This window comes from Mobula hypostoma, chromosome 13 (assembly GCF_963921235.1).
Source record: "Mobula hypostoma chromosome 13, sMobHyp1.1, whole genome shotgun sequence".
Classification (NCBI taxonomy): Eukaryota; Metazoa; Chordata; class Chondrichthyes; order Myliobatiformes; family Myliobatidae; genus Mobula; species Mobula hypostoma.
The window spans coordinates 12083883-12155971 of record NC_086109.1 but is presented as its reverse complement, the minus strand read 5'-3'; the positions used below and the strand labels follow the sequence as shown (position 1 = coordinate 12155971).

The 72089-nt window shown below is 41.7% G+C and overlaps 1 protein-coding gene and 1 pseudogene across 1 annotated transcript; both read left to right on the top strand.

Annotated features, from left to right (window-relative positions):
• The first annotated feature begins 13962 nt into the window (after positions 1 to 13962).
• Positions 13963 to 71427, top strand: LOC134355856 (polymeric immunoglobulin receptor-like). The gene is made up of 12 exons (XM_063066361.1): positions 13963 to 14221; positions 18843 to 19040; positions 21920 to 22240; positions 23261 to 23581; positions 34124 to 34444; positions 44882 to 45202; positions 56142 to 56462; positions 58473 to 58790; positions 63568 to 63646; positions 64371 to 64462; positions 66867 to 66913; positions 68332 to 71427. The coding sequence occupies exons 1-12, from the start codon at positions 13963 to 13965 to the stop codon at positions 68578 to 68580; spliced, it is 2847 nt and encodes a 948-aa protein (XP_062922431.1). The 3' UTR covers positions 68581 to 71427.
• LOC134355842 (paraneoplastic antigen Ma1-like) lies at positions 37277 to 38666 on the top strand (annotated as a pseudogene).
• Positions 71428 to 72089: the final 662 nt, after the last annotated feature.

Here is a 72089-nt window from a genome sequence, read left to right as displayed (position 1 = left end):
CTTCCTAGGTTATAATCATCGAGAGCGGACAGGTGAGAGCTGATCCCGAGAAGATCCGGGCTGTGGCGGAGTGGCCCAAACCCACGGACCGCAAGCAACTCCAACGGTTCCTGGGGTTTGCGAACTTCTATCGCCGGTTCATCAGAAACTACAGTCAGGTGGTGGCTCCCCTGACCCGACTATCCTCACCTGCCGCACCTTTCCTTTAGAACTCCGAGGCGGACTCAGCATTCGTGGAACTAAAGAAGCGTTTCACGTCTGCTCCCGTACTGATTCAATCCGACCCCTCCTGTCAATTCATTCTGGAGGTTGACGCCTTCGACTCCGGGGTGGGAGCGGTACTGTCCCAACGTACAGACCCGGATCAGAAACTACATCCCTGTGCCGCCTTCTCTTGCCGACTGTCTCCCTCTGAACGAAATTACGACGTGGGGAACCGGGAGCTACTGGCGGTCAAACTGACGGTGGAAGAATGGAGACACTGGTTGGAGGGGGCGGAACACCCGTTCATCGTCTGGACGGACCATAAGAACCTTGAATATATCCAGACCGCCAAACGCCTGAATTCTTGCCAGGCCCGTTTGGCATTAGTTTTTGGCCGGTTCAGGTTTACCCTCACCTATCGTCCGAGGTCCAAGAACGGGAAGCCCGATGCTCTCTCCCGTCAATACGTTTCCGAGGAGGGCCTTCCCAACCCCGAGACCATCCTTCCATCATCCTGTGTAGTGGCTGCCCTCACCTGGGAGATCAAGTCCAGAGTCAGAGGCCCAACGGATTCAACCTGACCCAAGCATCGGGCCTCCCAGTCGCCTCTTTGTACCTGATTCTGTCCGATCGCAGGTTCTCATGTGGGGCCACTTCTCGTTTCGCCTGCCACCCCTGAATCGATCGGACTCCGACTCTTCTGAAGAGACATTTCTGGTGGCCCTCCATGGACGCTGATACCCGTTCCTATGTCTCTGCATGTTCCGTCTGCGCCCGTGGAAAAGCTTCCCATCCGCCACCTGCGGGATTGCTTCGTCCCTTGCCTGTCCCTGGTCACACATCGCTGTGGATTTCGTCACCGGGCTACCCCCTTCACGTGGAAACACTGCCGTACTAACTGTGGTGGACCGTTTCTCCAAGTCGGTGCATTTCGTAGCCCTCCCTAAACTCCCTTCCGCGCAGGAGACCGCAGACCTTCTCGTCACCCACGTTTTCCGACTTCACGGAATCCCTTCGGATATTGTCTCCGACCGGGGACCTCAATTCATTTCGCAAGTTTGGAGATCTTTTTGCCTAGCCCTTGGTGCCTCAGTTAGCCTATCGTCCGGGTTTCACCCACAGACCAACGGGCAAACGGAGCGGGTCAATCAGGAGTTGGAGGCGGCGTTACGTTGTATAACAGCCAACAACCCGTCTACCTGGAGCAACCATCTCGCATGGGTAGAATAGCCCACAACTCTGGTCAGCACCGCGACCGGAAAATCTCCTTTTGAATGCTCTCTTGGTCATCAACCCCCGCTGTTTCCCGCCCAGGAAGAAGAGATTGCGCTGCCGCCAGTCCAGGCCCATATACACAGGTGCCAACAAATCTGGGAAGAGACACGCACGGCCCTGCTTCGCTCAGCCAACCAGAACCGGAAAATTGCCGACCGCCATCATGTAACCCTGCTCCTGAGTATCGACCTGGGCAGATGGTGTACCTGTCGTCTAGAGACATTCCTCTGAAGAACCAGCCCAAGAAGCTCGCTCCCCGCTTTCTGGGACCTTTCGAGGTTGAGAGCATTATCAACCCCACGGCAGTCCGGCTCAAACTACCTACGTCTATGCGGATCCATCCTACATTTCACCTCTCCCAGTTAAAACCAGTTTCTGTCAGTCCCTTGTGCCCTCCGACCGAACCCCCTCCACCCCCCTCCCCCCGATCATCGACGACCATCTGGAGTACACCGTCCGGCGGTTATTGGATGTCCGCCGTCGGGGCAGGGGTCTCCAGTACCTGGTTGACTGAGGGGTACGGCGCGGAGGAACATTCCTGGATTCCCCGCTCCTACATTCTGGACCCTTCTGTCATCCGGGGTTTCCATCGGGACCATCCAGACAAGCCTGGGGCATCGCCAGGAGGCTCCCTTTGAGGGGGGGGGGGGGTGGGGTGTACTGTCATGGTTGCATTTGGTTGTTCCCCTTTAATGCTCCTTTCTCCGATTATGCCCTAATTACAGCCATTAGATTTCAAATTGCAGCTAGTTACTTAATTACAGTACACCTGGTTTGCATCAGAGACTGAAATAAGTACGATGGCGTCACTACACAGGTCGCCAGTTTGTTGGTCTATTCTTGTGTGATACTTCGTTCTCTCATCCACTAGGAACTGTCAGTTTTAAGTTTAGTTCCAAGTTCTTCTCTCGTTTCAAGATAGTCCCTGTGGATCCCGTCTCCTTGTCAAGATTCCTCCGGTTTGCTGTTCTACGTTCATGTCTACGCCAGCATCCCCAACTCAGTCGACGTGCCGGTGTCCTGCACTTGGGTTCTCCTGAGTCTCCCCGTGCAACACCCACAGAGTAATGGCAATCTGGCCTGACTTACCCGACGGAGGCAAGGGACAGGAAAGGACATAGATACAGGGTGGCTCCAAGACAAGACCTCAGGCGAGGCGAGAGTTACCGGCGAGGAAACAGAAGATGGGGAAGGGATGCAAGGACAAGAACAATCCAGCAGCCACGCCCTGGTGTCTGGAGGTATTTATGCACGTGGCCAAGTGGTTAAGGCGTCCGTCTAGTTAACGCAAGGTTGCTAGTTCGATCCTCGGCTGTGGCAGCGTGTTTGTGCTCTTGGGCAAGGCACTTAATCACACATTGCCCTAATCTGTGCGAGGAGTGGTTTCCCACACAGACTTCCAAGCTACACCTTGTAAGGCATGAAAATGCCTGACGCAAGCCCCTCGTGGTCTGAGTCGATGGTCCCTCCTTCCTCTATGACATTATCATTAATAGGTTGAATTAATGCTATTAAAATAGTTCTACTTAAATTTTTATATATATTTCAGGCAGTTCCTCCTTTTGTTCCTAAAAAGTTCCTCAGCAGAATAGGTTCTAAAATTTTATCTTGTATTGGGAACTATAAAAATCCTAGAGTGAGTAAACACTTATTGCAGAAATTAAGGGATGGTGGTATGGCTTTGCCTAACTTTAGAATGTACTATTAGGCAATTAATATTTGATATATTACTTTTTGGATTCACTATTCAGATATACATAAATGTCCTTCATGGTTGGATCTAGAGGTAAACTTGGTGAAAGGATTCTCTTTGGCCTCTTTACTGGGAGCTCCTCTTCCCTTTTTGAGACAGACCGTGCCTGTCTGCAAATGGAGTAGCAGCAATCTTGTGCTGCTCTTAGTTTTGGCTCTCTCCTCCTAGTTTAAACTTCGAATTTAAAATTTTTATTTGCTGATTCTTGAGGGGGAACAATATGTCTGTTTATGTCTACGAGGAGTGGGAAGAACTTGTCTGAACCTAGTGACAAAGGTAATTGGAAAGGAAAGATGCCAAAGGAATGATCTGATGAAATGCCACCATGGGCTGAAGATGCTGGTTGGACACTGAATTCAATAAATGATCTGAATAGGTCAATTAAGGACCAACTGGAAAAGAACAGTAATGAAATGAAGTCATTTTTGGGAACACTTAAGACTTGGAAACTCAAGTTATTACATAGAGGAACTGAAGATAACTAAGCAAAAATTGTTTGAAGCTACAACTCATTTGGAAAGATATCTAAATAAGATTATAGACCTGGAAACTAGGTCTTGCTGAAGGAAGGTATGAATTGTTGGGCTGCAAGAAGGAGCTGAAGATGGAGATTTAACTGCTTATTTTGGTAAGCTTTTTCATACTTTATTTCCTACCATATTATCACAGCCACTTATTATAGAAAGAACACACAGAGCTTTTACTTCAAAATTTAAAGATCCAAATAAACCAAGATCTGTTTTGGTTTGTTTTCATCATTTTAAAATTAAAGATCAAATAATGCAACAGGCAAGAAAACAGTTTTCAGATGTAAGGAATCTGAGCTCTTTTTAGGAAGATTATCGGAAGGAGGTAATGGAACAAAGATCAAGATTTGCTCTGGTAATGAAACAGGCATATGATAAGAAACTGTTTCCTTCTTTACATTACCCAACAAGAATTAAAGTTTTTCCTCCTACGCTCCTCTTCATACATTTTTTTTGATCCAAAAGCCACACGACTTCGTTCAAACTATACCTGCCGCCATGACCGAATGAACTATCTGAAAGGTTGTTTGGTTATCAGTATATTTTTTGCATTTTGGAAAGAAGAATTATGAAGGTTACTTGGATATTCCATTGAGAGACTAATAGAAGATAAGGAGATTTGTTCATTATTGCATATTATTGGTCTTTTGGAAAGAAGATCTATGGTTCAAGTATGCCTGTTTAAGTGGTTACTCGGACATTCGACTGGGGAAAGAAGATAAAGGGATTTGTTTCTTTAACCTAATATCTGGTTTGTTTTGCTGCTTTCTATATTAACTAATTGGTAGTTTTCCCCCCACGAATGGGGCTTCTTATATATGAGGGTTTAATTATGGTATTAATTAGTATTTTTGAAAATTTAGCTGGGTTAAATATGCTATTAACTTTTTCTGCTTTATTATAGTGTCTTATAAACGATTTAATGTTTAAGGATTTGATGTTAAACTTAAAAATGGCGTCGATTTTTCTTTAAGAGATAACATTACTTTGGTTCTTTCTTGTTTAATTGATGCTGGAATGTAAATACTTTCCTTTGAGAGTTTATTGTTCTTTTTACAAGGTCACTCGGTTTTTTACTAACTAGGGGGATGGAAAGAAAATCCTTTAAATTTATTTTTTTCGTACTGACAGAGCAATCCCCGGCTTCGTATTCCATTTTAGCTTGCTTGCCTTTTTTTCGGGCTATGGGGGAGACGGGTGGGGTTAGAGTTAGGAGTTTTTTCCCATTGGGTGGTTCCGGAGCATGCGTGTTTTCTATGTGGTTGTATTCTTCATCGCTGCCATTATTGATCATCCCGTATTGGTATGTGCTCTGCACATGTATAAAGTAGAATAAAATTATAGTATGGTACTTTAAAATGGATTAATGTAATAAGTTGGAATGTACGTGGTTGGAATCATCATAACAAACGAAAAAAAGACTTAAAATTATTAACCGATTCCAACCTGATATAATTTTTGCTCGAGACACATATCAGGGCGGGAGATCAAAATAGATTTTTTTTGGATGGTGGAGAAGTTTGCAGTTTCACTCTACTTCTCAGTAAAACTAAAGGTGTGTCCATCTTTATTAAATCCATTATATTTATTCAAGAGGATATTGAGCCAGATTCTAATGGTAGATTTTTAATTGCTAAAGGAGCGATCTGTAACAGAAAAGTTGTTTTGGTCAATCTGTACGGTCCTAATTTATATGATCCTTTTTTAAAAAGGTGTTTGCTTTGCTGCCTGATTTAAATAAATATATGTTGATAATGGGTGGGGATTTTAACTGTTTAAATTCTTTGATAAGAGCTCAACCAATCAGTGACTTCCAAATTGCTGTGTCACTTATTAACTCCTTTTTGACTGATTTTAGATTGATTGAATTATGGAATTATCTGCACCCTGATAACAGAATATTCTTTCTTTTCACATGTTTATAAAAAAAATATAATCGATCCCCACTTCTTGCCTAGTGTTAAAAATTGTGAATATGGTGCTATTGCTATATCTGATCATGCACCTCTGAGTTTATCTTTTGAATTTGATGTCATTCTTGCCCCCCCACCATGGCGCATGTCTCAGACATTATTGCAAAACTCTGACTTTGTCAGTTTCATTGAAACCCAGATAAAATATTTTTTTTCTTTTTAATGATGCAGGGAGTATGTCCAAATTAATCACATGGGATACATTTAAAGCATTTTTGTGGTCAGATCATTTCTTATTCAGCTAAGCTTAAAAAAACAGACTAAAGTAGAATTAGATAAGATTTCTAAACAAATTAAAGGCTTAGATAATATTCATGCAATTTCCCCTAACATTGATTTATTCAAACCAAGGGTGGAACTTCAATCACAATATAACCAATTACTACCTCATCCCATTGAAGGCTATTTGCTTAAGTTAAAGAGCCAATTTTATATGTTTGGAGATAAAAATATCAAACTACTGGCATCTTAGTTAAAAACGGCCAGAGTCAAAAGGCAAATTTTGAAAATTTGTAGGAAAGATGGTACCCTGGCTTGGGAATATGCTTGGGAATAAATCTCAATGTCCAGTAGATTCTTCTGAAATGAATGCTTTCTTATGAAAGATTGCTTTTCCTAAAATTTCTGGAGGATCAAAAAACTCTTGATGCCCAAATTACTGAAGCCAAAATTCATAAAGCTATTTTTTCAATGCAATCTGGTAAGGCCCCTGGACTTGATGGTTACCCTGTAGAATTTTATAAAACATTTGGAAAATTGCTTTCTCTGTATATGTTGGAAATGTTTAAAGATTCTTTTGTGAAAGGTGATTTACCCTCTACTTTCTGAGGCTTCTATTTTGTTAATTCTTGAAAAGGATAAATATCCTACTGATTGTGCCTCATGTAGACCTATTTCATTATTGAATGTCAATGCTAAGATTCTGTCAAAGATAATGGCCAATCGGTTGGGGAATATTTTGGGTAAAATTATTTTTAAAGATCAAACAGACTTTATAAAGGGTTGTTATTGTTTTTCACAAGTTTGGAGACTATTTAACATTCATCCTCTTTGAAAACTCCACAATGCATCTCCTCTGGATGCTGATAAAACGTTTGATCAAGTCGAATGGGATACTACTTAGAGAAATTTGGCTTTGGTGTTAATTTTAATAATTGGATTAGAATAATTTTAATAATTGGATTATAAAGCTCCTATTGCTACTGTTGTCACTAACAACTGTAGTTTTCCTTTTTTCAGCTTTCACGGGGGACAAGACAAGGTTGTCCATTAAGTCCATTGTTATTTAATTTAATATTAGAACTCCTTGCTATGGTTCTTCGTGAAGCTAAAAATATTCATGGGGTTTGTATGAATGAGACCATTCATAAGATTTCACTTTACGCTGATGATTTATTGGTTTATATATCTAATCCTGAAGAATCTTGCTAAAATTATTCAATGGATTTGGAGATATTTCAGGATGTAAAATAAATTTTAGTAAAAGTGAATTGTTTCCTTTAAATGAATCTCTCTATATATGATAATACTCCTTTCAAAGTCAGATTCTTTTAGATATTTAGGTGTTATAATCACTAAAAATATAAGGATCTTTATAAAGTCAGTTTCATTCCCTTGGTACTCTATGAAGTATTTATTTAGTAGATGGAGTCCACTTACATTTTCACTTGGTCATATCCATACAGTTAAAATGATGATTTTACTAAAATGTTTATTTCAGAATATCCCTGTTTTTTTGACTAAAGTTTTTGATTAGATTGATTCTATTTTATCTTTTATTTGGAATAATAAGAGACCAAGAATTAGGAAATGTCACTTACAAAAGTTGAAAAAGGATGGAGGTCTTGCTTTGCCTAGTTTAAGAATGTATTACTGGGCTGTTAATGTGCAATGTGCAATCAATGTCCTTTTGGTTATATTGGGTTGATGAGAATGATCAGCCAATTTGGGTAGACCTGGAATTCAAAGCTGTGAAACAGTTTCATTTAACCTCGTTATTGGGAGTTGCTTTACCTATACAATTAGCTAAAGTTACTAATTTAAACCTATATCCTGTGATTAAGCATTATTTACAAATTTAGCTCCAGTTCTGCAATCTTTTTAATCTTAAATTAAACTACAAAGTTTAATTTTTTTTATTGAAATTACATTTTTAAGCCTCCTGTGAGTGATCCAATTTTTTTACTTTGGAAAACTAAAGGTATTAATCCTTCTTTGGATTTATTTAAAGAAGATAGATTGTCTTTTGAACAATTAGTTGATAAATATTCTCTTTCATACTCACACTTTTTACAATACCTTCAAGTTAGACATTTCTTACAAAAATATTTAAGTAATTTACCTTGCATATTGGAAGGTGATCTGTTAGATACTTCGACAAAGGGTTCTATTGGAAGAATTTATAATTTATTATTACAATGAGATAAACATCTGTTATTTAAGATTAAACAAGATTGGGGGAAAAGGAACTCAATTTGGCTTTTATGATGGAGGATTGGACGTGGATTCTGAAGCTGGTTAACTCTTCGATCTGTGCTAGTTATTCACTGATTTAATTTAAAATTGTACATTGTTACCATTTGATGAAGGAGACTGTCTGAAATATTCCCTCATGTTGATAGTTATTGTGATAGATGTAAAACTGAGACAGCTACACTGACACATGTTTTGGTCTTGTTCTATATTGGAAGAGCTCTGGAAGTCAGTTTTTTTGACTATTTCTAAAGCACTTAAAATTAATTTACAACCTAACAAATTAACTGTGCTACTTGGAATAATTCCTCAAAATATCCATGGTATCTCTGTGTCTGACCAACATGTTATTGCATTTGTTACATTGATAGCTAGGAGAGCCATTTAGTTGAAGTGGAAGGATACATCAGCTCCCAATTTGTCACAATGGTTCTCTCAAGTGATGCTATGTTTTAGTTTGGAGAAAATTAGAAGTCGAACTTTTGAACCTTTATTTGATTTTGAGAAAAGATGGGGTTCATTTGCTTGTTATTATCATTTGAGTTAATTGATTTCCTCCACAATCTAATTGTAAATTTTTTCTTGATCGAAATTTGATGCTTATCTCTAGAAGCTTTTTGTATGACACATAGCTCCGGGTTGTACACCAAATAGGTTTTTTCCCCACTTTTTCTGCTTAGTGGGTTTTTTATCACCAAAAATTTTTCAATCCTTTTTTTTCCTTGAGACATTGTAAGTGTCATTTACTTGGATGTACTTGTGCTATTTTTGAATAATATAACAATGATGAAAAGATTTGAAAAGAAGGATTGTCTCTGGCCTCTTTCCTGGGAGTTCTTCCCCTTTTTTTTTCTAAGATCAGCAGACAAGAATTTAATCCCATTATTAAACATACATTAAGAATTTGGTTTCAGTTTCATAGATTTTTTGAGTGAAATAATTTTATTCTTTCTAGTAATATCAATCTCAATTATTTTTAAACCATCAATTTTGGATAAGGCCTTTTTAATTTGAAAAACCAAGGGAATAATAACTGTTTCAGATTTCTTTTTAGGGGACTGTAATTTTTTTTGAGTTGGTGGATAAATATGATTTATCTAATGTATACTTGGATATTTACAAATTAGGAATTTTTTGTGGTTTGTTACCAAATCATCTTTCTGCTTATCCACCTAATATGACAGATGTTCCCTTTCAGTTTAAACCATTTCAAAAAGGGTTGATGACTATAATCTATAAATGGTTAGAGTTCACAAATAAGATCTAATGATAAAATTAAACTCACTTGAGAATTGGAACTTCGAGTCATTTTCAGATAATCAATGGAGTAAAATTTTTTTATTCGGTTAACAACTCATCTATTTGTGCCCTTCATTCCTTGATACAGTTCAAGGTAGTGCATCGGGCCCATATGTCAAAGGATAAACTAGTGCATACTTTCTCTAATATTAATTCTATTTGTGACAGATGTAATACTGAGCTGGCCACTTTAACTCGTATGTATTGGTCTTGTATAAAGCTAGATAACTTTTGGAGAGATGTTTTTAAACACTATCAAAAGTTTTGGATCTGTATCTACAACCTAATTTGCTTATGGCAATTTTTGGGATTATCCCATCAGAAGCAGGAAATACTCTTGTTTCTGCTCAATGTATGATGACCTTTTTGACCTTACTGGCTAGGGGAGACATTTTATTGAAGAGGAAGGATTCTAATCCACCTATGGTCTTTCATTGGTTCTCCTCCATTATGTCTTGTTTAAGTTCAGAGAAAATAAGAAGTTGGACATTTGATACATCCTTTAAATTTGAGCAAATATGGTGACCATTTATCCAATATTTTCATTTAATATGATTTATTACTCTTTCAGTTTTTTCTAAGTTTTAGATTCAATCAGAAGCCTTTTTCTTTTTTGGTCGTATCCTCAAATTGCACTGCCCAGTCCTTTTTTTGTTTTTAGTGTAGTGGGGTTTTTTGTTTCTTTTCATTTAAAATCAATATTTTTTCCTTTCTCTTCATAAACTGGTAAGAGGCAAATTATTTTCATTTTTTAATATATATTTTATACTAGTTTAACAATATGATTTTGACAACATCTATCTCAATTTTGGTTTATATTGTTACTGATTATTTATATTTTTTTGAACTAATTCTCCTCTTGATTGATTTAAAAAAAAAATGCATAAATACAAAGATTGATAAAGAAAGGAATGCATTGGGGAGACTGCTGCCTGGGAATGAGTGCTTCACCCATTGGATTGATTGGATTGGCTGGGGTGAATTTGTCTGAAACTAAAGAGGAAAAGAGGAGACTTAATTGAGTTGTGGAAAAATTATAAAGGGCATCAAATGTATGAAAAGGAATATTTGTGATCACTTAGATGAAGTGTTAAAAATAGGGGTCCTGGGTTAAAAGTTAACTGTTGTTAGGATTAGAGGGGGAATGAGGAGAACACTTTTCTCCCAGGGAGCAGTAGTAGTAACCTGAATGGTGGTAAGGGAGGAAGTGTAAGGGCATGTGTAGCACTTGTTCCGCTTACACGGATAAGTGCCAGGAGGGAGATCAGTGGGGAGGGATGGGGGGGACGAATGGACAAGGGAGTTGTGTAGGGAGCGATCCCTGCGGAATGCAGAGAGAGGGGGGGAGGGAAAGATGTGCTTAGTGGTGGGATCCCGTTGGAGGTGGCGGAAGTTACGGAGAATAATATGTTGGGCCCGGAGGCTGGTGGGGTGGTAGGTGAGGACCAGGGGAACCCTATTCCTAGTGGGGTGGTGGGAGGATGGAGTGAGAGCAGATGTACGTGAAATAGGGGAGATGTGTTTAAGAGCAGAGTTGATAGTGGAGGAAGGGAAGCCCCTTTCTTTAAAAAATGAAGACATCTCCCTCGTCCTAGAATGAAAAGCCTCATCCTGAGAGCAGATGCGGCAGAGATGGAGGAATTGCGAGAAGGGGATGGCGTTTTTGCAAGAGACAGGGTGAGAAGAGGAATAGTCCAGATAGCTGTGAGAGTCAGTAGGCTTATAGTAGACATCAGTGGATAAGCTGTCTCCAGAGACAGAGACAGAAAGATCTAGAAAGGGGAGGGAGGTGTTGGAAATGGACCAGGTAAACTTGAGGGCAGGGTGAAAGTTGGAGGCAAGTTAATAAAGTCAACGAGTTCTGCATGCGTGCAGGAAGCAGCGCCAATGCAGTCGTCGATGTAGCGAAGGAAAAGTGGGGGACAGATACCAGAATAGGCACGGAACATAGATTGTTCCACAAACCCAACAAAAAGGCAGGCATAGCTAGGACCCATACGGGTGCCCAGAGCTACACCTTTAGTTTGGAAGAAATGGGAGGAGCAAAAGGAGAAATTATTAAGAGTAAGGACTAATTCCGCTAGACAGAGCAGAGTGGTGGTAGAGGGGAACTGATTAGGTCTGGAATCCAAAAAGAAGCGTAGAGCTTTGAGACCTTCCTGATGGGGGATGGAAGTATATAAGGACTGGACATTCTTGGGGAAATGTACGGCGGAAATGTGGCAAATATTGAGGGGATATTTGTGTGATGTCCTGCATTGTACGTTCCAATGAGACAGGGAAAAGATGGTAGGGTACAGGAACAGTGGTGTACAAAGGAAGTTCAAAATCTAGTCAAGAAGAAAAGAAAAGCTTATGAAAGGTTCAAAAAAACCATTGAATGATAGAGATCTAGAAAATTATAAGACTAGCAGGAAGGAACTTATGGAGGAAATTAGGAGAGCCAGAAGGGGCCATGAGAAGGCCTTGGCAAGCAGGATTAAGGAAAACCCCAAGGCATTTTACAAGTATGTGAATAGCAAGAGGAAAGGATGTGAGAGAATAGGACCAATCAAGTGTGACAGTGGAAAAGTGTGTCTGGAAGTGGAGGAGATAGCAGAGGTACTGTAGCTTCCTTCATGTAGCAGCTGAGAGGCTAATTGTATATCCACGGGTTACAGTTACATGTCAACTTGAAGAGAGGTAGCAACTTCTATTTGCAGATTCACACTCCACTGACCACTGCAAGCTGCATCAAGCTGTAACCACTTATTTTGTTCAATGCCCAACTTTTAATTCCTTGTTCAATCATTTTTAAGACCTTTGAATATTGACTGGAAATGTACCCAATTTCAATCATTTTTAATGTTATGTTGATCAAATTGTTGCATCATTCTCAGAAAAGAAACTTAAATTTATAATTAAAGTACATACTGCATTTGTCACCATATACTATCCTTACATTCATTTACTTTTGGGCATTCACAGTGAATACAAAGTAGCACAATAGTAACAATGAAAAAGTACCCATGAACGGACTTCTGGTATGGCGCAGATACAGCCAGTAGCGTAATCAGTGAGGGCTCCCAGATGGTCTTATTTCCCCCTCAATAAGGAACAGTTATTTAAATAGAAAAGTGGGTCTTGTAGCATGAAAGGGGGAAACAAAAGAAAGACGAGGAAAACCGCAACAAAACCCGACGACAAGTGCTAAAATACCAACTGATGGCGAGGACACTGATGACGGCTCTAGCAACCAAGCCGAACGCGAGGATACAGAGGCTGTTCATGTTAACATCATGGTCGAAATACAGACGCTTCGTTCGGACATGCAAAAAGAACTGAGTGATACCTTGGGTTTTCTGAAGAAGAAACTGTTGGATTTCAGAGAAGAAATTAACTACAAGCTGAATGCTATTGTTGGTGATTTAAAAGAAATAACGGGTAGAGTTGAGGATATGGAGCAAAGGATGGCAGAAGTGGAGGAATGGAATGCCGAAGCCAGGGAGGTTCTTTTCCACACACTGGAACTTCAGGAGATCATTCAAGCTTGACTAACAGACCTGGAGGCATGTTCTCGCAGGAATAACATACATATCCACAGAATTTCCGTGGAGGCAGAAGGAGACAACATACAGGAATTTCTGGAAAAATTTATTCTAACAGAGTTGGCCCTTCCCGATGCCGCCCTCGGCATAAAACGCTGTCATCAATCTCTTGGACTCAGACATCGCACCTCTCCCGGAAGTTCCAGGAGTCTCCCGCATATTAATAGTGGCTCCCTGATGCCCAAAAATTACATATAATATCAGGGAAATCAACTTTTTTGAGAGCGAGCGTGAGAAAGCAAGAGAGGGAGAGAGAAAGACAGAGAGAGGGAGAGTGCGAGAGAGAGAGAGCACGCGCGCGCCATGGCAGAGTGTTCCAAAAAAAAAGACTACCTTAAAGTGTACCCCTGCCTAATAGGGGTTAAAAATAATGACAGTGTTGCTCGCTGCACTGTTTGCAACAGTGACTTTTCTATTGCCCATGGTGGGTTAAGACTGTAAGAGACATGTTGAGGTGAGTTTAACAGGTGTCATTCGTTCATTAGCATAGCTAACGTATTTTAAACTAGCTGGCCAGTTGCTCAGCAGCTACTCTATTGCAGACATCCCACCTCTCCCAGAAGTTCCGGGAGTCTCCCACCAATTGATGGTGCTACCTCCCTGAAATGAGTTTTTGCAGGCTGGGATTTCTGTGGATTCAAACCACCACAAGGTTCCAACCCAAGGTCTGTGGTCATCTACTTTCTGGAGTATAAAATTAAAGAGTTGGTGCTTCGCTCTGCTTGGAAAAAAACGAGAGCTCTATTACGACGGGAAAAGAGTATTTTTTGATCAAGACTACCCGACCGAAATACTAATGAAAAAAAAAGCTCAGAAAGACGCTTAAAGAAAAGGGATTCCAGTTCCAGACTCTTTACCCAGCCAAACTTCGAATGTTTTTTGACACTGGACAAGTCATCTACAATAACGCATCGGAGGCGACGGAAGACCTGAAGAACAGTGGAATTTTTCCTGGACTGTCCCGGAATCGTGGCTTCCGTGGAAGGCATAGCCACAGCGAAACTGAGACAACTTTCCTGGGAGACAGCTGGTGCAAAGTCCCGCCGGGACCAAGAAACACGTCTGAAACGCATCCAGAACAAGCTAAAGGAATTTCGACGCAACAAAGAGACTGCATGAGAGCTCTTAAAGGTATAGCGATAAAATATCCTTCCTTCAGCCAGGTCGGTAAAATCACATGTACCTTAACACCAAACTATAATTGACTTTGTATTAAGAACTTAAAAATAGAACATAAACGATTTTTTTTTCTCTGTAAGCACTTATTACTATAACTGACCATAAACCTGGGAGCTGATGTTTGATACTGTTTTTGTTTGTGCACTGTCCTGATTTCAATTATTCAGAGGCATCAACCTGCACTAGGAGGGGCCCCTTCGGGTTTAAGGGCTCCCCCCGCCCTCGACTTAGAAGTTTAGTTTAAACTTCAAGCATGGAAGGCACAGATGTTATATGTGTTGATTATATGTTAAATGTTAGTTTGTTGTACAGACAGAAATTCATTTTTAGGTCATCTAGGGATAATTAACTATTTATATAAACCCTTTTTTATCGGCGTGGAATGCTGTATCAAGAATACAGAGTAATCATTCTTAATGTGAATGGGTTACAGAACCCAATCAAAAGGAGTAAGGCTATAGCTAAAATGAAGAGAGAAATCCAAGATATAACTTTTTGGCAAGAAACTCCCCTTTCAAAGATTGAACATGAGAAGTTACGCAAAATGGGTTTAAAAATTTTTATTACTCTTCTTTTGAGAGGGGAAACACAAGTGGAGTTGCAATATTAATCTCAAATAAAGTAAATTTCTAGTTTTCCTCACAGATTACAGACAAAGAAGGGTGTTATTTACTGGTGACTGGTGAAGGGTTTTATTGATCATAAAGAAGTTACACTACTGAATGTCTACAGATGAACAGGAAATGATAAACAGCTGATTAAGAATATTTTTAATATGATATATGTGGTAATGTGAGCATTATTAAAAGTAGGATAATACTAATTGGGAAGCTGTTTTTAAAGAGGGGCTGGTTCAGGGGTTGGCGGGGTTTTTCTTCTGTTGTTTTTACTTCTGGTGTGCTTTGTATATAGTGTCCCTGCCATGCTGTACGGGTTGTGAAAGCATCTGGATATAAATATCGGTTTTGCTTTTCGAGATAAAGTTGTGCCTTTGCACATGAAGTTGTCGAGTGTTCCTTTTTCAAAGTTGAAGTTACCACGATATCTCTGGAAACATCTGGTGTGGTAATCTGTGGGGGGAACTGGAATATTCAATTACATCCTTCCCCGGACTCCTCAAATAGAAAAAAAAGATAAACCGGAAACATTACATGTCAAGAAACTGCTCAAAGAAATAGGCATGATAGATATATGGAGAGAGTTATACGCACTTGATAGACCGTTCACCTTTTTTTCTCATCCCCACTCCGTGCACTCAAGAATAGATTTTTTTTATGTTTAATTCAGAGAGACACAGGATTATAAAATGCGATATAGGGGTAAGAGACAACGCTGACCACACAGGGGTTTACTTAACATTACATTTGGACAACAAATGCAAAGATACCTTGTGGGACTTAATACCAGTCTTTTGAATGACCTCTATGTTTAAAATACCTAAAGAAAGAGTTTGAAGATTATATGATATATAATGATAAGGAACGGTGTCCCCCAGCACTCTGTGGGATGCGGCAAAAGCTGTTATTAGGGGTAAACTCAAAAAGTGATCAGCTCAGAAGGAAAAGGAAAAAGAGAAACAAATCAAGGAACTTACTGAAAAATTACCATTTTTGGAGAGTAAGCATATGGAGTATAATGACAGTAATGTCTTGAATCAAATTTTGGATACAAAACAAACTCTAAATAATATTCATGAAAGTGAAGTTGAGAAGAGATCTAAGTTCGTTAAACAAAATTTCTATGAGAATGGTCCGAAATCTGAGAAATTACTTGCATGGAGAATACGTAAACAACAGGCTGAGAGATCTGTACATTGGGTGAAAGACACCCAGACTAATAAGATGCTTCACAAATTGGAAGACATTCAAAAATCTTTCGAAACGTACTGCACAATGTTATACGCTGAACCCAAAGCTGCAGAGTTAGCAGACATATCTAATTTCTTAACGTCCTTAGATTCACCATCTGCAGGTACAGCAAAATAAACTAATAACTCAGGAGATAACAGAAGAAGAACTAGGTAAGGCTATATCAGAATTAAAAACAAATAAAATCTCAGGTGCTGATGGCACTTTCAGAGGGATAATACCAATACCTAAGAAATGTTTTGCTTGTGTTTTCAGAGGAGGGGAGACTCCGTTGTCCTGGAATCAAGCAATGATTTCAGTAGTTCCTAAAAGTGATGAGGATCGGACTGAATGCTGTTCCTATAGGCCCATATCTGTTCCAAACATAGATTATAGATTATTTGCATCAATATTAGTAAAAAGATTGGAAAATATAGTTCCAGATCTAATTGACACAGATCAAACAGGTTTTGTTAAAAGTGGGCAAATCCAGGACAATGTGAGACGGGCCCTTCATCTCATTGACCATATAAGCAAAAATAACCTGGAATCTGTAGTAATTAGCCTTGATGCTGAAAAGGCCTTCGACTCAGTACGATGGGAATATCTCTACTTGGTACGTAAGTGGTTTGGCTTTAATAATCAGGTAGTTGGATGTCTAAAAGCTTTATATTCTTCCCCTACAGCCAGAATTAAAATAAATGGGAATTTATCTAAAACAATATTTCTTGAAAGGGGATGTCGACAAGGGTGCCCCCTAAGCCCCAGGCTTTTCACTCTCTTTATCGAGCCATTGGCCCAGGCAATTAGAGAAGTCAAGTTTATAACAGGTGTACTGATCAGAGATACGGAATATAAGATTTGTCCACATGCGGATGACATTCTCGTGACTCTTACCAGTCCCCAATGCAGGTTTGCCTAAATTAATATCCCTGCTGAAAGAATTCAGTTCCTGCTCTGGCTATAATTTAAATTTATATAAAACCCAAACTTTAAATTTTAATTATGAACCACAAGAAAACATCTACAGAATGAGTAAATTCAAATGGAAAGGTAATATTATCAAATATCTAGGAGTGCAAATACCTGAAGACTTATCTACTATGTACAAAAATAATCATATTCCCATGACAGCTGATATTAAGGCAGACTTAAATAGATGGTCATTGCTGCCAATGAATATGAATAATCAAATAGAAGCCATAAAGATGAATGTATTACCTAGATTGCTCTTCCTTTTTCAATCATTACCTGTTGAAGTACCTTTTAAGTAATTTAATGAATGGAAAAGAATGATTCAAACATTTATTTGAGGAAAACAGAAAACAAGAATTAGATTTCAGACATTACAGCTGCATGATGATAAAGGTGGATTTGCTGTGCCTTGCTTTGAAGATTATTATAGAGCAGCACAGCTGCGCAGTTTGGTCTGTTGGTGTGACCCTCATTGTGAGGCAAAGTGGAAGGATTTAGAACAAAGTTTAATAAATATCCCTCTCCAATCTTTACTGGGGGATAAAACACTCCAAAAGAAGCATTTCAATAAACTGACTCTGTGGACAACCGTCCCTCTAAACATCTGGTATAAAGAATTTAAAGACCCAAAATTTGAAAGAAATGTAAGAATACTATGTTGAGTGGCACATGACACAGAATTTATCCCAGTACAATTGGATGGTAGATTTACACATTAGACAAGTAAGAGAATCGCCTTATTCTGTACAATATCCTCCATTAAGGGTTTGGAGTCCTTTCAACAACTCACAGAAACATATCACTTAGAGAAACAAGGCTTCTTTAGATATCTTCAGCTAAGACAATATTTTAATAAAAATATTAAAACTATTGGAGAGAAGGGGTTAAGTCTGGTTAATATGTTCATTGATGTGTATAAAGGTAATATTAAAAAGAAACTGATAACCAGGATTTACTCGATTTTACAATCTCTCCACAATGTATGTTAAATCAAAATGGGAGAAAGAAGCCAACATAAAATTGACAGAAGATGATGGGTTAAACATATGCAGAACACATTCAATTACTTCAAGCTTCAGGTCTGTGGAGGAAATTCACCTGGAAGAATACCTTAAGATTTTTCATAACGCCAAAAATAAAGTTCAATGTAACAGACCTGAACAAGGTCAATGTTGGAGAATGTGTGATAATCTGTAGGCTGATCATTTTCATATTTTCTGGGAGTGTCCAAAGATTTTGTCTTATTGGTTAGATATGGTTAAAAAAAGATAAGGTCAATAATCAGCCCAGAGATTAATTTTGTCTTTAACGTTATTTATTTGGGTAATGTACCAAATGGGCTCAAAAAACATGAAAGATATTTATTGCAAATACTACAGCAGCCTGTTAAGAAAGTGATGACCAGGAAATGTCTATACAAAGAGTTTCCTTCAGTCCTGGAATGGATAGAAATAGTTCAAGAAATTTATGTCATGGAACGATTGACTTTCTCTCTGAGACATGAAACTAAAAATTTTGAAGGATACTGGGAAAATTGGTCATTTTATTTGAACCTGAAATAACTTCGTCACTGTACATTTATTTGGTTTGAAGAACTTTGTTTTATTTCTTTCGATGAGAGAACCTGCAGAATGGACTTTAAAGTCATGCATCTTAAGGTCCCCTGAGACTTTAAAGGACAATTATGGATATTTAGTTAATCTTGTTACGGCAATGTAACCCATTTCCCTGTTCATTTTTTCTATTATAAGTTATGGATTTTACTTCACCTATGATGACCCTGTCTGTCTGTTTGTTCTTATCCTGTTTGTTCTGTTATTGGCAAAACAATAAAAGTGAAGTTTTAGAAAAAAGAAAAAGTACCCATGAACAAAGACAGAAAAAACACAAATGTGTAAAAGACAAAGAATTGTGCCGATACCAAAAGAAAAACAAAATAATAATAACAAGTAAGTAAGTACTAAATAATACTTGAGAACATGAGTTGTAGAGTCCTTAAAAGTGAGTCCATAGGTTGTGAAATCAGTTCAGTGATAGGTGAAATTATCAACTCTGGTTCAGAATCTGTTCCTGAACCTGGTGGTGTGGGACATGAGGCTCCTGTACCAGCTTCCTGATGGCAACAGCAAGAAGAGGGCATGGCCTGGATGACGGATGCTGTTTTTAGTACCGCAATGTGCTCAGCAATGAAGAGGGGTTTACCAGTGATGGACAGGGCTGTACGCACTATCTTTTGTGGTTTTTCTGTTCAAGGGATCGATGTTTTCATACCATGCCATGATGCAGTCAATAAGCGTACTCTCCACTGTGCATCTATAGGACTTTGTCAGAAAATGGGGAGGGCAATATGTGCCCAGTGGTGGGATCCCATTGGAGATGGCAGAAGTTATGAAGAATTATGTGCTGGATGCAGAGACTCAAAGCTTACCGCGCAGTAGCTTCCATGTCCAGCACAGAGGTCTCTGTAACTTCCACCATCTCCAGTGGGATCTCACCACCAAGCACTTCTTTCCCTCTCCCCCACTTTCTGCTTTCCACAACAACCGCTCCCTACGTGACTCCCTTGTCCATCCATCCCTCTCCACTGATCTCCCTCCTGGCACTTATCCTTGCAAGAAGAACAAATGCCTCACCTACCCCTGCAGTTCCTCCTTCACCACCATTCAGGGCCCCAAACAGCCCTTCCAGGTAAGGCAACACTTTATCTGTGAATCTGTTGGGGCTATCAACTGAATCTGGTGATCCTGGTGCAGCCTCCTGAATATTGGTGTGACCTGACGTAGATTAGGACACCACCTCGCCGAGCAACTATACTCCATCTGCCAGAAAAAGTGAGATCTCCCAGTGGCCACCCATTTTACTTACACTTCCCATTCCCATTCCCATTCTGACACGTCAATCCATGGTGTCCCCCACTGTCGTAATTAGGCTACACTTAGATGAGAGGAACAACACTTTTATAATCAATCTGTGTGGCCTCCAACCTGATAGCATGAACATCGATTTCTCCAGCTTCCAGTATTGCCCTGCCCCCTTTCACCATTCCCAATTCCCCTTTCCCTTCTCACCTTATCTCCTTACCTGCCCATCACCTCCCTCTGGTGCTCTTCACCATTTTTATCTTCCATGGCCTTCTATCGTCTCCTATTAGATTCCCTCTTCTCCAGCCCTGCATAGGTTTTACGAAACAACTTCCCAGCTCTTTATTTCACACATCCCCCCCTTCCCCCAGTTTCACCTATCACCTTGTGTTTCTTCCTCTCCTCACCCCAACTTTTATCTCTGATTCCTCATCTTTTTTCTTCAGTCCTGATGAAGGGTCTGAGCCCAAAACGTCGACTATTCTCTGTTCCATAGATGCTGCCTGGTCATCTTTTGAGGACAGACAGTTCCTGGTTGGGTCTCTGTGAACAAAATGCTGTGGACTTTGCTCGTTTTGATTGATTTCCTCCCCTGTGATTGACAGACAGCTCTGGACATTTGCAAAATCAATGTTGGTTTGAGAGTTGTACACTGTATCCACAACAATGCTTGAATACCCGTTGACACTAAAGATGTCGGAAACTGGAGTTGGGAATACACTCCTGGAGGAATTCAACTGGTCAAGCAGCACCTGTCAAGGGGAGGGGAATGTCAATAGTTTGGATCGAGACCCTGCATCAAGTGTGAGTGGAGAATGAGATAAAGTAAATAGGACAGGAGGAGGTGTGAGACTGGGTCCATTAGGTGGTTCGGGACTGAGGAGAGGTGAAACACAACATGCAAATGGAATGGGGAAGAAAAGGGGTGACGTTTGGAGGGGGAGTGAGAGGTTGAAACAGATCAGGAGAAAAGGGGAATAGTGCAGGTGAGGGAAGAATACATCCAGATGGAGAAATCCCCTTGGGGCTGTTAAGTGGAAACATCAGGTCTTCCATTGCTGGAATCTGATCCTCCTCTGCAGGGATCACTATGACAATTGACGTTATTGTCTTGAAATCATTGTCTTTCCTGGGCCATTTCAGTGGGGCAATCAGTAAAGAACATTACTGGAACTGGAATCCAAGGTAAACCAAGGTGGGCAGGGATGAAAGGTTTCTCTCCTTAAAGGCCTTTCCAATCCAAATGGGATTCTGACAATCTGGCAAGTCATCATTATCATTATCAATATGTGGTTTTTAGTTCCAGAAATAATTAATAGATTGGATCTAAACACTCAATACATTTTTAAAGAATTTAAAGTCAAACTAGATTTCTATATACTAAAGTAACAACCTCTGTTGCAGCACCTTCTAACTGCACATACAAGTAGTTGACAGGTACAAAATACAAAATTTCCATTGGAACTAGAAGGGACAGCTTCGGACATTATGAGGGGTTTCTTTGTGCAGTTTATAAATTTGTCTGTAAGTGGGGAGGAAGTCAGGACATTGGCCTCAAGAGATCCTATCAACCCCATCTGAATCCTAGAGTTCCCTGGAATCTGAGACACAGACGCATCCCAAATGAAACAGCTGGGATCTTATTCGACATTTCAAAGGCTGACATATTCTGAAGTAACTGAAAGTTCAACACTGCGCTGTCCCTCAATACTGCACTGGAAGGTCAGCCCTGGGTTTCTGCTCAGGACTCTGGAGTGGGAAGTGAACCCACAATGTACTGACACAGGGGAGAGAGCACTGACACAGCTGACACAGTAATAGCACTGACTGCACCTCAGACCAAAATCATTGGCTGTGGTGTCATGGACCACAGTCTGGGCATGACCTGCACTTGTTTCCACCGTCATGTTCAAAAATGTTTGTTTGCATTGAGATGTTCCCTTCAAATCTGAAAATGCCTTCCTCAGTTTCAGGTGCATTGTGGGCAGAGAAATATGTAAGAGGAGTTGTGGGAAGAGCGATCACAATCGATTGTTACTATGAAGCAACGTACCGCTCACACACAAAGTATTGGTGTCATGGATGGACTCGTCGCTGTTCAGTTTTAGTGGAAACAAATGGGCAACACGGACGGAGTGGACGAGTGTCAATCACAGATAACCCGGAACAGAGAATATTTACTGTTACTATAGAGCATCTTCGCTCTAGGGATACAGGATGGTACAGCTGTGCGATTACAACAGCAGTTGCTGATCCGAGATTTAATGTACATCTACAAGTATCTGATGGTAGGTTTCTCAGTGATTAACATTGTGCCTTCTATAAAGTAAGTGTCTCTTGATCTTTGCCCAGACATTGTCCATCCTTCACTATCTCTGCATTCATACCAGTGCCAAATGTTCCCTTCTGTGTGGTAGGCCACTTAACCCAGTCACAAATTAATTATCTCCTGAAAGCCACCAAACAGATATCTCACATTACTGTGGAATTATAAGACCAGTTTTCAATAGGAGATTTAATTTACATCTGCAAGTAAAGTAAATGTCTCATGATCTTTGTCCCCACCCTGTCCATCCCTCACTATCTCTGCATTTACATCAATGCCGCATGCTTCCCTCACTAAATCCAGTCACAATATCATTTTCTCCAGAAAGACAGCAAACACATGACAGATATCTCACATTACTGTCTTTAAACAAGCAGGAACAACTTTATTTGGTACCTCCTACACCTAATAAAGTGGCCAATGATTGAATGTTCCTGGTCTTCTGCTTCTGTGTCCCATCCACTTCCAGGTTCGATATGTTGTATTTTCAGATGCTCTTCTGCACACCACTGTCATAACACCCGGTTATTTGAATTCCTGTCACCTTTCTGTCAGCTTGAACCAGTCAGGCCATTCTGTCATTAACAAGGCATTTTTGTTCATAGAATTGCTGCTCTCTGCATGTTTTATTTTATGTTGTTCACACCATTCTCTGTAAACTCTCAAGACAGATGTATGTGAAAATCCCAGGAGATCAGTATGTTCTGAGATTCTCAAACTACCCCATGTGGCCCCATCAATTATTTCATGGTCAAAGTCACTTAGATCACATTTCTTCCTCATTCTGATGTTTGGCCTGAACAACAACCAAACCTCTTGACCATGTCTGTAGGCATTTATGGACTGTGTTGCTGCCATGTGATTGACTAATTAGGTATGTGCATTAACAAGCAGCTGAACAGGTGTATCTACTAAAGTGGCAGAAGACTGTTGGATTTTCAGATGTTCATTCAGTGTCTGAATGTTTAATTCTTTCCCACAGAACATGTTTCTGTTCCAGTGATTCAGTATCAGTCACCAGCATATGTGTCACGTCTCGGGGGCTCAGTGTCAGTGTCCTGTGAGTCTTTCCAGGGATCCCTTCCCATTCAGTACCGATGGTATGAAAAATCCTCACATGGTGATCCAAAGAACTCAGATACCAATGAACTGGCTCTACATTGTCAATCCTTCAACCAGCAGCACCATCAATATTACTGCCGTGCCTCGAATCGGCTTGGAGCAAGATCCAGTGCAATAGTTAAAGTGACAGTCTTCAACAACGGAGAGATCTGCAGTTATGTGACAGAAATCAATGGCACCAGTAAGTTCTAATTTCAAGGGAGGATACATTTAAATATTTCTTTTTGTTACTCTGTTACTGCTACTCTTATACTTCTAGTGAGGATAAGGAATTTCTTTACATTTGTAAAAGCTACACATTGCAGAGACCATGGGGTAGAAATAAAGTGTAGTGAACAGTTAGGTCCGTCACTTCGTCATGGAGATGTGGAGCACCTCTTACATAGTTGGACTTGCACATCCAGTTGAAAGCATTCCATTCATACTTCTGCCTTCTGCTTTGAAAAGGCTGGAATAGGTGTTGAGTTGTGAGACAGTGATACTCATAAAAACCAAAGGAAGGACAGGTCTGCAGGTAGATTGTCACCAGGACCAGATGGACTGCACCCCACCATTCTGAAAGACTTTGTGGAGGTATATGTGGTGAACTTTCAATAAGAACTAGACTCTGGAATGTTCCCAAGGACTGGAAATTTAGAAGTGTCACTCCACACTTTAAGCAGGAAGGGAGGCAAAAGAAAGGAAATTATAGACCGGTTAGCATGACATCAGTGGTTGGGAAGATGTTGGAGTCCATTATTAAGAACAAGCTTTTTCTTCGCGAACATCCATGAAAGCAGAGGGGTGGCCCAAAGAATGAGTGACTGTTAAACATTAGAACACCAAAGCCCCCCCAGCTCCCCCCTCCCATACACAAGCAGCAGCAAGGCAATGACCCTCCCCCCCCCGCCTCACCACACCAGCTAAAAAAGCACTGGCACCCTCCACCGAGCACTCAAGCGTGCAGCAAAGTATCAATAAAGACATAGACTTGCAGTACCTCAAAGACTACTCGTTCACCCAGTTATTCAATATACTACAGGGACTCTCTCTCCCTAATAAGAGAAAAAGAGGTGTCTCTTTTTCTCAGCGAGAGGGAGCATAAAACATACAACTCATTGATTTATAATGTTAAATGGCTGTTGCATCGCTTTTTCCGAGCTCCATGCCCCGAGGTTTGGCCCCAGGGCTCAGGTCTCAGGACACCCAGCCGGCGGCTAACCCACTGCTCCCGATGTTTCATGTTCCATGTTCTCCAGTGACGCCTTAGTCAGGGGCACCGGCCGAGAATCAGACTGTCCCCAGAGCAACAAAACTCCGGCACCCTGAATGCACGCTTGTCTTCCAGGCCGCGTCCTTGGGGTATTAAGGCCGGTGGTGAAGCCCTGATAGCAGGTTACATTCCCGCAAATATCCAGTCAGAGTCAAAGTTTTCCAAAGAACTTTGATAAGGAAAAAAACATATATCAAAAACAGAAATAGAGCCATTCTCAAAGATGCAAGCAAAGTGGTAATGTTGCAGCTACATAGGACCCTGGTCAGACCCCACTTGGACTACTCTGCTCGTTTCTGGTCACCTCACTGTAGGAAGGATGTGGAAACTATAGAAAGGGTGTACAGGAGATTTACAAGGATGTTGCCTGGATTGGGAGGCATGCCTTATGAGAATAGGTTGAGTGAACTCGGTCTTTTCTCCTTGGAGCGACGGAGGATAAGAGGTGACCTGATAGAGGTGTATAAGATGATGAGGGGCATTGATCATGTGGATAGTCAGAGGCTTTTGCCCAGGGCTGAAATGGCTAACACGAGAGGGCACAGTTTTAAGTTTCTTGGAAGTAGATACAGAGGCGATGTCAGGGGTAAGTCTTTTACGCAGAGAGTAGTGAGTGCGTGGAATGGGCTGCTAGCGACAGTGGTGGATAGGGTCTTTTAAGAGACTCCTAGATAGGTACATGTCACCCAAGGTAACTTCTAAAATATGTACGTGTTCAGCATCGCATTGTGGGCCGAAGGGCCTGTATTGTGCTGTAGGTTTTCTATGTGTCCATGTTTCAAAGCAGTTGCTGTTTTGCACCATCTTGACTTTGCTCCACCCTCCAAGTCCATTATTAAGAACAAGGTTTTGGGGTACTTGGAGGGATTTGATAAAATATGTTTTCCATATCGGGAAATCTTGTCTGAAAAACCAACCTCAGAAAGCAAGGATGTTCCTTTCTTTTATTTATTTACTGATAGAGTACAGAGTAGGTCCTTCCGGCCCTTCAAGCCACACAGGCACAGCGACCCTCGACAAACCTGATTAACTACATCCTAATCACAGGACAATCAACAAAGACCAATTAATCTTTCCATTCTGTCTGTGGCCTGTGGGAGGAAACGGCACCACCCAGGAGAAACACCACGCATTCCACATGTACAACGTATTGACTCCATTCATTAGAATGGAGATGAGGAGGAGTTTATTTAGCCAGAGGGTGTTGAATCTGTGGAATTAATTACCACAGACGGTTTTTGAGGCTGACCAATTGGGTTTATTGAAAATGGAGCACGATATTTTTGTGCTTAGTAATGGCATCAAAGATTACGGGGAGAAATCAGGAGAATGGGATTGAGTGGGATAATAACTCAACCATGATGGAATGGTGGGACAGACTCTATGAGCAAAATGGTTTAATTCTGTTCCTGTGTCTTATGGTCCCATTGTCTTATGGTCATCACTATCTTTAGAATTTCATGAACAGTCCAAGTAAATCACTGACTACTTAAACTGAGTTTCAGGTTGCTGATTAAAATACCTCGCTCACTTCGAGATACGGGAAGGGAACCCATACCTTCTATTTGAGTCTATGCACAGATATGAGCAAGTCTGCCACATTTCATGGCTGTGAACAGGATAATAAGCTTTCAAAACCCATGTAAAACTGTATAGGAATGTCAGTCCTATGCAAAGGATGGGCAAGTCTTCAGCTTACTGCTCCACGAGGTTTACCTGTCTCTGTGCTGAACTGAGCCGGTGGCCTGTAATTAATGGCTCCTTAACTGGCTGCAGTTATGATTGGCTTTATGGCTATGGACTTACATTTGTGAATTTCAGTTCTGAATTTATTTACTTACTTTTATTCTTTGCATGATTTATTTTTTTTACTACACATTGTGCATTTGACAGTGTTTTTTAATGGATTCTATAGTTTTTTTTGTTTGGTGGCTGCTTATAAAGAGAAAATCTGAAGGCTGTATATAGTATTCATACTTGGGCATTAAATATACTCTGAATTTTGAAATTGAACTGTAATATGATTGGCTGTGATCCAATAAGCTGTCACACCAATGCAATGAAATAGAATTCTGATTTTAACCTTTCAAAAGTATGTTACAGTTTAGAGAGGATGCAGCAGAGTCATAGAGATATAGGCTATGGAAACAGGTGCTTCAGCTGAAATCGTCCATGCTGACCACAGTGTCTTCCTGAGCTTCTCCCATTTCCTCACAATTGGCTGGTATCCTTCTAGAGCTTTCCTGTCCATGAACTTGTCCTAATCTGTTTGAAATATTGTATGTGTACCCACCTCTAGCTCTTCCTCTGGCAGCCTTTTCCACATACACACTGCACTGCTCTGTGTGGAAAACACTGCCCCTCCAAGAATCTCCCTTCTCACCTTAACCGGATGCTATCTGGTTTCCAACTCCCCTACCCTGGGATAAAGACTGTGATTATCCACCATACCTTTGCCCCTCTTAATTTGTAAACCTCTTTCTTTGTTTCCTTTCCAATCTTTTTATCCATTTCAAAATTATAAACGTAACATAGTATTGATACAAAATTATTGGGATTATATTGTTGTAATTAACATATTTAAATATAAACCCAGTTGACACATGGGTATTAAATCCCCCAATCATAGGAGATACATATATAATATACAAAAGAATTTTTTAAAATATAACATGAAAAAAGAAAGAAAATATATATACTCCAAAAGAAAAACTAACCAAAACAATACTAATCAACTAAACTAAAAAAAAAGAAAAGAAAGACATGGGCTGTTATGTAACATCAAAAAAAAAGAATCATTAGTGTTGTTGACTCCGCTCCTTTCGACATATATTAAAAAGAAATAGAATAGGTTTGGAAAAGGTCAAATTACATCATACGAAAGTATTGAATAAATGGCCTCCAAGTCTTTTCGAATTTAATAGAGGGATCACGAATAACACTTGTAATTTTTTCTAAGTTTCGACACAGCATAGTTTGAGAGAACCAATGAAATGTGTGGGAGGATTGATCTCTTTCCAATTCAGCAAAATGGATCTTCTAGCCATTAATGTAAGAAATGCAATCATTCGACGAGCTGAAGAGGTTAAATGAATTGATTCTATCATTGGTAACCCAAAGATTGCAGTAATAGGGTAAGGTTGTAAATCAATATTCAGAACAGTTGAAATAATATCAAAATATTATTTTTTCAAAAAAGGACATGACCAAAACATATGAGTTAAAGAAGCTATCTCAGAGTGACATGTATCACATACAGGATTTATATGAGAGTAATAATGAGCTAATTTATCCTTAGACATATGAGCCCTATGCACTACTTTAAACTGTATCAATGCATATTTAGCACATATAGAGGATGAGCTAACAAATTGAAGAAATTTTTTCCAATTTTTAAATCGGTAAAGTAATCATAAGTTCCCTTTCACAATCAGTCTTAACTTTATTAGGTACGTCTGGAAGTATTTTCATTATCATCTCATAAATAGTTGCTTTTACACCTTTCTGAAAAGGATTTAAATCTAATTTTTTTTTCCAAAATATCCATTGAATATAAATTTGGGAAGGTAGGAAGAGCAGTATTTAAAAATTTTCTAATCTGTAAATATCTAAAAAAAATGGGATCTAGGCAAATTATATTTATTAGATAATTGTTCAAAGGACATGAAACAATTATCCAAAAATAGATCACAAAATCATACTATACCTTTAGTTTTCCAAGCCAAATAGGCTTGATCCATGATAGAGGGTTGAAAGAAGAAATTAGATATAATAGGACTTGCTAGAATAAACTGATTCAAACCAAAAACTTTTTGAAATTGAAACCGTATTCATAAAGTGTATTTTACTATTGGGTTATCCATTTGGTAATACAATTTAGAAAGAGTAAAGGGAAGCTAAGTCCCTAAAATAGAATCCAATGAAAACCCTTGTAAAGAATTACATTCAAGATTTACCCAATATGGACTTGAAGTTACGTCTAAGTCCCATAACCAAAATTTTTAATATCGAATATTAATTGCCCAATAATAAAATCTAAAATTCGACAATGCCAATCCCCCCTCCTTTTTAGATTTCTGTAAGTATCTTTTACCTAACCTAAGATTTTTGTTCTGCCATATATATGAAGAAATTTTGGAATCAACATTATCAAAAAAGGATTTCAGAATAAAAATTTGTACTGCTTGAAATAAATATAAAAATTTAGGTAAAATAATCATCTTGATAGCATTGATCCAACTTATCAATGATAGAGACATTGGTGACCATTTAGTAAACAGAAGTTTAATCTGATCCACTAAAGGTGAAAAAAAAGGCCTTAAATAAATCCTTGTGCTTTTTTGTAGTTTTAACCCCTAAATATGTAAAAAAAAAGTTGGTAACCAATTTAAATGGTAAACATCCATAAATGAGAACCTGCACATTTTGGGGAAATAGTTCACTCTTATTAAGGTTCAATTTGTAACCAGAAAAATTACTAAACTGAGCCAACAAGGATAAAACAGCGGGAATGCATTTCTCAGGATTAGAAATGTGTAATAACAAATCATCTGTAAATAATGATAACTTATGTATTTCATTTGCACGGGTAATAGCAAAAATGTTAGGTGAGTCTCGGATAGCAATTGCTAAGGGTTCAAGGGCAATATCAAATAATAATGGAGTAAGAGGACATCCCTGCCTAGTACTCTGAGATAAGCGGAAAAAGGAAGATCTTTGATCGTTAGTAAAAACCAAAGCTACAGGGGTATGATATATCAATTTTAATCCAAGATATAAATATTGAACTAAAATTAAATTTCTCACGCACACTAAATAAATATGGCCATTCAATTCTGTCAAAAGCTTTCTCAGTATCTAATGAAATAACACATTCTGGAGTACTAAATGAAGGAGTATAAACAATACTCATTAAACTCCTAATATTAGAAGTTGAATAATGATTTTTAATAAATCCAGTTTGGTCCACAGAAATAATTTGAGGTAATACCTTCTCCAACCTAGTTGCTAATACTTTAAAAAAATTTAGAATCTACATTCAGGAGAGATATCGATCTGTATGATGCACAATCAGTAGGATCTTTATTCTTTTTAAGAATTAAAGAAATAGAGCTCCATAAAATGATTGTGGTAATTTACCTAATCTAATTGCTTCTTTAAAACTCTAGACAACCAAGGAGAAAGAGTAGAAGAAAAAAACATTAAAAATTCCACTGTAAAACCATCTGGACCAGGTGCTTTGCCAGAATTCATTCAGGAAATAATAGCTATTATTTCTTCATCCCTAATAAGAATTTCTATTGTTAAACATACTTCGCGTGATAATTTCAGAAAATTCAATTTCTTTAAAAAGTCATGAGTGTTGGGATCATGAAAAAATTCAGAATGATATTGAAGTATAACATTTTTGAGAAGATTTGTTTATCTCATCATGATTAACCGTCAAGGTGTCATCATGTTTGCGAATCTTGATAATTTGACATTTAACCAAAGCTGTTTTCAATTGATTAGCTAATAATCAATTCACGATGCTCAGGATGTTTTACGAGTCTGTGGTGGCCAGTGCTATTATGTTTGCTGTTGTCTGCTGGGGCAGCAGGCTGAAGGTAGCAGACACCAACAGGATCAACAAACTCATTCGTAAGGCCAGTGATGTTGTGGGGATGGAACTGGACTCTCTGACAGTGGTGTCTGAAAAGAGGATGCCGTCCAAGTTGCATGCCATCTTGGACAATGTCTTCCATCCACTACATAATGTACTGGTTGGGCACAGGAGTACATTCAGCCAGAGACTCATTCCGCCGAGATGCAACACTGAGCGTCATAGGAAGTCATTCCTGCCTGTGGCCAAACTTTACAACTCCTCCCTTGGAGGGTCAGTCACCCTGAGCCAATAGGCTGGTCCTGGACTTATTTCCTGGCATAATTTACATATGATTATTTAATTATTTATGGTTTTCTATGGCTATATTTATACTCTGTTCTTGGTTGGTGCAACTGTAACGAAACCAAATTTCTCTCAGGATCAATAAAGTATGACTATGACTATGACTAATTTACCCAATGTGTCACTATGTGTATAAAGCTCACTTCCAGTTTTCATTAATTGATTTTCAATCGAGGATGTTAATAATAAGCTATGTTCCACTTGAAGTTAGACTCTCTGTTTATAAAGCTCCTTACTAGGAGCAATAGAGTATTTCTTATCAATTTCTTTAATTTTATTGACCAACAAAAGTGTTTCATTCTTAATACATTTTTTCAAACCAACAGAATAAGAAATAATCTGCCCACGGATATATGATTTAAAAGAGTCCCATACTGTCCCGTTAGAGACTTCTTCCATAATATTAGCTGAAAAGAAGAGATCAATCTGTTCCTTCATAAACTTAACAAAATCCGGGTCTTGAAGCAGATTAGAATTAAATAGCCATTGTCTAATACTGGGAGAAGTATCTATTAACTTGATAGAAAGTTTCAATGGAGCATGATCAGAAATGGCAGTAATGTCATAATTACAGTCAATTTACAGAAGGAATTAAACGAGAATAAATAAAAAAGTAGTGAATTCGAGAATGAGAATGATAAAAATGTGAGAAAAATGAAGACTCTTTATCCTTAGGGTGTAAAATTCTCCAAATTTCTGAAATTCCAGAGTCAATCATAAAAGAGTTGATAAGTGTAGCTGACTTATTCGGAAAAGGCTGCCTAGATATGGATCTATCCATGAGGGGATTCAAACAGCAATTAAAATCACCACCCATTATCAATGTATACTCATTTAAATTAGGAAAAGAAGTGAATAGATGCTTTAAAATTTGCGATAAACCATGTTTGGAGCGTAAACATTGACCATAGCAAATTTGTTATTAAAAAGTTACCCAGTAATTAACAAAAATCTACCACCTGGGTCTGAAACAATGTCTTGATGAGTAAAGGTAATTGAGGAATCTATGAAAATTGAAACTCCTTGCACTTTGGCCTGAGAGTTCGAGTGATACGTCTAGTCATACGAAAACCTGAAGTAACATTGATTATCCTCTTTCATCACATGAGTTTCTTGAGCAAAAATAATATGAGCATTCAGTTTTTGGAATACTTTAAAAATCTTCTTCCATTTAATTGGATGGTTTAAACTATTTGTATTCCAAGAGACAAAATTAATAAATCTGAGCCATAATTTAAAGTCAACCCTTTAGTATATAAAGAGTTAACCATAATGTAAACTCATGAAATCAGAAGAGGAATAAACATTCAGAGAGACTGGAAGTCGCGACACTGCAGACATCTTTGTAGTTCTGAATCAGCTCAACAGAAAAGCCTAATAACAAATGCAAAAAAAACCCCACCCTCCACCCATAAAGTCCTGAAACTAAGTGAGAAAGGGCTAGAAGGAGAACTAAGAACTAATACTAAATCTACCCCCATTTCTCCAGAAGGCAACTCCAAAGCTATATGTTAAAAAGAAAACACCCCAAAATCCAAAAAGAAAAATTAAACACTGTACTATAATAATCTTCATATTGTGATTTCTAAAATGAATGCAAAAAAAGCATTGATATAAATTATTCGTCAATTACAAACATAAATAATTGAAAATGGAACTTCAAAAAAAAAGACAGGAATTATGGGGAGAAGGAACATGAAAAGATGACACAGTAAAAAGAACAACAGATAATATGAAGACAGGGAAACAAACCGCTATCTTAATTATACAAAGCAAATAAAAAACAAGATATTCCTCCATACAATAGAAATTCACTATCAACTCGGTAGTAACAATATCAGAAATCAAATAATTAGAAGTTAACAAAATAAGGTCACCCATCAGCTCTGTTCACTTCAGTGAAAACTGTCCCAGCCTATCGATAACCCAGACCCTACAGTTCCAGTAGTATCTTTGTGAATGTTTTCTTTATCTTCTCTAATTTAATCACACCCTTCCTCTGGAACTGTACAGGGTAGACAAGGTGAGATCTTGTCAACGTCCTTTATAGTTGTAACATGCATTCCAACTGTACTTAATGCACATTCCAAGAAGGCAAGCCGGTCATACTTCTTGTTCAACACTTTGTCCACCTGTGTTGCCACTTTCAGGGACCAATGTAGTTGCACACCTCATTCCCTACAGTGTAAATTGTGTCCTTGTTTAATTTCACAAAATGCCTGAGTTCAATTCCATCACCTGTTCCAATGGCCACTTTCCTAGTTCAACTTCAAAGTAATTTTATTACCAGACTCTGTATACCATAAACAATCAAGAGATTCATCTTTTTGCAGATACCCACAAAACAAAGTAACACAATAGAATCCACAACAAACCACACACAACAAAGAAGGACAAACATCTAATGTGCAGAAGAGGATGAATGGTGTAAATAATAAAAACATGTAAACAATTACTACATGGAACATGAGGTGCAGAGTGCCTGAAAGTGAGTCCACAGCTGCAGAGTCCGTTCACACTGAGATGAGTGAAGCCAATCCAGGAGCCCGGTAGCTGCAGATCACCAAGTGCTGTCAAACCTGGTGGCGTGGGCCCCAAGACTCCAGCACCTCCCACCTGATGGTAGTAGCGAGAAGAGAGGGAGACGGGTCAAATGCAGGCAGATGGAACAGGCTCAACTGGGGGGTCATTGCTGGAACAGAGTAATGGGGCTGAACACTGGATCATTTCCCAGGTACCTTTGTAAACTTCAACAACTCTTTTCACCGTCCACCGCACTACAGTGTTATCGACACATTATTAATCATGTTACCTACATTATCATTACAAACTATTCATATCGATGACAAGTAACAGTGGTTAATAAATAACAGCACTGATCCCAATGGTACACCACCGGTGATAAAGTCTGATGTTGTCAGAAAACCAACTCCGCACTATCACAATCTGACTGCTTCCATCATCAAAAAACTCAGTCAGTTTTAGAGAGAAGATTTCCCATGCATAAAATCATGTTGACAATCCCAAATTTGATCATGCCTTTTCAAACTCAGGTAGATCCTGTCTCACACTATCACCTCCAGTAAATTACCCACCACTGATCTTGTGCTCACCTGCCTGGAATGGGACTGGATCAGTAATCTATTGACTCAGAAATGTGGAAACACACTGAGACATTAGTGGGCAGTGACAATGATGACTCCAATCAAATAAAAATCACTACATATGAAGAGCTGGGAGCACGAGATGAGGGACGATGCTCTTGTCTTCTCAGTCCATGTGGAATTCAATTATACCAAATAATGGTGTGGCAGCTTACTTAGAGCACAGCGACAGCTTTAAATAAAACAACTTTAATTTTAGTCTATTCTTTATATTGTGTGTTTTTTTTTTGTTCTCCATCAGATCCAAAGTTACAATGATTTTGTTCTCCTTCACACTTGTGTACAGGAAATGACATTAAACAATCTTGAATCTTGGATCTGATTGTGTAAATTTGATTTTCTGAAGATTTTCTCCCTCAGTTTCAGGTGCTTTATGGGCAGAAGATAAAGTAAGAGGAGCTGTGGGAAGAGCGATCACAATCGATTGTCACTATGCACCAATGTACCGTTCACACACAAAGTATTCGTGCCGCATGTGGAATCGCCAATGCACATCGTTAGTGAATACAAATGGACAAAGTGAGCAGTATGGAAGAACGACAATCAGAGATAACACATCCCAGGGAATATTTACTGTTACTATGGAGAATCTTGTCTCTCGAGATACAGGACATTACAGATGCGGAATTGCAACATCTGGCAATCATCCAGCCTTTGACATTTATGTAGAAGTTTCTGATGGTAGGTTTCTCGTATATTGACTTGATGTCTCCACTGGAATGTCTGATTCATGTTTTCCCAGGTCAGAGTTAGGGCAGCACGGATATCCTGAGGCTCCACAGTGGTGCAGAGTCCTGTGAGTTCTGGTCAAGTACGGGGAAACCACTTTCATGATGCTCTCATTGAGTGCGGAGTCTGACCCCCTGATGGGACACCGATTTCTAGTGGGAGGCTCAGCACCTTGTCCTGCCTCTGAACTGTATGAAATGTCACCCTGTCAGAGGTTTGAATTCAGACCAAAATTAATAACCTGATATTAACAGGTCAATGAGAAACAAGTGTTTCTCATGGTATAAATACCTTAAAATTCATAAAAAGGGAATCAGTTCCAGAGCTAAACAGACTTCATTCAGTTCTCCCACAGCAGGCTTTCCCACTACCCATCCCTGCTTCATGGATCAGTCACTCCCCCCTCTACCACATGCTGACTCTCTTTGTCTCTGGTTATGTGCTCCAGGAATCCACTCCCCGGAACCTACTGACCGTCTACTTCCCAGCAGCCAGCCTCTACACCCAGGCCATTCCTGGTGAGAAATAGAGCAATGGAATTAGAGAGAACACGGGACACAGTCCAGCACAAGAATAGACTCTTTGGTTCACTTCCCATGATTCTATCGTATTGCATTGGTCTATATCCCTTCAGTCCCTCCCTTTTCATGTCCCTGTACAAAAACCTCTAAAATATTGTGATAATATCCCTCTCCACCAGCTGGTCTGACTATCTCCCCTATCTCTGACTTCCATAAATTTATAAACTTCTATCAGGTATCCCCTCAGCTTCTTACACTCCAGCAAAAAGAATCCAAGTTTTTCTAACTTCTGTCCATGGCTAATACACTCCAATCCAGGTAACTATGTTTTATTGATTGACTGATTGATTGAGAAATAGCGTGGATTATGCCCTTCAAGCATTGCCGCCCAACAATGCCCAGACTTAGCCCTAGCCTAATCATGAGACAATTTACAGTGATAAATTAAGCTACCAACTGGTAAGTCTTTGGACCGTGTAATGAAACTGGAAATTAAATTCCAGGAGAAGTCAATCTTCCCTAATTTATCAGGAGTATTTGAAGGCACTGTGCCTGTACTCATTGGTGTTTAGAAGAATGAGGGATGATCTCATGGAAAGCTATTGAGCATTGAAAAGCCCAGTGGATGTGGAGAGGTGGTTTCCTGCAGTACGAGCATCTTGGACTAGAGGGCACAGACTCAGAATCGGAGGATCTCTGTAAGGGAAGTACCGATCTCCAACTGTGTGCTCAAAGAAATTGAACTTTGATAAATTTGGCACCTTTTTCCTATTCCTTTTTTAATTGTACCTCTATTAATCTCATAGTCCTAAGATCTAAACTTTATACTTTATTGTCACCAAACAATTGGTATCAGAACATACAATTATCACAGCGATATTTGATTCTGCGCTTCACACTCCCAGGATTACAAATATTAAATATTAAATATATTAAAAATAGTTAAAATTTGTAAATATTAAAAAAATTAAATTATAAATCATAAATAGAAAATAGAAAAATGGGAATTAAGGTAGTTCCAAAAAAACCGAGAGGCAGGTCCGGATATTTGGAAGGTACGGCCCAGATCTGGGTCAGGATCCGTTCAGCAGTCTTATCACAGTTGGAAAGAAGCTGTTCCCAAATCTGGCCGTACAAGTCTTCAAGCTCTTGAACCTTCTCCCAGAGGGAAGAGGGACGAAAAGTGTGTTGGCTGGGTGGGTTGTGTCCTTGATTATCCTGGCAGCACTGCTCCAAGTGTGCGGTGTAAAGTGAGTCCAAGGACGGAAGATGGGTTTGTGTGATGTGCTGCGTTGCGTTCACGATCTTCTGCAGCTTCTTTCGGTCTTGGACAGGACAACTTCCATACCAGGTTGTGATGCACCCTAGAAAAATGCTTTCTATGGTGCATCAATAAAAAGTAGAGAGGGTTTTAGGGGACCGGCCAAATTTCTTTAGTTTTCTCAGGAAGTAAAGGCCCTGGTGGGCCTTCTTGGCAGTGAACTCTGCTTGGTTGGTCCAAGTCAGGTCATTTGTGATATTGACCCCGAGGAACTTAAAGCTTTTGAGCTGTTCCACTTGCGCACCACCAATGTAAATTGGGTCGTGAGGTCCGCTATTCCTTCTGAAGTCAACAACCAATTCCTTTGTCTTGCTGACGTTGAGGGATAGGTTATTGTCTTTGCACCATGCCACCAGGTTCTTAATTTCCTTTCTGTACTCAAACTCATCATTACCCGAGATACGCCCTACAATTGTTGTGTCATCAGCAAACTTATATATTGAGTTTGATGGAAACTTGGCTACACAATCATGGGTGTACAATGAGTACAGCAGGGGGCTGAGTACACAGCCTTGAGGGGCACCGATGCTCAGAGTGATTGCAGAGGAGAGCTTGTCCCCTATTTTTACAGCCTGGGTCCAGTCTGTGAGGAAGTTGAAGATCCAGCTGCAGATCTGAGTGCTAAGGCCCAGGTTCCGGAACTTAGGAATCAGTTTATTTGGAACGATAGTATTAAAGGCAGAGCTGTAGTCAATGAAAAGGAGTCTTATAAAGTGTAATTTGTAAAACGTACATTGTGTGCTGGCTGATGATTGATGTTTGAAGCCAAATCAGGTGGCATTACACAGCAACTGACGTAATCAGTAGACAAGGTTGGGTGGCAGGCGGGGTTTCCCTGAGATAAATATGAGCCAATATAGCTGAGCGTTACATTTGTGGGGGCTCATCCGGGATTGAATTTTCAGTAAAGCTGTATAAATCGCCACATTAAGTAGTGCGGAGATGGATCGAGATAAGATTGGAAGCTGGTGTGAGTTACAGGACGTACCGGTGAATCATGCATGTGTGTTAATTGGGGTGGATTTCCGCACTTCAAGAGAAGTACTAGTGCGAGGGTTGAGTTTGGTCAAATCTATAGGGCAGGTAGAAGGTGTGGTAAAGAAGTGGAATCTAGCTGGGTGTTGGCTCGTACAAGCGCTGACGTCATGACATTGCAACTGCCAGTGACAGTCAGCGTCCTGGGGGAGGCAGGGCCGTGGGGCCTCCACACCCTCCTGGAGGAAGAAATTGAGGAGACACCGGTGGAAGAGCTAGATGAAACCCCACGGGTGGTGCCTGTAGTCAGTTGTGTGGGGTGGTCAGAGTGGAAAGGCTTGGCCAGGCCCCGTCCCCCAGCTAGAGGTGAGACCTCCGAGTTAGCAGCCGCCATTAACTCCATGGTGAGAAGGGCTGAGGGGCCCCACCCAACACTGAGAATTTTCTCAGGAGCCACACCTACCCCGGAAGGGGAGGATGACTATGAAACATGGATCGAAAATACGGCCCAGTTGTTAGAGGCGTGGCCAGGTTCGGATGAGGAAAAGAGACAGCAATTGATAGAGAGTTTGAGGGGAGGGGCAGCCGGTGTCGTCCGGGAGCTGAAAGCGGAACAGCCCTCGGCTTCCCTGGCAGTGTATCTGGAAGCTTTGGAGGGAGCGTTTGGAATGTCAGGAGATCCCGGGGAGTTCTTAGCGGAGTTTCACCACATGGGGCAAGGTAGAGGGGAAAAGCTCTCAGAATACATTTTTCGGCTGGAAAAAATGCTTACCAGGTTGCGGCGCCAAGGGGTAGTGAAGGTGGACGAGGTGGCAAGGTTGAAGATGAGTCAGATATTTAGTGGTTCCCTGGTGGAGGACAAGATGGCTTGGAGTCTCCGGCAGTTCTATAAAAGGAGCCTCCCTCCATCATTCGGGCAGCTGATTAGAGAGGTGTGGGAGGAGGAGAGAGCGTTGGGCTGGAAAAGGGGCTCGAGCCACCGGGGACGGTCCTCAGCGGTTCAGGAGATGGTGGCTGGATTGAGAACCGAGAAACCCAAGGGGTCCCAGTGGGGTAGGGACCCCGCCTCCGCTTGAGGGGATGGGCAGGGAGAGTACCCCCTTCGGGGGACGTCCCGCAACGTGGGCTGGGAGTGGGGGGCATCCCGCGAGGAGAGGGGTGGCTGGTAGCGGGTGCTATAACTGTGGGAAAGAAGGGCCATTTCAGGCGGGAATGTGAGTGGCCGGGCGTGTGCTACAGCTGTGGGGAGGCGGGTCACTTTCGGAGGGATTGTAAGAGACAAGGCGCATGGCGGAGGGCAAACCCCTGGGCCACTAAGAAGGGAGTGGTGTCGGGAAACTTAGGAGAGACTCAGTGAGGGAACAGAGTGGAGTCTCAGGAGGAACACATTCCCAGAAATCAGCCATGGGACCCCTGAAAACCCAACCCCTTATTCCGGATGGACTGGTGGGACCCCGTTCCAGCGTGTCCCTACGGATAGAGGGAATCTTTGCAAGAGCCATCCTTGACACCGGATCGCAGGTTACCTTATTGTACCGGTCGTTCTACCAAAAATATCTGAAGTATTTGCCAGTAAACCCGTTTAATGCCCTGGAGATTTGGGGTATAAGTGAGGGTGATTACCCGTACGATGGGTACCTGTCAGTGAGATTGGAATTCTCGGAGGGCGATGTGGGAGTGTCAGAAGCCCTTGAGACGCTGGTGTTGGTTTGTCCGGACCCGGTGGAAACCGGTGGCGCTGCCCTTCTGGTGGGGACTAACTCCCCTCTGGTGTGACGGCTCCTGGGAGCCTGTAAGGAGAAGGCGGAGGAGAACTTTCTGGAGACCCACCCTGTGTTTCGAGCAGCATTCGAAGAAGTTAGTGACCCCCAGGAGCTGGATCCTGAGTTCAAACGAGGGACAGTGTGGTGTACTCAGGCGAGGCCTAAGGTGATACGCCCAGGGGAGGTGGCACTAGTGATGGGGACCCCCAGATTCCCGGGAGTACCGGTGGGCGAGGCCCTATTAGTAGACGCCCTGGAAGACCTTGAGGGGGAGTCCCGGTTCCCAGCTGGGGCGCTGGTGAGACCTGAATTGCAGAGGCCCTCAATTGTACCGGCACGCCAGATGGGGGTGATTGTAAGGAACACAACGGTGAGGGAGATCACCTATAAGTGCAGGATGCCCCTTGCACACTTGTTCTCGGTGACGGTGATGTCTAGCACCCCCGTGAGGCCCACTGGAGGAGAACTATTGGAGAACAGGGGGCGGCTGACCGAGGAGGCCTTTAATTTTAAGGACTCCCCTTTACAGCTGGAGTATAAGAGCAGGCTGGTGGAGAAAATGCTGAAGATAGGGGATGTCTTTTCTCAGGGCGAGTTTGATGTGGGCTGTTCCAAGAGCACTCGTCACACTATTCAGGTGACAAATAACACCCCGTTTAGAGAAAGGTCGCGGCGGTTGGCCCCAGCAGTTGTGGAAGATGTGCGGCAGTTGAAGGATGCAGGGATTATCGAGCAGTCCCCCATAGTAGTGGCTAGGAAGAAAAATGGGAAGGTACGCATGTGCGTGGACTATAGGACCCTGAACTGGCGCACGGTTCCCGACCAATATACGGTCCCGAGGGTTGAAGACGCGTTGGCCTGTCTGAGTGGTGCGCAGTGGTTTAGTGTATTGGATTTGCGGAGTGGGTATTACCAGATTCCGATGAGTGAGGTTGATAAAGAGAAGACGACCTTTATCTGCCCCCTGGGATTCTTTCAGTTCGAACGAATGCCCCAAGGCTTATCCGGGGCCCCAGCCACCTTCCAGCGGCTCATGGAGAGGACGGTGGGGGTTATGAACCTACTGGAGGTGTTGATGTATCTGGATGACCTGATAGTGTTTGGATCTACGTCGGAGGAACATGAGGAGCAGCTGCTGAAGGTGTTAAGCGGGCTGAAGGAGGAAGGGTTGAAACTTTCCCTGGATAAATGCCAGTTCTGTAAGCCATCGGTCGGCTATGTTGGACACCTAACTTCGTGAAATGGAATGGCTACTGATCCAGCTAAGATAGGCGCAGTGACCACCTGGCCGAGACCCCAGAAAGTTAGTGCCCTGTGCTCGTTTTTGGGGTTCTGTGGGTACTACCAGCGATTCCTGTTGTGTGGCTATCCACCTGTGGGGAAGAAAAGGAAGAGAGACCGAGGGCAGGAGGCAGGAGGATACTTGAACTCGGCAGAGCCTTTTGGATCAAGGTGGGATGCTCAATGTGAGGAAGCGTTCCAATCTCTGAAAAGGGCGCTGACACAAGCCCTGGTGCTGGCTTTTGCTGATCCCAGGATGCCGTATGTGCTGCACACTGATGCCAGTCGAGAGGGTCTGGGGGCTGTCCTGTACCAGGAACAGGGCAACGGATTGAGGCCGGTAGCGTTTGTCAGCCGATCTTTTCGCCATCTGAGAGAAACTATCCCACTCACAAGTTGGAGTTCCTGGCGCTGAAATGGGTGGTGGTGGACTAATTGAGCGACTATCTATAAGGGGCCAAGTTTGAGGTGAGAACGGACGACAACCCTCTCACTTATATCCTGACCTTGGCAAAACTGGACGCCACTGGGCATCGGTGGTTGGTGGCCTTGTCGGTCTATGAGCTCAGCCTGAAGTACCGGCCGGGGAGTCGGAACATCGATGCAGATACGCTATCTCGTTGGGCGCACGACGAGTCGGGCACGGCTGAGGAGTGGAAGAGTGTCCCTGCCCCGGGAGTGAAGGACATGTGTCAATTTGTGAGCGATGCTGAAGCAGGAGCCCCGATGGGGCCGGATCGGGCAGTGGATTAACTGGGGGCTGATGATGATGTGCTACCCTCTGTTTACTGTAATTTGACTGCTCTGAGGAACAGGCAACTGCCGGAGGTGAGCCCCAAGGAAGTGGGGGCGGCTCAGCGTGATGACCCAAGCATTGGCACTATCTGGTACGCGGTTAAAAAGAGGGATACGCCTCCGTGCCCTTACTACTGAAGGATTGGCCTCGGTTAAAGCTGAAGAACCAAGTTTTGTACCGAGTCAAGTCACCCCCCCACCGCCCCCAGACCAGCACCAGCGTTGGCAGCTGGTCATGCCTGAGAAGTATCGGAAGACTGTGCTCCAGGCACTACATGATGATTCCAGGCACCTGGGGGTGGAAAAGACCTATGGATTACTCAAGGACCGGTTATACTGGCCCCGGAAGAGGGGGGAGGTTGAAGATTACTGTAAGAAATGGACCTGGTGTGTATGGATTTCCTGTCTATTGAGCCAGACACCAGCAACACCGTGAATGTCTTAGTCATCATGGATCACTACACTAGATATGTCCACTAAGGACCAGAAAGCGACTACAGTGGCGAAGGTGTTATGGGAGAAGTACTTTGTTCATTATGGCCTCCCCAAGCGGATCCATAGCGATTAGGGACAGGACTTCGAGAGCAGGCTTATCCATGAATTACTGGGTATGCTTAGGGTCGAGAAATCCAGGACCACCCCCTATCACCCGCAGGGTGATCTTCAGCCCGACAGGTTTAACCGGACCCTGTTGGACCTGCTGGAGACTTTGGAGATCGGTTAGAAGAGTAAGTGGAGTCAGCACATCGGGCATTTGGTTCACTGTTACAATTGTACTCGCAATGACGCTACGGGGTACTCGCCCTATTATCTGATGTTCGGGTGGGAAGCAAGATTGCCCATTGATCTGTGTTTTGGGACTGAAGCAGGTGAATTACCTTTGAAGCCATGTCTGAAGTACGTATCCGATATGAGGAGAGAGTTGAAAAGGGTGTACGAGTTGGCTGAGGCGGCAGCCACCAAGCAGAATCAGGGGAATAAGAGGAGGTATGATCAGAAAGTGAAGTTCGCCCAACTATTGCCGGGAGACCGGGTCCTTATACGAAACGTAGGACTGCCCGGTAAGCACAAGTTGGCCGATCGCTGGGCGGCCACCCCCTATGTGGTAGAGAGCCAGACGCCGAATCTACCTGTTTACCAGGTGAGACCCGAGGATGGGAAGGGGCCTGTCAGAGTACTCCATCAGCACCACCTGTTGCCTCTGGGTCGAGAGGTGCAGGTAGACCAAGAGCCCTAATGGGAGTTTACGCCTAGTGCGAGGACTCTGCGAGGGCACGGGGCGAGGGAAGAGCCCACTGTGAAAGAGATGGGACCGGTCCCCAATCCAGAGAGGGATAATTCATTGGAAGACAAAGATTCGGAAGTGTGGCACCTGTTTCCGTTCACTAATTCTTCGGTATCGGAAGAAGAGGCTCCTGGCCCTTGCCCCACTGAGTTAGGTGAGAGGAGGGAGGGTGTTGAGGGGCAGCCTGAGATACAGCTCACATTGGGGTAAGAAAGGGTGGAACCAAAACCCGAGATAGAGGGCTCACAGGAGCTGAGGGGTCCCAGTGAGGGAGAGGGTGAGGGTCTGACAGGTAGGCCCGGGGTATCACCTGTGGTGTCTGAGCTGGAAGGGTCGGCAGAGGACGTACAGAGGCCTCAGGGAAGTAACACCCCCACCCCGGAGAGGCTGACCTACACAGTGCCAGGAGAACAGGGTGTGATCGCTATTGCTCTGGGAAGTTATGTCACTGCTTTATGCACCTGGGTTGGTTTTTGTGCGTTGCAAGGAGCAATGGTGAACTCTGTTAATGTCATGAGGGCATGACTTTTTTTTTGGTGGGGGGAGAGTGTAAGGAGTTTCTTCTTTTATGTTACTGCGTATGTTAATCAAAATGGCTTCGTTGTTATGTTAAATGCTGAGAAAGTTCTCTGGCTAGTAGTTCGCTTGGGTTATGTTAGCGATAAAAGTGCAAATGAACCAATGGGTGTCCACGTTATTCTTTCGTGGGGTGATATGCTGTCTCATATGGCTGGGAAACGGGGGTTTTGGGGGGGAGTTAGAGGAGAGACCGGGAAGATGACGGACGTGCTGGAAGTGCTTTGGTCCATCACTTCGGTTAGTCCCAAGCTGCGAGTTGACGGGGTCAGAACGGATCTCAGGGGGAAGAAAGAAGATTCCGAGCTCCAACTGTGTGCACTAAGAAATCGAACTTTGATAAGTTTGGCACCTTTTTCCTGTTCCTTTTAAAATTGTACCTCTATTAATCTCATAGTCCTAGTAAGATTTATAAAGTGTAATTTGAAAAACGTACATTGTGTGCTGGCTGATGATTGATGTTTGAAGCCAAATCAGGTGGCATTACACAGCAACCGGCGTAATTGGGAGACAAGGTTGGGTGGCGGACGGGGTTTCCCCGAGATAAATACGAGCCAATATAGCTGAGGATTACATGTCCTTGAAAAGAGAGATGAGGGGGAATCTCTTTAAAAAAAAGCTTATGAATCTGTGTAATGCATTGCCACATGCAGCTGGGGAGGCCAAATCATTGGGTATATTTAAAGAAGAGGTAGATTCTTAAGGGCCTCGACAGTTACAAAGAGAAGGCAGGAGAATAGATTTAGAGGGATAATAAATCAGCCATGATTGAATGGTGGAGCAGACTCAATGGACTGAATGGTCTAATTCTGCTCCTATATCTTATGGTCTTATGGCCTATGGTCTTTCTAGTTCTCCAGTCACATATGATTCCTTTTTGGCTTCATATCGTTACTAATACTCACGGGTTCCCTTGCTGCTATAGGTCACTGAAACCAATCACAATTATACTCTGTCCCAAAAGTCACCATTCATCTTGTACCCACTGAACCCAGTCACAAATTAATTATCTCCTGAAAGCCACCAAACAGATATCTCACATTACTGTGGAATTATAAGACCAATTTTCAATAGGAGATTTAATTTACATTTACAAGTAAAGTTAATATCTCATGATCTTTGTCCCCACCCTGTCCATCCCTCACTATATCTGCATTAAAATCAATGCCACATGTTTCCCTCATTAAACCCAGTCACAATATCATTTTCTCCTGAAAGACAGCAAACACTTGACAGATATCTCACATCACTGTCTTTAAACAAGCAAGAGCAACGTTATTTGGTACCTCCTACACCTAATAAAGTGGCCACTGATTGGATGTTCCTGGTCTTCTGCTTCTGTGGCCCATCCACTTCAAGGTTCGATATGTTGTATTTTCAGATGCTCTTCAGCACACCACTGTCATAACACCCGGTTATTTGAATTCCTGTCACCTTTCTGTCAGCTTGAACCAGTCTGGCCTTTCTCCTCTGACCTCTCTCATTAACAAGGTATTTTTGTTCACAGAATTGCTGCTCACTGGATGTTTTATTTATGTTCTTTGTAACACCGTTCTTTGTAACCTCTAGAGACCGTTGTGGGTGAAAATCCCAGAAGATCAGTAGTTTCTGAGATTATCTAACGACACCATCAGGCCCCAACAATTATTTCACGGTCAAAGTCACCTTTCTTCCTCATTCTGATGTCTGGTCGAGACAGAGACAGACCTCTTGTCTTTGCATGTTTAAATGGACTGTATTGCTGCCACATGACTCACCAATTAGATATTTGCATTAATGAGCGGGTGAACAGGTGTGTCTAATAAAGTGGCAGAAGCGTGTATGATTTTCAGATGTTCATTCAGTGTCTGATTGTGTAATTCTTTCCCACAGAACCTGTGTCTGTTCCTGTGCTTCAATATCTGTCACCAGCAAATGTCTCACGTCTCGGGGGCTCAGTGTCAGTTTCCTGTGAGTCTCTCCAGGGATCCCTTCCCATTCAGTACACATGGTATGAACAAACCTCATCTGGGCATCCAAAGATCTCAGATACCAATAAACTGGCTCTACATCGTCAATCCTTCAAACAGCTGCACCATCAATATTACTGCAGTGCCTCGAATTGGCTTGGAGCAAGATCCAGTGCAATGGTTAATGTGACAGTCTTCGACAACGGAGAGATCTGCAGCTATGTGACAGAAATCAATGGCACCAGTAAGTCCTCCTTTCAAGGGAGGATACATTTAAATATTTCTTTTTGTTACTCTGTTACTGCTGCTCTTATACTTCTAGTGAGGGTAAGAAATTTCTTTGCATTTGTAGAAGCTACACATTGCAGCCACCATGGGGTGGAAATAAGGTGTTGTGAACAGTGAGGTCCATCACTTCCTCGATGAAGATGTGGAGCATCTAAAACATAGTTGGAATTGCACTTCCAGACAAGTTGAGAGAATTCCAGAGCACTGGAAATTTGAAAGTGTCATTCCACTCTTTAAGCAGGAACGGAGGCAAAAGAAAGGAAATTATAGAACAGTTAGCATGACATCTGTGGTTAGGAAGATGTTGGAGTCCATTATCAAGAACAAGCTTTTTCTTTGCAAACATCCACAAAAACAGAGGAATGGCCCAAAGAATAGTCATAGTCATAGTCATACATTATTGATCCCGGGGGAAATTGGTTTTCGTTACAGTTGCACCATAAATAATAAATAGTAATAGAACCATATATAGTTAAATAGTAATATGTAAATTATGCCAGTAAATTATGAAATAAGTCCAGGACCCAGCCTATCGGCTCGGGATGTCTGACCCTCCAAGGGAGGAGTTGTAAAGTTTGATGGCTACAGGCAGGAATGACTTCCTATGACACTCTGTGCTACATCTCGGAGGAATGAGTCTCTGGCTGAATGTACTCCTGTGCCCACCCGGTACATTATGTAGTGGATAGAATACATTGACCAAGATGACATGCAACTTAGACAGCATCTTCTTTTCAGACACCACTGTGAGAGAGTCCAGTTCCATCCCCACAACATCACTGGCCTTACGAATGAGTTTGTTGATTCTGTTGGTGTCTACTACCCTCAGCCTGCTGCCCCAGCACACAACAGCAAACATGATAGCACTGGCCACCACAGACGTGTAGAACATCCTCAGCATCGTCCGGCAGATGTTAAAGGACCTCAGTCTCCTCAGGAAATAGAGACGGCTCTAACCCTTCTTTTAGACAGCCTCAGTGTTCTTAGACCAGTCCAGTTTATTGTCAATTCGTATCCCCAGGTATTTGTAATCCTCCACCATGTCCACATTGATCTCCTGGATGGAAACAGGGGTCACCGGTACCTTAGCTCTCCTCAGGTCTACCACCAGCTCCTTAGTCTTTTTCACATTAAGCTGCAGATAATTCTGCTCACACCATGTGACAAAGTTTCCTACCGTAGCCCTGTACTCAGCCTCATCTCCCTTGCTGATGCATCCAACTATGGTAGAGTCATCCCAAAACTTCTGAAGATGACAAGACTCTGTGCAGTAGTTGAAGTCCAAGGTGTAAATGGTGAAGGGAAAGGGAGACAAGACAGTCCCCTGTGGAGCCCCAGTGCTGCTGATCACTCTGTCCGACACAGTGTTGCAAGCACACGTACTGTGGTCTGCTAGTCAGGTAATCAAGAATCCATGGTACCAGGGAAGCATCCATCTGCATCGCTGTCAGCTTCTCCCCCAGCAGAGCAGGGCGGATGGTGTTGAACGCACTGGAGAAGTCAAAAAACATGACCCTCACAGTGCTCGCTGGCTTGTCCAGGTGGGCATAGACACAGTAGACGATGGCATCCTCAACTCCTAGTCGGGGCTGGTAGGCGAACTGGGGGGGATCTAAGTGTGGCCTCACCATAGGTCGGAGCAGCTCCAGAACGAGTCTCTCCAGGGTCTCATGATGTGAAAGGTCACATCATGAATGACAGTTGAACGTTAGAACCCTAAAACCGCCCCCCAGCTCTCCCCACCCATTCACAAGCAGCTGCTAGGCAATGACCCTCCTCCTTCCCACATGAGCAAAAAAAGCACCAACACCCTCCACCGAGCACTGAAGCATGCAGCAAAGCATCAATAAAGACGTAGACTTGCAGTACCCCAAAGACTCGTTCACCCAGTAATTCGACATACTACAGGGTCGTTCTCTCCCTAAGGGAAAAAGAGGTGAACCCGTATCTCAGCGAGAGGGGACATATAACAAATAACTCGTTGATTTATAATGTTAAATGACTGTTGCATCGCTTTTTCCGAGCTCAGTGCCCAGAGGGTCGGCCCCAGGGCTCAGGTCTCAGGACCCACAGCCGGCAGCTAACCCACTGCTCCTGATGTTCCATGTTCCATGTTCTCCAGTGACGCCTCAGTCAGGGGCACCAGCCGAGAATCAGCCTGTCCCCAGAGCCACAAAAATCCGGCACCCTGAATACACGCTAGTCTTCCAGGCCTGTCATAAGGACCTGATAGTGGGTCCCATTTCCACAAATATCCAAAGTCAGAGTCAGAGTCAGAGAACCTTGATAAGGAAAAAATATATATATATAAAAAACAGGAATAGAACCATTTCCAAAGATGCAAGCAAAGTGGTAATGTTACAGCTATATCGGACCCTGGAGAGACCCCACTTGAAGTACTGTGCTCAGTTCTGTTCACCTCAGTACAGGAAGGATGTGGAAACTATAGAAAGCGTGCAGAGGAGATTTATAAGGATGTTTCTTGGATTGGGGAGCATGCCTTATGAGAACAGGTTGAATGAATTCGGCCTTTTCTCCTTGGAGCGGCAGAGGATGAGAGGTGACCTGATAGAGGTGTATAAGATGATGAGAGGCATTGATCGTGTGGGTAGTCAGAGGCTTTCTCCCAGGGCTGAAATGACTAACATGAGAGGGCACAGTTTTAAGTTTCTTGGAAGTACGTACAGAGGCGATGTCAGGGGTAAGTCTGTTACGCAGAGAGTGGTGAGTGCATGGAATGGGCTGCTGGCGACAGTGGTGGATAGGGTCTTTTAAGAGACTCCTGGATAGGTACATGTCACCCTAGGTAATTTGTAAAGTACGTACATGTTCAGCACCTCATTGTGGGCTGAAGGGCCTGTATTGTGCTGTAGGTTTTCTATGTTTCCATGTTTCAAAGCAGTTGCCATTTAGCACCATCTTGACTTTGCTCCACCCTTCAAGTCCATTATTAAGAACAAGGTTTGGGGGTACTTGGAGGGATTTGATAAAATCTGGTTTCCATATGGGGAAATCTTGTCTGAAAAATCATCCTCAGAAAGCAAGGATGTTCCTTTCTTTTATTTATTTACTGATAGAATGCAGAGTAGGTCCTTCCGGCCCTTCAAGCCACAAAGGCCCAGCGACCCTCGACAAACTTGATTAACTATATTTTAATCACAGGACAATCTACAAAGACCAGTTAATCTTTCCAAATTGTCTGTGGACTGTGGGAGGAAATGGGACCACCCAGGGGAAACACCACGCATTCCACATGTACAACGTACTGACTCCATTCATTAGAATGGAGATGAGGAGTTTATTTAGCCAGAGGGTGTTGAATCTGTGGAATTAATTATCACAGACGGCTTTTGAGGCTAACTCATTGGGTTTATTGCAAATGGAGCACGATAGTTTTGTGTTTAGTAAAGGCATCAAAGATTATGGGGAGAAATCAGGAGAATGGGATTGAGTGGGATAATAACTCAACCTTGATGGAATGATAGGGCAGACTCTATGGCAAAGTGGTTTAATTCTGCTCCTGTGTCTTATGGTCCCATTGTCTTATGGTCATCACTATCTTTAGAATTTCATGAACAGTCCAAGTGAATCATTGACTACTTAAACTGAGATTCAGGTTGCTGATTAAAATACCTCGCTCACTTTGAGATACAGGAAGGGAACCCATACCTTCTATTTGAGTCTATGTACAGATATGAACAAGGCTGCTGCATTTCATGGCTGTGAATAGGATAATAAGCTTTCAAAATTCATGTAAAACAGTATAGGAATGTCAGTCCTATGCGAAGGATGGGCAAGTCTTCAGTTTGCTGCTCCACGAGGTTTACCTGTCTCTGTGCTGAACTGAGCTGGTGACTTGTAATTAACGGCTCCTTAACTGGCTGCAGTGATGACTGGCTTTATGGCTGTGGACTCACATTTGTGAATTTCAGTTCCAAATTTATTTACTTACTTTTGTTCTTTGCATGATTTAATGTTTTTACTACACATTGTGTGTTTGACAGTGTTTTTTAAAGGATTCTATAGTTTTTTTTGTTTCACGGCTGCTTGTAAAGAGAATATCTGAAGGCTGTATATAGTATTCATAATTGGGCATTAAATATACTTTGAATTTTGAAATTCTAGTCTCTTTTCCATTGCTGGGGAAATGGTCCAGTATTCACTTCCATAAGTCAGGATAGAATAAATGTAGCACTGCAGTATTCTGTTTTTAGTGTATGTGCTCATCTTTCTGTTTGTTAATACGGTCTTCATTTCTTGGAAAGCTTCTTTCACCATTGCTATTCTGTATTTGATATCTGTGTCACACCTGCCATTACTTGTTATTAGGCTGCCAAGATATCTGAATTTGTTGACTTGTTTGATGTTTGTATTTCCGATCTTGATCACACATTGTGGGATGTTTGTCTCTCTGGAGATGACCATGCTCTCTGTCTTATTGGTATTGATTGAGAGGCCTCTGCGATTACTTTCTGCTGCCACTATAGTGAGTAGTTCTTGAAGTTTTGTTTCTGAGTCAGCTATTAGTACGATGTCATCAGCAAATCTGATTGTAATATATCAGCATATATTATGTCCTCCAATTGTGAATTCTTTGATGTTTCTGATACTTCTCAAGATATTTTCACTATACAGGTTGAGTAAGTCTGGCGAAAAGACACAACCGTGCCTGACTCCTCTCATGATATTCACATACCCACTCACTTCTCCTTCTATTCTGATGGACGCTGTCTGGTCCCAGTATAAGTTTCTTAAGAAACGTATATCTTTCCCATCTATGTCAAGGTCTTGAAGCATTTCCAGAAGATCTTTCTGTCTGATAGCGTCAAAAGCTTTTGTATAGTCGATGATACTTAGGGAGATGTCTTTCTGTACCTGGATGGCTCGTTCACATATCATCTGTAGCATGAAAATTGCATTTCTGGTTCCAGTGTTTTCTGTACCTTCTCTAACTTAATCACGCACGTCTTCTGGAACTGCACAGGGTAGACAAGGTGAGACCTTGTCAACATCTTTTATAGTTGTAACATGCCATTCCAACTGTACTTAATATCACCATCCAAAGAAGGCAAACCGGTCATACTCCTTGTTCAACACTTTGTCCACCTGTGTTGCCACTTTCAGGGACCAATGTAGTTGCACACCTCATTCCCTACAGTGTAAGTTGTGTCCTTGTTTAATTTCCCAGAATGCCTGAGTTCAATTCCATCACCTGTTCCATTGGCCACTTCCCTAGTTCAAAATTCAAAGTAATTTTATTACCAAACTATGTATACTATAAACAATCTAGAGATTCATCTTTTTGCAGATACCCACAAAACAAAGTCACACAATAGAATCCACAACAAACCACACACTACAAAGACTGACAAACATCTAATATGCAAAAGAGGATGAATGGTGCAAATAATGAAAATATGTAAACAATGAATACATGGAGCATGAGACGCAGAGTCCCTGAAAGTGACTCTGCAGCTGCAGAGTCCGTTCACACTGAGATGAGTGAAGCCAATCCAGGAGCCCGATAGCTGCAGATCACCAAGTGCTGACAAACCTGGTGGTGTGGGCCCCTAGACTCCAGCACCTCCCACCTGATGGTAGTAGCGAGAAGAGACGGAGATGGGTCAAATGCAGGCAGATGGAACAGGCTCACCTGGGGGTCGTTGCTGGCACAGAGTAATGGGGTTGAACACTGGATCATTTTCCAGGTCCCTTTGTAAACTTCGACAACTCTTTTCACCGTCCACCGCACTACAGTGTCATCCACACATTATTAATCATGTCACCTGCATTATCATTACAAACTATTCATATCGATGACAAATAACAGTGGTTAACAAATAACAGCACTGATCCCAGTGTCACACCACTGGTGATAAAGTCTGATGTTGTCAGAAAACCCACTCCTCACTATCACAATCTGACTGCTTCCATCATCAAAAAACTCAGTCATATTGTTAGAGAGAAGATTTCCCATGCACAAAATAATGTTGACTATCCCAAATCAGATCTTGCCTTTTCTTTTTTATTTTTTTATTTTTATTGAAGGAATGACACAATACAGAATATATAATGAATTGCATTTTCCTCCATTTTGCTTTAATATCGTACCCCCAAAACAAACCTCCCGCCACCCACCCTCCCCGAACATATCATGGCAGCTAATATATTTACAACACAACAATTCACAAATACAAGTACGGACATTTCACAACCATACCCCCACACTACTTCAAGACGACGGCTCACACACATCTGCAACATGTCAGATGATCCAAAATACACTCATATTTACAATTCATCAACCACCTTGTGAGGTAAATTATAAGCCTGTTAAATGGGAGGCAACTTCCTAAGTACAATCAAATGCCCTCAACTGGTAGGTAATTCCTTAAGACTCCCAAAATATGATAAGAAAGGTCCCCATTTCGAATAGAACTTTTTCACAGACCCCCTCAAATTGAATTTAATCTTTTCTAATTTCAGAAAAAACATTACATCTTCTAACCAAGCAGCAGCAGTTGGGGGATTGGCAGATTTCCAAACCAGCAAAATTCTCCTACGGGCCAATAGCGATGTAAATGCAATGATATCCGACTGGCTTGCATTTAAACCCAAATCATCATCTGCCACATCAAATACAGCTATAAGCGGGCAAGGTCTCAGTGTCACCCCCAAAACCTCACTGATAATTTTAAAAACCAGTGCCCAATAGTTATCAAGCCGAGGGCATGACCAAAATGCATATACTAAACCAGCCGGAGAGAAGGAACACCTGTCACAGCCAGCGACTGTCCCAGGGTGTATGTCTGCAAGTCTGGCTTTACATAAATGTACCCTGTGTAAAACTTCAAATTGTATGAACCCCAGTCTAGCACATGATGATGAGAAATGAACCCTATTCAATACTTTTGCCCAATATTCCTCCGCCAGATCCATACCGAGGTCATCCTCCCACCTACTCTTAGTTTGGTTTAGATCTTGAACTCCCAAAGACATCAGCTGAGAGTATAGTTCAGAGATCAGCCCTTTATTGTTAAAGCTAAGAGTGAGTTTTTCCCATAAGATAGCAGGTGGTAGATCAGGAAAAGAGGGAAAATTTTCCTTGACAAAGTGGCGAATCTGCAGGTATTTAAAAATATAATTATGCGGAAGGCCATACTCACCGAGCAGGTTATCAAAACTATCAAATATGTTATCAGTATACAAATCCTTAATGCGCATAAGACCATTCAAACCCCGTTGTCTGAAAGCTGAATCAAATGTGGAGGGAGGAAATAAATGGTTTTTATGAATGGGGCCCAAAACTGAAGCTGATATGAACTTATAGTGGCAGCGAAATTGATTAAAAATTTTGAGGGTGGAGAGCACGACCGGGTTAGATGTGAATTGAGAGGATTTCAATGGTAAGGAAGAATACACCAAAGCTGGGAGAGACGAGGAGTGGCAAGACCGTGACTCAAGCAGGCACCAGATTATATCCGGCCGGTGAAGCCAAAATAATACTTTTTGAATGTTCGATGCCCAGTAATAATGAATAAAGCTGGGAAGACCCATTCCATCTACGTCATGACCTCTTTGGAGAGTGTGCTTATTAACCCTTGGGACCTTATTTTCCCAAATAAAGGAGGTTATAGCTTGGTCGACTGATTTAAAAAATAACTTGGGTAAGAAAACTGGCAAACACTGAAACAAATAAAGAAATCTAGGAAGTATAGTCATTTTCACTGACTGAATTCTCCCAGCTATAGTAAGGGGTAAACTGTGCCATCTTTCGGGGGTAAACTGTGCCATCTCTCGAAATCAGCCTTCATTCGGCTAACCTGAGGCCTGTAGTTAGAACATAGTACAGCACAGTACAGGCCCTTCAGCCCACAATGTTGTGCCGACCCTCAAACCCTGCCTCCCATATAAGCCCCCACCTTAAATTCCTCCATATACCTGTCTAGCAGTCTCTTAAACTTCACTAGTTAGCTTCAGTCAGAGATGTAAAAGAGAAAGTAATATGTATTCCTAGGTATACAAAACCATCTTGAGATAAAGGAAAAGGCAAAGATTCCTGTCGGATCTGTAGGGCCAAGTTATTAATGGGAAAGCATTTGCTTTTTTGAAAGTTCAGTTTATAGTCAGAGAAAGCTCCAAATTGACCTAATAATAACACAATAGCAGGACTACCACCTACAGGGTCGCTAACATAAAGTAAGAGGTCATCAGCATATAGGGATACAGGGTGTTCCATGTCCCCTTTTCTAACACCTTGAAATAATGTAGTTGACTTAAGTGCAATAGAAAGAAGCTCAATTGCAATTGCAAAAAGAAGAGGGGACAGTGGGCAGCCTTGGCGAGTGCCACGTGTTAATGGGAAGTAGTCAGATCAAAAATAATTTCTCTGTATACATGCTAAAGGCGAATGGTATAATAGCTTAACCCAAGCTATAAATATGCTACCATATCCAAATTTCTCCAAAACATTAAACAAGTATACCCACTTCAATCTATCAAACGCCTTCTCCGCGTCCAAGGAGATAACAACCTCTGGACTTGGAAAATCACTGGGTGAATAAACCACATCAGCCAGTCGACGGATATTAAAAAAAGAATAGTGATTTTTAGTAAGACCTGTTTGATCGTCTGAAATTATCTTGGGAAGGGGACGTTCTAAATGGCATGCAAGCACTTTAGCCAAAATTTTCACATCTACATTCAAAAGTGAGATGGGGCGATATGATCCACATTGAATCGGGTCCTTGTCCTTTTTAAGAAGTAGTTAAATAGCTGCCTGTGAAAGAGCAGGGGGTAAGGAGCCGTTCTCCAAAGATTCCTGAAACACTTCTAGAAGGACCGGTATGAGCTTATCCTTAAATTTCTTATAAAATTTTATTGGATAACCATCAGGACCTGGGGACTTACCACTCTGCATAGCCATAATGGCATTATTAATCTCTTCCTGCCCAAGAGCCCGATCTAGGTTCTCCACCTCCTCTGGTTCAAGAGTTGGTATTTCCAAATTATCTAAAAGACGTTCCATATTTGTTTTATCTGAGGGGAACTCTGAGGCATACAGAGAGGAATAAAAAGTTGCAAAGATGTTATTAAGCTCTTTTGGATTGCTTGTCAAGTTTTGGTGCGTGTCTCTTATCTGGGGAATAAGTCGTGACGCAGCTTGACATTTCAACTGATGAGCCATAAACCGGCTCGCCTTGTCACCATATTCATAATCAAGGCCACGTGTCTTAAGAATTAATTGTTCTGATAGGTTTGTGGATAGAAGATTAAACTTCGCTTGCAAATCAACCCGGCTTTTATATAATTCCGCAGTGGGTGCCTCAGAGGATTTTCTATCCAGGTCCAAAATAGATTGCAATAACAATTGCATTTCCTTCCTACACTCTTTATTGGCATGTGAAGTATAAGATATTATTTGACCTCTCAAGTAAGCTTTTAAAGTTTCCCAAAGTAAAGAGTATGATACCGACTCAGTTTTGTTAGTCTCGAAGAATGTGTCAATGTTAGCCGATGTATAACTACAAAATTTCTCATTAGAAAGCAAAGGAGGGTTAAGTCTCCACAGAGGCCATTTTCTAACATTTAATGGAAAACATAGGTCCAGTTTCATGGGTGAGTGATCAGATATAAGTACAGCAGTGTATTCAATTTGTCTAATCATTGGTATAAAGGAGTTATCTGTAAAGAAATAGTCTAGCCTGGAATAGGAATGGTGAACATGAGAAAAGAAAGAGAATTGCCTAACTGGTGGATTCAAAAATCTCCAAGGATCCATATAACCATTTTGTTGCATAAACATCGAGAAGGCATTTGCCATACCAGAAAATGTTCCCCTAGGGCAAGACCTATCAAGCAGTGGGTCAATAGCACAGTTAAAATCTCTGGAAAAGATTAGCTTATGTGTATTCAGGTTAGGTATTGATGACAAAACCTTATTTGCAAATTGGACATCGTCCCAATAAGGAGCATAAACATTTACCAAAATAACAGGTATCTGAAACAGAGAGCCAGAGACTATAATAAAAGTGACCATTAGGGTCACTGATTACATCAGATGGTGTGAACTGCATTCTTTTGGTGATTAATATTGCCACCCCCCTGGACCTACTATTAAATCTGGAATGAAAAACCTGATTAATCCATGCTTTACGAAGTCTATTATGGTCCTCGACTCTTAAATGTGTCTCTTGTAGAAATAGTATATCTGCTTTCAATTGTTTCAGATGAGAGAAAACTATTGCTCTTTTAACCGGACCATTCAGCCCCTTTACATTCCAAGAAATAAACCTCACTATCACAATCTGACTGCTTCCATCATCAAAAAACTCAGTTGTATTTTTAGAGAGAAGATTTCCTATGCACAAATTCATGTTGACGATCTCAAATCAGATCTTGCCTTTTCAAATTCAGGTAGATCCTGTCTCACACAATCACCTCCAGTAAGTTACCCACCACTGATCTTGTGCTTACCTGCCTGGATTGGGACTGGATCAGTAATCTATTGACTCAGAAATATGGAAACACACCCAGACAGTAGTGGGCAGTGACAATGATGACTCCAATCAAATAAAAATCATTACTTGTGAAAAGCTGGGAGCATGAGATGAGGGACGATGCTGTTGTCTTCTCAGTCAGTGTGGAATTCAATTACACCAACTGACAGTGTGGCAGATTCCTTAGAACACAGTGACAGCTTTAAATGAAACATCTTGAATTTTAATCTATTCTTCATATTGTGTTTTTTTGTTCTCCATCAGATCGAAAGTAACAATGATTTTGTTCTCCTTTACACTTGTGTACAGGAACTGACATGACACAATCTTGAAACTTGAATCTGCTTGTGTAAATTTGATTTTACCTGTCCATTTTCTGAAGAACGTCTCCCTCAGTTTCAGGTGCTTTATGGGCAGAAGATAAAGTAAGAGGAGTTGTGGGAAGAGTGATCACAATCGATTGTCACTATGCCCCAATGTACCGTTCACACACAAAGTATTTGTGCCGCATGTGGGATCGCCAATGCACATCGTTAGTGAATACAAGTGGACAAAGTGAGCAGTATGGAAGAACGACAATCAGAGATAACACATCCCTGGGAATATTTACTGTTACTATGGAGAATCTTGTCTCTCGAGATACAGGACTTTACAGATGCGGAATTACAACATCTGGCAATCATCCAGCCTTTGACATTTATGTAGTAGTTTCTGACGGTAGGTTTCTCGTATATAGATTTGATGTCTCCACTGAAATGTCTGATTCCTGCTTTCCCTGGTCGGAGTTCGGGCAGCACGGATATCCTGAGGCTCCACAGTGGTGCAGAGTCCTGTGGGTTCTGGTCAAGGAACGAGGAAACCCCTCTCATGATGCTCTCATTGAGTGCAGAGTCTGACCCACTGACAGGACACCGATTTCCGGTGAGAGGCTCATCACATTTTCCTGCCTCTGAACTGTATGAAATGTCACCCTGTCAGAGGTTTGAATTCAGACCAAACTTAATAACCTGATATTAACAGGTCGATGAGAAACAAGTGTTTCTCATGGTGTAAATACCTTGAAATTCATAAAAAGGGAATCAGTTCCAGAGCTAAACAGATTTCATTCAGTTCTCCCACAGCAGGCTTTCCCACTATCCATCCCTGCTTCATGGATCAGTCACTTCCCTCTCTACCACATGCTGACTCTCTTTGTCTCTGTCAATGTGCTCCAGGAATCCACTCCCCAGAACCCATTGACCATCTACTTCCCAGCAGCCAGCCTCTACACCCAGCCCATTCCTGGTGAGAAATAGAGCAATGGAATTAGAGAGAACATGGGACACAATCCCTGCAGTCACCACCCTCAGTATAAAAAAAAACTTGTGTCACAAATGTCCTTTAAAATTTCCCCTGATCATCTTAAGACTATGCTCACTATTATTTGATATTTCAACCCTGGGAAAAAGAGATTCTGACTATCTTCCCTATCTCTGACTTCTATAAATTTACAAACTTCTATCAGGTCTCCCGTCAGCCTCCTACGCTCGAGTGAAAACAAATCAAGTTTTTCCAGCTCTGTCCATGGCTAATACACTCCAATCCAGGTAACTATGTATTGATTGATTGATTGATTGATTGAGATATAGCGTAGATTATGCCCTTCAAGCATTGCCGCCCAGCAATGCCCAGATTTAGCCCTAGCCTAATCATGAGACAATTTACAATGATAAATTAACGTACCAACTGGTAGGTCTTTGGAATGTGTAACGAAACTGGAAATTAAATTCCAGGTGAAGTCAATCTTCCCTCATGTATCAGGAGTATCTGAAGGCACTGGGCCTGTACTCTTTGGTGTTTAGAAGAATGAGGGAGGATCTCATGGAAAGCTATCGAGCATTGAAAAGCCCAGTGGATGTGGAGAGGAGGTTTCCTACAGTGCGAGCATCTGGGACTAAAGAGGGCACAGTAATAGAATAAAAGTATGTCCTTGAAAAGAGAGATGAGAGGGGGATTTATTTAGCCAAAAGCTAGTGAATCTGTGGAATGCATTGCCACAAGTATCTGTGGAGACCAAATCATTGGGTATATTTAAAGCAGAGGGTGATTCTTAAGGGCATCAAAAGTTACAAAGAGAACGTATGAGAATAGATGAAGAAGGATGATAAATCAGCCATGATTGAATGGTGGAGCAGACTCAATGGACAGAATGGCCTAATTCTGCTCCTATATCGTATGGTCTTATGGCCTATGGTCCTTCTAGTTCTCCAGTCACATATGATTCCTTTTTGGCTTCATATCGATACTAATACTCACGGGTTCCCTTGCTGCTGTAGGTCACTGAAACCAATCACAATTATACTCTGTCCCAAATGTCACCATTCATCTTGTACATATCTGACAACTTCCTGCTTTCACATGATGGGGGAAGTTTTCCAGGACACATACAAATGCTACCATTCCAAAGTCAACCTGTTAGGTGCCACTGAACACTGCCTCCTTGCTGCTGAGAGAGATTGTAACTCTGATTTTCACACTGACACATACTCAGTGCCGTCACTGCTGTCCTGATCTGGAGTCCTGTGATAATGTCAGACATGGCAGTTCAGGCGGATGGGGGGGACGCAGGGACACAGAGAGGTAGATGAGCTGCCGAGATTCCAAACTGGTTGGTCCTGGTTGAGATACAGAACTGCTGAAATCTTCAGTGTGTTTGATTTTCAGATGTTCACTGATTCTTTTCCACAGAACCTGTGTCTGTTCCTTTGCTTCGATTTTCACCAACAAATGACTCAAGTTGTGTGGACTCCGTGTCAGTGTCCTGTGAGTCTGTCCATGGATCCCTTCCCATTCAGTACTCATGGTATGAAAAGATCCCATCTGTGGTTTCAAAGATCTCTGATACCAATAAACTGGATCTCCATTGTCAATCCATAAAATACAAAAATCATCTGTATTATTGTAAAGCCTCAAATACTAAAGGAGAAAAGTCCAGTGAAGGGGTCAATGTGTCCATCTCCAACAGTGTCAGCACCTGCAGAAATGTGATTGAAGTCAACAGCATGGGTAAGTGGTGCAGGGTTTGATTCTTTCTGATAGCCGATGGAGTCCAACTGATTGACTGATGTGTGCTGGATATTGTGTTGCTGGAACTTCACTCAGGAGCATGGAGTGTCTGTTGTCACCACCTTTCAAAGAATGAAAAGCCTTTCAGCACAGCCGTTCAAACATGAGTCACCCACCACAGTGTCTCCTGTCTCTGATTTGCTCTCACATACTGGGTGTAAATGTGTCTCAACTGGTAATATTTCTACCATTAATTATAATAGTACTTCTGAGATAATCTACTGCAAAGTTTAAAGTAAATGTATTGTCGAAGTACATATTTGTCATTATATACTATCCTGAGATCCATTTTCTTGCAGACATTCAGAGTAGATACAAATAAATAAAACAAAATCAATGAAAAACCACACACAATCAAATGTATAAACAACCAATGTCGAAAAGAAGAGAAACTGTGCAAATATAAAAGAAACAAATTATTAAAAAGTAAAAAAAAATATTGAGAACGTAAGTTATAGAGTTCTTGAAAGTGAGTCCACTGGTTGCAGAATCAGTTCAGTGTTGAAGTGAGTGAAGGTATCGACGCTGGTTCAGGAGCCGGATGGTTGAAGGGTAATAACTGTTTCTGACCCTGCTGGTGTGACACCTCCTTCCCAATGGCAGCAGCTTGAGGAGAGCATGGCCTGGATGGTAGCAGTCCTTGATGATGGATGCTGCTTTCTCGTGGCAGAGCTCCTTGGAGAATTTATCCATATTTGCTCTGCCTGAATTTATAAACAATTATCTGTTCTGTACCTTATAGAAAATGGGCTGAATCATAAAATCAAAGCAGTTGTATCTTTATAAAATATGTAGAAATCACATGGATTGTGAAAGTCTGTGTGCTGAAAACCAACATATCTTTTTCTAGTGGATGGAATTGTGAGATGTGACCTCTAAAACCTGTGTATCCTCATTCACTGAGTCTCCAAGCAAAAGTGTAGAAAGATGGAGCTGAAATGAATCCTGTAATGAGTATTTTCAAGGACAGAAACATTATTGGAGAGGGTAGGATTAAATTGGGACCACTCAACCACTAAACCACTGGGGGCTTGGATCAGTTGAATTGGGTCTTACTATTTCCCATATTCAGCAAATTAGAAATTCTTGGGCAAAAACAGGGCATAAAGAATGCAAATTGTATGCGGACTTGCAGAGAGGAGATTTGAGAAAAGGAACCAGCATGAAACACTGTAATGTTACAGGGACTTTATCAGTTGGAAATAGTTCAAAGTATATTTATTATCAAAGTATACAGCCTTGAAATTTGTCTCCTTACAGGCAGCCACAAAAAATGAAACCCAATTGAACCCATTAAAAAAAGACTGTCAAACACGCAATGTGCAGAAAAAAAGCAGATCAATCAAATAATGATAATTAGCAATTAACATTCAGGACTGAAGTTCATGCAAGTGAGTCCACAGCCATGAAGCCAGTCACAGCTGATCTAGGACCCGTTAGTTGCAGGTCACAGCCTCAGTTCAGCACAGAGATGAGTAAACCTTGCAGAGCAGTTAGCCTTACATCTGCCTGTCCCTTTCCTCCAGCCCTCACCTTTCCAATCTGACCCAGTGCTTCAATCAGCCAAACAACAAGTTGTTCCTCACTCGCGGACCCACGCCCTGTCGTTTCGAAACGCTCTTGTGGGTGGGACCCGCTGCCCCGATTCAGCTTGTATGCGACATTTCCATTCTGGCCCAAAGCTTAAATCCGCCTGACTTCGACTTGTTCCTTGCTCTCGGGACTCCAGCATTGTCAGCAGATTTGATCCGATGAAAGATGTTCTTGTTATGGAAGGAGGCGAGCAAAGGATCAGCAGACTGGTTTCTGGAATGTCACAAGTGACATTAGATCAGAGCCATTTAAGACTGGGATTAGGGAAGTCTTCTTCTCTCAGAAAGTGGTGAACCTGTATTCAAGAAAGATTTAGTTACTTTTCTCAATGGTAGAGAGATGCAGAGATATGGGAAACAATTACTCTCCCAGAAATACTAGAGATCAGAGGGTTTATTGAAAGGTAGAAAATCGGTATTCACCAATAATATCGGAATGGGGATGGGAAAACTGGTGTGATTGAAAACCAATAAATCTCCAGGTTGCGATACTCTATGTCCCAGAGAACATGAAGAATTGGCATGAGAAATAATAGATGCACTGCTGGCCATTTTTAGTTCCAATGGATTAGAGAGAAGCTGACCATTCTATTTTAAAAAGGAGGTAGAGAGGAAGGTGGAAATTATAGAGCAATTGGCCTGACATTGGTACAAGGAAATGTGGTGAAGAAAGACAAAAGAAAAAAAAATCAATGTATCGAATTGGTCTTGTGTTTTTTGTGCCCATTGTAAATTCCTCCGGAAAAAAAGGTCAAGGTTTTGTTCACCGTGGTCAGAGGTGGAGACCTGTGCAAGGAAGACTTTAAAGTGCCACAGGGGGTGCGCCATCCCCAGTAGCACTGTCTTCACCATGATGAGGTAAATCCCAGTGGCAAGGGTGATCCCAGGACAACCGGTCCCACATCTTGGCTGCAGGAGGCTGCCGGGTCCTTTGTTTGTTAAGGCCCGTCTATTGTGTGCTGCCAGCGCGTTGCTTTTCTGTCAGGGAGTGCTCCCTTAGCCTTGTCTCAACAGACTTACCACAAGGCAGTGGGGCTATTTGCCCATAGCTGGGACAGTGGTTGACGGGCTCCAGGGCGTGTCCACACAGTGGTGGGTCTGCACGCCACGTCTCTGGGACCCACTGCTGATCCGAGATCCCCTGTAATTTAGCCTGGGAGCGTAAAAGACCCAGTTTCCGTGTGTGGCCCCGAGGAGGCACTGCAAGAGTCTTGGCGGTGGAGAGGCTCTGTACTGGCAGGAGGAGGCTTACACACTCGGCTCCTCTTTTCACCCTCTATTAAGAAGGCTAGCCAGCGGCAATAGCTGTAAGCAGGGAGTAGCAAGCAGAGAGCACTGTGCAGCATACAGCATGCACCATGCACTAACTACAAGCACTACTACACTACTGCACTAGACGCTTCACACGCACCCTGTGAGCAAATACTCCCACCCACACACAGTTCCACAATGGGATGACTGCTCGGGTGACCACAGGAGGACAAGAGTCTGAGCCCTTTCTTGTATGCACAGGGGTGAGGCAGGGGTGTGTACTAGTGCCAGTGCTCTTTAAAATCTTCCTGCTGTGTTAAGCTTCTCCACAACGAGATTGAAGACAGCAGCGGTGTGGCAGTGGACGTCAGATTAGATGGCAACCTCTTTGACATCAGGAGGCTTCGTGCAACCACCAAACTCCATAGAGAGCGGGTCCTGGAGCTGCAGTATGTAGACGACTGTGCTCTGTGATCTTCAGACTGTCCTTGCTGTGGCGGTGAGAGCGTACAGCAGGATGGGGCTGACTGTCAATACCACCAAGACAAAAGTGGTTTGCCAATGGAGTACCAGTGTCCCACCCACTCTACCTTTCTTCACTGTTGGTGATGAAAAGCTGTCAGTAGTGCCATCTTTCAAATATCTGGGGAGCATTCTCTCTGAGAATAGCGGCATTGACAACGACATCCAGAGCCGCAATAAACAGGCATCAGTTGCCTTTGGGAGACTTTGTCCTAGAGTCTTTCAGAACAGGAGCCTTCATCCCTCCACGTAGGTCACCATATACCAAGCGGTCTGTGTCACCGCCCTCCTTTATAGCTGTGAAGCTTGGGTAACCTACAGCCGTCACATCAAGTCCTTGGAGCACTTCCACATAAGCTGCCTCCAGACAGTACACTGCATACAATTAAAGGAATTATATTTATGAATCTTAACGAAAGGGTTAGTAAAGAGTAATGAAAAGAAAAGGGCCCATTCTAATTAAACAGTCAAATGTGCACAAGTTAGAGCTCATCTTGCACTTCACTGTCACTCACACGCTGGCCCCTCGGTCAACGTGAAAGCACACAACACCTTCCAAATGTTGCTTGCTATCCATCCAAGCAGTCTCCCACTGGATCGTATGCTGTGACCGGTTCTCCCCAGCGTCTTCTCTCTTCATCTCCTCTCAAACAAAACAAGCCCCAAGCCCAACCTTAGAGTCCCTCACCAGAGAAACCTCCCTTTCAACTGGACCGTCCTAATTGGATGGCTTACATTTCTCCTCATCTCTTATCTTCAACAATAACCTAAACATAAGCTGAAAACAAGCAGCTCCCACAGAACAGCAGAAAATGAAATACATACAGATAACAGTAAAAAATATGAACCAGGGCATTACCTACTGTATATATTCCCTGCAAAATTGCTCATGTTCTATATTTTCAATGTTTTAATCGATTGTTTTGTTTAGAATTCTAAATTACTTCTAATACTCAGCTTTGCTGCTTTTACTGAACATGACACATTTCCTTGGATTTAACAGATTCACAAATTTCTTTTGAAAGTCATGCTTGATGGTGGACCTTTCCCTTATGATTACACATGCTTATATAGGATTACAGTTCCCTCAGTCCAAGTCCTTTCACTTCCCCAGCAGTACCTTCACACCGCCGGTGCCTGAATATGGGAAAGAATCCAAATGTGAACGTAGTTGGGCACACAATTAGCGTAACATTATTACTCTGCCAGCAATCGGTGATTGGGGTCCAATTCCCACCACTGTTTGCAAGCATTCATCCACCATGATCAAGTACCTATTGGTCTAACAATTGTGCTCTCTTGTTTTTAAGAGTACAAAGCAGATAAAATTGGATTTTATTTTCTTTTAACAGGGCCAATTCATTTCTGTGAAAATACTGTGACAGAATCTACGACAACTACACAAGGGGATGAATCTACATCAGAGAAAATGTAAAGTATAAGTGTCTCTCTAACAGGGAGATTCACTGCTATTGCTTCCGAATAGTACCAGTCAGGATAGAAATTTGTTTCTCTTTAACTGGCGTTAAGCACATTTGACATGATTAACTGCAATGAAATCATGTATTGGGAACTGAGTATTATTCCTGGTTTTCTTGTACATGCATCAAGCCTGAGAAAAAAGATAATTTTCTTACCCTAAATATTTAATAATTTAAGCATAGCAGTTGAAGCTCATGTTCTGAGTCATAAAGTTATTGTTATATATTAGAACAGCAGGCTCTTCAGCCTGACTTGCCAAGAGCCCAGACAGCCACAAAATAAAGAAAACCATGGAAAACGTTCAAAGAAGAGGTTCGGCTACATGGTCAGCAATGCTGTCTGTCAGAGAAGAAACCACCAATCAATCCTTTAATGCAACAGTTCAAGTGACATGTTTGTGAAAAAACATGGTAGGATTCCCATATGGTCTGGACAATAGTTACTGTTTAACCAACATCACTATCATTGGTCATGATCACATTTCTGCTTGTGAGACTTTGGAGTGAACGGATAGGCTGTTGCAATTTCCCATATTGTCAACAGTGTCTAATGTTCATTTTCTGAGCTGCAGACATCCTGAGCTCATGAAAAATGCTGTGTAAATGTCAGACTTTTCAAATGGCTAAGAATATATGGTGAACCAGGACTGACCCTATCCTATTCTTTACCACAGACATACTTACACAACTGTGCTCAGTGTCATTGGGATTCTACTCATACTGCTTGTTGTTTGTCCACTTTGCTACCTGAAGAGAAAAAACAGGGGTAGGTTTCATTTTTCCTTTAATTATTTCATGATGAATATGATAACTAGCTGCTGAATCTTAAGGAACTTGATTTGGTTGCAGTCAACAAAAAGCCAGGATCAGAGTGTTGATGTGTTGGTTTACAACACATGAATGAATGGTGTTGTTTCCATTGTAACCTGGTGACTCCATTATTCCTGAAACATCAGGCGATGGAATCTCACATCAACTGTGAAATGGCAGAGAACCACAAGGCTGGATAGAAGAAAGATTTAGATGGTCTCACCTGTACTACTCAGTTTTGGAGAATTAGCTGTTGTATTTAAAAGTATATTCATAGAAACATAGAAAATAGGTGCAGGAGTAGGCCATTCGGCCCTTCGAGCCTGCACCGCCATTTATTATGATCATGGCTGATCATCCAACTCAGAACCCCGCCCCAGCCTTCCCTCCATACCCCCTGACCCCCGTAGCCACAAGGGCCATATCTAACTCCCTCTTAAATATAGCCAATGAACTGGCCTCAACAGTTTCCTGTGGCAGAGAATTCCACAGATTCACCACTCTCTGTGTGAAGAAGTTTTTCCTAATCTCGGTCCTAAAAGGCTTCCCCTCTATCCTCAAACTGTGACCCCTCGTTCTGGACTTCCCCAACATCGGGAACAATCTTCCTGCATCTAGCCTGTCCAATCCCTTTAGGATCTTATACGCTTCAATCAGATCCCCCCTCAATATTCAATAAGCTGTTCCTCAGTACAACCTCCAATTAAATGCAATCATTTCGACAATGTATGTGTAAAGACATACTCCCATGTAATTCTTATTTAAAAAAAAAATCAGGTGTATCTTTTATCAATCTACCACTCACTGCATGTCACTGGAGAAATTTCCCTGCTCTGATTGGAAATAGTTGCCATAGATTAAGTCAGTGTTCTCCTTTTTTGAAATGATTCTGAGATGGGCACCACAGTAGCATAGAGGTCAGCGTGACGCTATTACTGCTGGGGACAGTTTGAAGTTTGGAGTTCAATTCCGTGAAATTCTGTAAGGAGTTTCTACATCCTCTCCATTGAATGTATCAACTTTTCCAGGGTACTCCAGTTTCCTCCCACAGTCCAAAGGTACACCAAGTATGTTATTTGGTCATTGTAAATTGTCCCATGTTTAGGTTAAGGTTAATCAGACTTGTTGGGGTTGCTGTGTTGAAGGGCCAGAGAGGCTTACTCCATTCAAATATTAATTAAAATTCCTTTGACTTGCAACAAAGTGTTTCTAATGAATGAATAAATAAAAATACAAGTGATTATAAGATGGTTGACTTGATGCCGAAGGTCAATTGCTTAGAAACATAGTAGTAAGGAATGAACAACTGCGGTAAGCTTATAATGAGAAGTGATGTCTAGTGGGTAGAAATAAAATGGCAAACCATATCTGGAGGTACCTAACATCCACTAATAGTCCAAGGCCATCAGAACCATTTATTGAGAATGGGACATTGGGATTCCACATGAAATTGTTGATCTCAGTGTTGAATTTGAAAGGAGGTTTTGTGGCCAGTAGGAAAATGGGGTGATTTTTATTTTGGGCAGTTTGTTCCTTCCTCCTGAGGGACAATCTGCCACAGAGTCCTGGAGAGATCAGTGAGATGTTCATGGGACTGTGTGAATATTGTCAGGTAATCTGCTCCATCATATTGTGAAGGAGTAATACGGTCTAAATGCACACACAAAAAATGAAGGAATATGCTCGGTAGAACAGATAAAATTTGTGGCAATTAAAACAAAAATTGTAGTCTAAACCCCTCATTACAATGTTCAAAGATGGAAAATTTCAGTTTTCAGTAGCAGAGAAGGTGGTCCTTTCAAACAACAGAACATTGTGTAGTAACCAGAGCAGAGGTTTGCTCTGTGTGAAGAATCATTACTGTGTTGCAGCTGGGGTTCCCGTGGTTCTGAGATTCAGTATGGGTGTCATGGTAACCTAGCGGTTCGCGCGAAGCTATTACAGCACGGGGCGTTCCGGAGTTTGCAGTTCAATTCCAGTGCCGTCCTGAAAGGAGTCTCTGTATGTCCTCCCTGTGGGATGCATGGATACACTCCGGGTCCTCCAGTTTCCTTCCACAGTCCAAAGACGTACCAGGTAGGTGAATTGGTCAATGGAAATTGCACCATGATTAGGATAGGGTTAATCTGGATTGTCGGGGGTTGCTGGGGTGGCGAAGCTCAAAGGGCTGCAGGGCCAGACTGTATGCAGTATCACTCACTCACTCACTCACTCACTCACTCACTCACTCACTCACTCACTCAATAAATAAATAGATAAATAGATAGATAGATAGATAGATAGATAGATAGATAGATAAATATATATATATATGTCTGTAACAGCCATGGAATTTTTAGCAGTAATATTGTATTTTGCAGAATCCAAGCACAATACGTCTCACAGAGAAGGCAACAATGAAACCCAGGTATGGACATTAAGTATAAATTGTCTGAGTGATTCAGAATGTTTAAAGATTGGATTTCATGGGAGTTTACAGATCAGTCATCCCCACTAGTCCAGTCCAGTATTAATACTTTACACAAACCTACGAGCACTCCTTTCATTGAATCCCATCAGCATAACCTTCCAGTTATTTGTCCCTTTCTCTTGTGCTCATCCACATTTTCCTTAAGTCTATCCATAATATTTTACTTGACTATTCTTCACAGTGGCACCAGTCTTTATTATCATTACTGAATGGTGAAGAGTGAGATTGGTCCTTTCTCTACTGTTAGAGATGGAGCATCTAATTGTGTAAATCTGTCTTTGGGTTCAATGACTTTTCAGTTTACATTTTGTATATTCCCTCTGAGTCTCAAAGTCTGATGTGAAATCAGAAAAAAATAGGGCAGTTCTATTCAGAATAACAAATTGGGGATGACACGGTAGAATAGCGGTTAGCGTAACGCTATTACAGCGCCAGTGACCTGGGTTTACTTCTGCTGCTGTCTGCAGGGTGGAGATTGTTGGAGGATTCTGCTCTGCCATACATTTTCTCTTGTTGACATCACTTTAACTCCAAGATCTGTACCCTCAGAGAACTTTGTGTTCCTCTTGTGCATCCTCCAGTCTCTGAATCCCACCACCAATATCAGTAGCTTCAGCTGCCCAAAACCCACACACTAGACAAATCCCACAAATCCATGAACTCCTGCAATTCTGTCCTCTTAACTTTTATTCGTTAGAGGTACAGCAGAGTAATCGGTCCTTCCGACCCACGAGCCACCCAATTGCACCCATGTGATCAATTAACCTCCTACGACAAACCATTCTGACTGAAAACCATAAAAGTATTGTAATTTGCCCAAATAATCCCCAACTTCATTTTCAACCTCTTCTCTCAGTGAACCCCTGTGAAACACCGAACGGCTTCATGTGTTGGTGTTGTAAAGCAACATGCTGTTGTTGCACAGTTAGTTGTGGGTCCTCACTAAGTATCACAGCTGTTATCAAACACTCTGGAAAATGAAATTCTACAAGCTGATTGAAAGAATCAGAGTTTATTTAAAAACAGAAAACTGAGGGTGATCTGGTAGTTGCTTGAAAGAGTATCAAATTGTTTTATTGAATAAAGAAGGTATTTTCACTTACAGAGGAGAGTAGAACTTGAGATATAAACATAAGATGGTTTATAAAAAAAATCATGAAATTACGACCATAGACCATATGGGATAGGATCAGAATTAGTCCATTTGGCCCATCAAGACTTCTCTGTCCTTCAATCACAGCTGATTTATTTTCCCTCTCACCTATTATTCTGCCTTCTCCCTGTAACTTTTCACACCCTCAACTTTCACATTCATCAGTCATAAAATAGATCTCGGAATTTATTTTTTATTTCAGGAAATGGCCACGTTGGAAGAAAATGTCGTTTATACAGATCTACACCATGTTCGAAACAATGAGGCGGCTGTCCAGTCGGCCAAAAATGAAACTGGAATTGTGTATGTAGATGTGAAATTTAAAAAGAAATCAAGAGCAGTCTACTCCGTTACTGATGAGGACAACGTCACCTATGCAGATATCAAATTTCAAACCCATTGCGCAAAGCCAAAACGGAAAGTTTTCTCTCCTCCTACTCCACAAGACTAGGAATAAGCTTGACAAAATAATTATATGGCTAGATTGAGGCAGAAGAGTTAGGTTTTTTATTCAGTTCACCTGTACACCTGCTTGTTAATGCAAATATCTGATCGGCCAGTCATGTAACAACTCAATGCATAAAAGCATGCAGATATGAACAAGAGGTTCCGTTGACAGTAAGTTAAATTACCATTTGTTACAGCAGTGGTTGTAGAAGAACACTCCTCAATGCACAACATGCCGACATGCATGCTTTCATGCATCGAGTTGCTGCCACATGATTGATTAGGTATTTACTCTGACGAGCAGATGTACAGATGTACCTAATATAGTGGCCACTGAGTGTAACTCTTCTGCCTGAATCTATCCACGTAATTACTTTGTCAAGCTGATTCTGAGCTGCTTCTTCCACACACCCTGCTTTCCAGTTCCTCTTCATTGGCAATGAGGGTCTGAGTCCAGATCATCTCTGTGTGACTGCCCGTTACGCCGCTGCGTTTGGGGCAGCAGCGCAGGTCCTCCGTCTCTGGTGGTGTTCAGGGTTTCCTTCATCATGTCAGTAGCTTCCTCTCAGTTTTCACTACTGGTCATCATGCAAGTCCTGGGCGGAGTTTCAAGAATACCATCACACTCAGATACAGAAGGAATTTTCAATTGCTGTTTCTGTAACAGTCTTGTTTTACCAGTCAGGTTTGTCAGGCCCGATCTGAACGCACCGAAGCTGGAGGACTGGTGGATCACCCTGATTGTCTACCCTTTGAGCTGTTTGGAAGTGTAACCCTATCAAGAGCCAAAGCATAATGCCTTGAATCCAGTCAACATAGCTCTCCGGGTCTTGAGGCACACAAGCCTCCAAGCCACGACAAAATTGTGGTCCCCTTGAAGGCTCGATCATCTCTACAGATGTTAAAATGCTCTTGTCCCTCATTCTGACTTCTACAATATACACTCTGGCACCCCACTCCCAACACCCCCTCTTCAGTTATAATTTCTTTCAGCTATTTAAATACTAACAGAGTGATTATCATGTTCCAATTATATAGAGCTCTGTTAAGACTGCATCTGGACCATTTTGTATAGGTCTGGTTCATCCCACCTGAGGAAGGATAGACTTACAATGGACTGAGTACAGCCAAGTTTTCCCAGAAAGATTCTGTTGATTTTGAGTTTGTTATTTCATGAGAGATTGCTATATGAGTCTGACTGAAAGTCTATTTTCTCACTTTCAGAGGCCATTTCAGTGAAACAAAAAGTATTGAATTTAGATCATATCAGGGTATAACACAGAGAAATGCTCTTTGACTCACCCTCCCTGTGCTGACCATTATTCCAATCTAACTAATCCCATCTGCCTGCACATGTTCGTACCTGTCCATGTGTCTGTTGAAATACCTTTCAATGTTGCTATTGTATCTGCTTCCACCACATCCCTTGGTAGACCATTCCAGGCACCATTTATACTCCCTGTGTAAAAATAATCTCTCACATCTCCTTCAAAGATTTCCTGTGCTCACCTTAAATGTAAGTCCTTTATTATTTTATACATTTACCCAGGGAACTATGACTATCTCCCCTGTCTATGCCTGTCATAATCTTACACACCTTTCCAACAGGTCGCCCCTCAGGCTCTGACACTCCAACTTTGTCCACGCTCTCCATATAGCTATTACACTCTAATCCAGGCCAAACCATGGTTAACCTCTACTGCACCATCTCCAACTCTCCACATTCTTTCTATAGCATGAAGACTAAAACTACACACAGTTACTCCAAATAGTGCTGAAGTTTTATACAGTTGCAACATGACTTTCCAACTTTCATACTCAATGTTGGCAAGCATGCCATACACCGCCTTTACTGCCCTGTTCACTTGCATTGTTACTTTCGGGAGCTGTGGACTTGCATGCCACAATCCCATTGTAGATCAGTGCTCCAAAGGGTCCTGCCAGTTACTGCATAATTTTGTCTTACGTTTGACCTCTCAAAATGCAACGCCTCATGCTTGTGTGATTTGAAGTCTATCTGTCTCTTCTCTGCCCAAACTCCCAGCTGATCTATATACTGCTGTATCCTTTGACCACATTCCTCACTATCCACAGTTTTGTTTTCTCTACAAAAGTACCTATATTTTCATGAAAATCATTTATATCTATTATAAGTAACAGAGGTCCAGGCACTGAACCTTACAAAGCTCCACTGGTCACAGGCCTCCAGTCAGATAATCACCCCTCTAGCACTGGTCTCAGTTGTCTATCAACATTCCAACTTTGTTTCTAACTTACAAACCCACTCTGGATCATATGTGACTTAATTTTGTGGACCAACATAGTATGAGGGACCATGTCAAAAGATTTACAAAAGACCATGTCTACAACATCCACCGCACTCCCATCATCAATCATTTTCTTCACTGTCATGTATTATTCTGGAGTTATGAAATTATAGACATAGTTGGTATTAATTAAAAGTGGGAACAAAGCTTCCTGAAATAAAATGTAATCCACTGATTGTCGAAGGGTTTTGAAACCAATCATTGAGTGTGGGACGTTCTGATTCTGAAGCAACACACAAAAAATGCTGGGGGAACTCAGCAGGTCAGGCAGCATCCATCGGAGTGAACAAACAGTTGACACTTTGGGCCGCGACCCTTCATCAGGACTGGAAAAGAAGGGGGAAGGTGGCAGAATAGAAATGCGGGGGAAGGAGAAGGAGCATAGCTGGCAGGTGATAGGTGAAACCAGGGGGGTTGGAAAGAGTAAGGGCTGGAGAAGCAGGAATCTGATGTGTGAGAGAACAGTAGACCATCAGAGAAAAGGAAGGAGAAGGGGACCAAGGGGGAAGTTATAGGCAGGTGAGAAACCAGAGAGGGGAATAAAAAAGAGGGGAAGGGGAGGGAATTTTTTAAAAATGGGAATTAGAAGTCAATATTCATTCCATCGTTTCAGGCTACCCAAACAGAATGTATATTGTTGCTGCTCCACACCAAGGGTGGCCACATCTGATTCCGTACACCACAAGTAAGACAATAGATGAATGGTGATATTAAACGGCACATAATGAAACCTTCAGGATAAAATCAGTGCAGACATTAGGTGGTCTTCTCCTTTATAAGCACAGTTAAAGGCATATACCTACCTTTGTATAGCCGAGGGTCATTGCTCAACTCTGTAATAAAAGATATATATTTTGGGCTCTTGGTGTGTATATATGCTCAGAAACTCCTGGTCCAGCCACTAGTATATTAAAATTTAGATGTGCTGTTCACTGTGATGTACTTCCATTGTAAATCTACAATTCTTCAAAAATTGCCTGTGTATTTTCAAAATTAAATTTATGGGTTAGGCAATGACAGCTATTAAAATGCAGTGAAATCTGTCTTTTGTTTACAAAGTATAAAACATCACTACTGTTTTATGTGGAGAGAGCAGAAATAGATTCTCTAGATCTGCTGTGTTGAATAAAGTTCTTTTGTATCTCACATGTTCAGTGTCCATGTGACTCAGTTCAGCACTCACAAC

Coding starts and splice junctions, on each gene's coding strand:
- LOC134355856 (XM_063066361.1), top strand. CDS start 13,963: ATGTTTTTTGACACTGGACAAGTCATCTACAATAACGCATCGGAGGCG. Junction 23,582..34,123: donor GACAGAAATCAATGGCACCA/GTAAGTTCTAAT, acceptor TTTCTCCCTCAG/TTTCAGGTGCTTTATGGGCA. Junction 66,914..68,331: donor AAGGCAACAATGAAACCCAG/GTATGGACATTA, acceptor TTTTTATTTCAG/GAAATGGCCACGTTGGAAGA.